General features: G+C 38.3%; 1 protein-coding gene and 2 long non-coding RNA genes across 4 annotated transcripts; 1 reads left to right on the plus strand and 2 right to left on the minus strand.

The window, feature by feature from the left end:
* Positions 1 to 8,867: 8,867 nt before the first annotated feature.
* On the minus strand, positions 8,868 to 11,499 carry LOC114316829 (uncharacterized). The gene is made up of 5 exons (XR_014331582.1): positions 11,289 to 11,499; positions 11,124 to 11,169; positions 9,990 to 10,107; positions 9,776 to 9,892; positions 8,868 to 9,102 (listed from the first exon to the last, which is right to left on the minus strand). It is a non-coding gene; the product is annotated as an uncharacterized LOC114316829 (long non-coding RNA).
* A 344-nt stretch (positions 11,500 to 11,843) lies between these two features.
* LOC145792200 (uncharacterized) lies at positions 11,844 to 13,315 on the minus strand. Its single transcript, XR_014331583.1, has 4 exons — positions 13,186 to 13,315; positions 12,928 to 13,017; positions 12,092 to 12,763; positions 11,844 to 11,942 (listed from the first exon to the last, which is right to left on the minus strand). It is a non-coding gene; the product is annotated as an uncharacterized LOC145792200 (long non-coding RNA).
* A 10,492-nt stretch (positions 13,316 to 23,807) lies between these two features.
* LOC114293407 (DnaJ heat shock amino-terminal domain protein (DUF1977)) lies at positions 23,808 to 31,671 on the plus strand. Of its 2 annotated transcripts, none has more exons than XM_082872937.1 (3): positions 23,808 to 24,085; positions 24,243 to 25,456; positions 31,133 to 31,671. In XM_082872937.1, exon 2 carries the CDS (start codon positions 24,402 to 24,404, stop codon positions 25,452 to 25,454), a length of 1,053 nt encoding a protein of 350 aa, XP_082729063.1. In that variant the 5' UTR covers positions 23,808 to 24,085; positions 24,243 to 24,401; the 3' UTR covers positions 25,455 to 25,456; positions 31,133 to 31,671. The 2 variants fall into 2 exon arrangements, with proteins under 2 accessions (XP_082729063.1, XP_082729064.1); XM_082872938.1 differs by having other exon boundaries at positions 23,991 to 24,150.
* Positions 31,672 to 72,089: the final 40,418 nt, after the last annotated feature.

Genomic DNA, 72,089 nt, shown 5'->3' on the forward strand with positions numbered 1-72,089 from the left:
ATCAGATATGTCCAGATGAAGAAATGATACATCTTGATCCATTCCAGTTTGGTGCTTCACACTTGGCTTGATACCTCGTTGCTCATAGGATGTGAGAGTTTTTCGGCCCTTTTGTTGTCACCTTCAGTTGTGCCTTTTTCTGGCAGGTAGAGTGCCCTTCTTGGCAAGTATGGTGCCCTTTCTAGCAAGTATGTTGACAATGGAGAAAAGACAGAACACCTGACTCAACTGTGCCCCTAGTTTATCATTTCGACCATTTTTTGTTTTTGGCTTTCTACTAAAACAATTTTGACCAAAATGAGAGTTAGATTAATATGCTTGTTCAATTTTCTAATTTAAAATCATGCAAGTCAGGCTATGAGCACTGAAATTTTTTCTTTTTTGGGTCCAAGAAATGGTCCAGTTTTGAAAAATGAAATACTTTTCGAGAAGATTAGTCAACCTCAGTAAAAATTCTCAAAAACTATTTCGCAAACGGCCACTGCTGAATGAGCACGGAACCTACTCTTGAGATGCACAACTTCAGATCCGAAGGAAAATTGTCCCTTTCTTGAAGGACACTGCATGGCAACGGAAAGTTGCTCCTTGTTTGAATGGCACCGCAGCGCATTGTAGTCAGTCCTCAGAGTAACGAATACAACCAAATCCTCAGATACAGAGAAGACAAAGATGACCAGAACCATCGCATGGACACAGTCGAATTTGAAGTGTTTTATAGCTGGACTTCAGAACGAAGTTGCCTACGTATCCCAAAGATGGGAATCAAGCCTTACGTAGTTCGGGGTTAAGGTACACTCGGGTATTAACCTCTTTTTTTGCGCTATAACTTTTGCCAAGGCCGCCCTGCCGGGTTTTTAACCTTGCGAGCTTTGTTATTCTTTTCTTTTGAATTCTTTTCGTTTCTTTTCTTCTTTTTTCTTCATTTTTTCATTTCATTTTTTTTTTCTTTTTTTTTTTATTCCTTGCATTTTTTTTTTGTTCTTTTCCTTCTTTTTCTTGCTCTAATTTTTGCCTGGGTCGCCCTTCCGGGTTTTCGACCCAGCGAGCCTCTCAAGGGTAAAAGTGTAGCTTTTGTCCATGTGGAATGGTTTGAGATCTCGAAGCTATCTGAATCCAGGAGAATGGCTGTTGTTCGCTAATGATGTAGGAGTCCATCCAATGGGAGGCTGAATTTGCCCTTAGTGTTGTGGATAGGAACTTGGTTGTCCTTCACCAATACTTTCTTCTTTTCTCCCTCCTAGGATTTGACATTCTCGCTGATCTTCATCTTTGACTCTTCGAGTACATTTGAAATTCTTTTGCCCCTAGTTCAAGGGGTGCTCTTGATCTAGCTTCGCAAGCTTCTTGATCTGACTTTGTCGCTGCTAATTCACGGGCTGCTTTTGATCCGGCCACACAAGCCTTACATTGTAGTTGACTGTTAAACATTCTGAATCCAAGTTCAAGTTTTGAAATCAAAAGGGGTGGAGTCTCGAGGCTGAGAGCGATCCTAGGCTACACAATCTCAAGAGTGATTCCATACAGGTCTTCGCAGGACCGCGCAAAATATTTTTTTGAAATCTTTTAAGAAAGCGACCAATCGCTCGCGTTGAAGACAGTGTAGAACCAATCTAGATCAAGCCAGGATCCTTCCCAATACTCATACTAACAAGCATGATTTCATTCATTAAGGGCTTAGCATGCCTCTCTTTCTCTCAATTGATCAAATTTTTACAAAACTTGAGGAATTCCTTCCTCTTCGCTTTCACTGCAGTGTTCAAAAAAGTTTTGAAAAACTTAGATCAATGCAATAATTTCAAGGCACAAGAGAGCAGGTGGAATGCACTACCGCTTCATTCAAATCCCGGCACAACTAGCACACGGCAGAAGCAAACACAAGAGTGCGATAATTACTGCTGTTTCATTTCAGATCTGTTGGCATTACTGGCTCCAAGGCAGAAACAGACTCAAAATAAAACGAAAAGACAAACACAAAACAAGCAAGTGATGTCCGAGGTAACACCCCCGAAATCACCCGACTCTAACAAAATAGGACTAACTCGGTACAATAAGACAGACCCAACTAACTCAGTAAGAAAAGACTGACTCTGTACAAAATAACAAGACTGACCCAATATCCAAGTCAGAAAGTACAGATTAACAACATTCGCAAATGTGCTCAAAACAGTGCATGCCATCCACCATATCTGAAGTAAACTGAGCGCCGCCCGCAGGTGGTTCATCCCCCGATCACATCACATTATCCCCAAAGTTCATTGATCTAGTACCGATAGACTTTGCAGAGCTCGGCGCGGCAATGACCCCACTGTCAATCAAATCTTGCACTTCGTGGCGAAGACGAAAGTAATTGTCAGTGCCATGACCGGTTTGTTAATGGAACGTGCAGTACTTGACCGGATCATGGGATGGAGGAAGTTTATCTGGCAGTGGCCGCGGCTCCAGGGATTTCAGATACCTCTTTCTAATCAGGACCCTCAAGACCGCTGATAGAGACATGTACAATGGGGTGAACACCCTTTGCCCCCGAGGTGGGTATTTGGCAGGTTGTGAGCTGGTTGTGTTGGATGTACCAGCGAAAGGGTCAGTAGGTGCTGACTTTTGATGATATCTTTCGAGTGTAGGATTGGAGCTGAAAGGGGTGTTTCTGGTACGACATCCCTTGTCTCGGCTTACCCCTTGATTCAGACTGCCCCCAACTTGAGTGGCGAAAGTGTCATCCACAGTCTTTGCAACAACTGCAAGCACTTGTTGTTTGTTCAGCCCTTCGGCTTTCAAGGCCTCAACAGCCCGCAAAAGGTGTTCATGGGGACTAATGCTTGCCCCTGCCTTATTCTTATCACTAGCCTCCACTTTGCTAAGAGATTTTCCTTCTTCCAACGTAGCCCGTCCCAAGGTTGGGGAGCCTTTTGACATGAACTCCCTGGTATGCGATGTGGTTGATGACGGAGCCAAGACTCCAAAGGTCAAATCTGCCACAGTTCTCTGAAGATCTTCGATCATCCTCATCAGCTCAGAAGTAGTGGGTTCATGGGTTTGGGATGATTGGGGTTCAGATGCACCCATCATGCATAAGTCCATGCTTTTCGGGATAAACACCTCAGGCTTGGGTAGATGGGCCAGGGTGATGTATACGCTGGGGTCGTAAGTGGACGGCAATATATGGATGAGGTTGAGATGTAGAGGTGACGGGTCAGTACTAGCCTGAGGTCCTTTTGGTGGAGCTAGGGTCTCTTCGTCAATAAGATCCTGAATCTTATGACGGAGGCGGATGCAACGGTTCGTATCATGAGCGTGCTGTTGATGATAGGCACAGTATTTAGCTGGGTCATATCTTGATGGAAGAGGGTTTGGAAAGGGTTGGGGTTCTAGAAGTTCTAAGTGCCCTTCTTCTCGCAGCTTTTCCAAAGCTTGAGAGAGACTCATGTAAAGAGGATGGAATTTTCGGGCTTAGGGCTGAGTTGAAGGGGTTGGTTTTTGGCCATTGAGGGAAGTGGCGATGATGTCTACTTCTGAGCATTTCGCAGCTGTGCTACCATCAGTAGTAGCATTAGAACTGCGAGCAACATTCCTCTTCAAAGGCTCATTATCTTCTGCAAAGATCCCTTGCCTGATGGCATCCTCGATTTGAACCCCCATTTCATGAAGGGCTGGAAAGGTAAACAGAGGTAGAACGACCATCTTTTGCAGCAACTTGCCATGCAGATTTTGAACAATCATCCTGATCTGATCTTTGTCGGAAAGCCTTGTAGTCATCATTGAGGCCTTTGCTCTCCATCTCATCACGAACTCTGAGAAACCCTTCTTTGGCTCTTGGCGGGTGACTTCAAGATCATGAGTTGTGACCTCAATCTGTGTGTTGTAGGAGTGTTGAGCAATAAAGGCCTCAGCCAGCTCTTTCCAGTTCTGTTTCACAGAGTTCTCCAATTTTGCATACCAGATTGCGGCTATCCTAGACAGGGTTCGGTCGAATAGTGACAATTTTTGGGCTATGGTCAAACCCATTGGCCTCAAGATATCAGAAAATAGTTGGAGGTGCACCATTGGGTCTTCAGAGCCATCGAACTGATAGATATGCGGCATTTTAAACCGCTCCGGCAAGGTTACCACTGAGTCGGTATAACCATCCTCTATATTAGGAATAGAGTGGGTCCCCTAAGACTTTTTGAACAATTTCTCAAGCTTGCTCACTTTCAATGCTGTGGGGTCCGTCTCGAACTCAAAGGGGGAGTCTGGTAGGTTGGTGAGTGTTTTAGATAGCTGGGGTAGAACCGGGGGCGGAAGCTGGCCCGCCTGGAATGTCTGTATCATCCTGAACGTGGGTTGCCTCCCCGAGTATGGGAACTCTTGGTGGGGGAGGAGCCTGATGTGAAGTAGATACACCAGTTTGCTGCTCTAACCTGGCAATTGTCTCTGCCTGTTGGGCTATGACCACGGCCTGTTGCTTGGCGAATTCCGTTTGACGGGCAGCGTCTTGTTGCATGGCTTTTATACTATCCTGGAGCTGGCGCACCATCTCTTCTAAGCCTGACATACTGTCCTGATCTGATTGAACCACCAGTATATCTATCTCTGCAGTAGACTCGAAATCTCAACCTGGCTGTTCAAAGACCACTGAGCTAGTAGCTGCTGTACTAGTGGTCTGTAGGAATGGCAACGGGCCGGGTCGGGGCCGGGGATCGCCCTCCCCGTCCCCGATCCCCGAAGATCAAAATATCCCCGCCCCCGCCCCCGATCCCCGGCGGGGAAACCATCGCCTCCCCCCACCCCCCTCCCCAACGGGGATCGGGTTTCCCCGACCCCGCAAAATCCCCGACAATCATCAACCACAACTCTGAAAAATCCCCCAAAAAGCTCAATCATCAACAATTTAACAAAAAAAAATTTAGATAACTCAAAATCATCAACAACCCAACAATTTAGTATGTTCGTTACACACAACTAGATCCCAACAAAAAAAAAATTAGAATGTTCATTACACACACAGAGATCTAAGAAAACCCAAAAAAAATAAAAAATAAATAAAAATTAGAATGTTCATTACAACACAGATCTAAGAAAACCCAAAAAAAAAAAAAAAAAAAAAAAATTTAAAACACACATACATCTTGCCTTTGATTGCTCACACACAAATCTCTTTCTCTCTCACTCACTCTCTTGCCTTTGATTGCACACACACACAGATCTCAGTCTCAGATTTGCGGAGACGGTGTCGGTGACGGTGGAAGACACCGGAGACGATCTTTAGATCTAGATCTAGAGACGAAGTCGTTGAAGCCATCACGAGGTCTGAAGAACCAGATCTGAAGAACAAAAGCTAATCTGCTTCATTATTTTCCAGATCTGAAGAACCAGATCTGTAGAACAAAAGCAAAAATCAAAGAGAGAGAGAGAGAGTCACGATTGAAGAGGAGATACCGTGAGAGAGAGGAGAGGAGATTCCGTGAGAGTGAGAGGAATTTCCGCCGCGATGTCGGTGAGAGAGGATGAGCCGTCGCCGTCGTATGTGTGAGAGAGAGTGGGAGGATCGGCGGTGAGGGAGCACAGCAGCGGTGAGGGAGGAGCATCATCGGCGAGAGAGGGGAGAGAGCAACAGAGCCTCGTCGGTGAGAAAGAGGAGAGAGCAGAGCGTCCTTGGTTAGAGAGAGGAGAGAGCAGCAGCATATGAGTGAGTCTGAATGAGTGAGGGTAATGTTTTAGGTCTGGGTTTTATATATATATAGGGGTGAAATTGTAATTTTGATTCGGGGAACAAACCGGGGCGGGGCCGGGCCGGGTACGGGGCTTGGACAGTTATCCCCGTCCCCGGCCCGAAATTGATCGGGGAGTGATTTTTTAATACCATCCCCGTCCCCGTGGGGATATTTTTCGGGGAAAAACCACTTATTTCGGGGTCGGGGGATCGGGTCCCCGTCGGGCCGGGTTTAAATTGCCATCCCTAGTGGTCTGTGCCTGACCGACCTTTTCACCCTGCCTCTAGTAAAGGAACACTGATTGCCCTTGAACTGAATTTCTGACCCAACAAAGTCTATTAACACAAGTTCGGTGTACCCGAGGGATATTGGAGCCTTCTGAAGCTATGGTTCCAAGACTACCTAGCAAAAGAGAAAACAGACAGCATCTCGGCCTGATTTCACCTGAACAGATATGAGCATAGTTGAACGAGTGTGCTCTTTACTGAATTCTGTCCAAAATTCTGCCGGTGAACTGATACCCTCAGGTAAAACTGATTCTTCCAAATACTGATGCTCGCAGGCCTGATACCCAGACTTGCAAATTGACACATGCAACCTGTAGAGACACACTCTGACAGCACGTATCAAGCAAGTAAGAGCCAAAACACCCCTATGGAGGGGTAGGGTTTCCCTGTCCTATCTTGTCAGGAGCTAGAGTTTCACTACGCACGCAGTGGTTTCAAAAAACCTAAAATCGGGTAAGCAACCTGTCCTAGTTTGGAATAGTCACTACAGATTTCGATATGCACTAGGCCGAATGGTCAAAGAGGGTGCCCCGGTAAAACCGGGGTTTGTGTTCCCGTCGCGGCAGAGCCCGCAACCGGTCAACCTTATGGCACACTTCTCGAAGCGAGCCTCCAGCAAACCATTCAGGAACAGCATACGGCAAACACGGTGTCCTAGGCGCACCAATGCAAATGCACTGCAAAGAAACACATAAGTGTAGTCAAAACAAGACATCATGAGTTCGAGTCAAGTTCTCTAAATCCCCAGCGGAGTCGCCAGAAACTGTAGACGCGCCCTCGGGCCCCACTACAGTTTCGGACTCAATTTGTGTCGGTTCTTAATCTGATCTCACAATGTGCAATGTGAGATTGATAAATCACCAAAGAGTCCAAATCTGGCAAATCGTTTTGGAAAATAGATTTTTTTAGAAAGAAGTGCCAAATATGGACTGTTTTGCCAAATACAGAGTCGCCACCTAAATATTTATTTTGGGGGAATTTAGAAAACCCTGACTCGTTGCCTAAGGCCACATGTCCGTCATCACCAAAGTTGTCTCGGCTTGGGAACTTGGGTACGATTGGGAAAGGTCACTTCGTGAGCACCCCCGCTCGCCCGATCAAAGATCGGCCTCTACTAACCATGATATCTAGTTTTGAAAACATTATGCGTTCTTATTCCGATTATTAGCCTAGATTTACTATGTGATGCGCACAACATACAAGTATAGATTGGATCGTCTGAATTAGAACAATACATTTCATGTTTGTTTTTGAAAGCGGTTTGCTATTCGCAAGTAGGCTTAAAATGGAGATTTTGCCACCCTCGGGTGGGCTTAGAAAACATGATGATTTGCCACTCTCAAGTGGGCTTAAAACTTGCAATCAATGAATTGTCCAAATTCAGGCAATCTAACCTTCACCCATAGGCATTCAGGCAGATATATTACATAAGCAATTAGTCTCATGGTAAGCGTGCTATCATGGCAGTCACTTACACACATGCAAGGATGCTAAAGCATAAATACTTATCGAGTACTCCGAGCCAAAACAGAAGTTATGTTAGAAATCCATGCATGATCCTAACTATACAGAAATGCCTAATGCAACACATGCAAGAATGCAATTATAATAGGCTCGGCTATTCTAAGATGGCATATGATAATACTACAGCTAACACGTATTCAACTCGAAATTGAAATACAAATGCAGTTAGTATAATGCGCCAAGCTCGGTGCATGCAAGACAGATGAATGAATGCAAACATGCTATCATACTGTATGCTAATTGAAGCATGCCCTAATCTAACCATCATAAACTGGTAAATAAAAGGGAGAAAGACGTGGGGTTAGAAGACAGACATCACACGCACGCACACTTATTACAATTGTGCCCTCGCTCGGAGGGTCCGAATAAATAATACAATCTGAAATGAATAACGAATTACAATTAATTATTACACAACCACTAACTAATTAACAAATTAGCTAAGTAAGTAATAAACTGGCATGCAAATGGACTGCCCCGGCTCTGTTTTGGATGATAATGGATGCATGCATGCTCGATGTGCTTTGTCGGTAAATTCCATCGCGATGCCTTGTCTCGCCATTGTTTGCAGCTGATTTTAGAAACTTACACAAAGCTCCAGGAGGCTGAAACTCCACCTTGGGAAAGCCACCGACCAGGTATTGGCTTGGAAACCCCCTGCCGACCACCCCTCATGGTGAAAACCAAAAAAGGTGGTCGGCCTACCAGAAAACCTGGTCGGCCGACCACTTTCTGCCCCCTGGATCCTGTTTTTCTGCAACGACAAGCAAGAGAGAGGCATGGCAAGGTATTTTCAACATGTGTGTGTGCGACCACTCTCCTCGTCCTTGCATAAGCTTTAGGGAGTGTGGCCCTCAGTTCTGGAGCCACCAATCACGCATCTCGATGCATGATGGCCGAGAGACCAAATTGCACGTTTTAATATGACATGAATGCAAGTATGAACATATGAGGCCAATAATTCTATCATAGACACTACAGGAAAATCGAGATTTAGAGGCGTTTTTAAAACGCCGTAAAAAGTGTGAAAAACGCCGCAAAAAAATAAGATGACATTTTAAAAATTCGTCGCTGATACGGCCGCCGTCATATCTTTGTGGGGTTTTGAAAATGCCACTATAGACTTTAGACGACGTTTTTTAATAGTGTCACCAATTCTTTACCTCCGTTTACTATTTCCGTCAGAGGAGTTAACATGACGAAATTATGACGTCATTTTGCGACGTTTTTTTAAAAATGCCACCTTTACTTTTTTTTCCAAAAAAAAAATCAAATGTATGATATTTCAACTTTTGTTCAAAGCAAACCTTTTTCCTCAAAAAAAAATAAAATAAAATAAAAATAATAATAAATAACAACCAACCTATAATCCATCACCATTTTCAAAACATATACCATAATATGAGTCAATATTCCAATTTTCCATAACCAAAAACAAAAACCTTAAATCACATTATGTTAATACAAAAAAATAAAAATAAAAATTGCTAATACTCTCATTTTAATAAAAAAAATAATAATAATATGGAGTGTGCTTTGCTATTTAGCTTCAAAGGTGCTCTCTCCTCGAAAAACTTTGCCTCCAACTCATCACGTTGGCTCTGCAATGATACAACAAAGCATTACACTTCAATACACCCAATAAATATATAATTGAAATTTTTTTTATTTATATCATAAATCAACCTCACAGGCCACAACCTCACTCTTGAACCATACACGCCTATAAGTTTTTCATATATTTATATCAGAAATGAACATAATTTACCCTAAAAGTGATAGTATGTAAACAAGCAGGTAAAAAGAACCAATGCTTCATTTTCCCCTCATTATAACACCCAGATTCGTAAAATTCACATTCCATTAATTGTCTGATCCCTATTTACCCTACAAACATTGCATGTGATCCAAAATCTAATTTAGGAAGTGTGATACCCAATAATACCTGTGGAAAAAGTCTATTATAACACAAAAAATGAAATACAATTCGTGTTTATTGTGAAATGGTGTCAAATGAAACCTGTCAAGCTCACAAGACTAACCATCCTGTTTTTATGTGGCAAATGACTCAATCAAGTGGCTTATAGAGCATAAATATAATTCAACATAATCAGCTTATCATATAAATATGAGACAAATTGCAACATTCATTTAACCTCAAGTAACTAAAATTGACTAAAGAAATTCAAATTTGTGAGGTAAAGACAAAATTTCCTAAGAACCAAGTTTCATCTTGAATCTGATTTAAAGGGGGAAAATATCTAAATCACAAACCTGTGCCATAAAGCAAGGAAGCATAATCCTCAATATTTGTTCTAGTACTTGAGTGTCGTTTGATTCAATGGCTTGCACGGGAATTGGTCGAAATGCAAAAGGAATCTCAATGCTGACCTAGAATTCACATGACAACAAAAGAAATTTTGCAAAAAATAAAAACAACTTCCAAAATGAAATGTCGCAGCTAGAAGAGAAGCCAATTAGCAATTACCTCAATAGCTGTATCTGAAGTGAGTTCATCCACCGAGGAGTCGCTCTGTTTCCTATTGCATGATACTCTATTCACCATAGAAGCTGCATGCCCACACCAAATCAGTGTCAAAGCACTCCTGAAAAAAAGCATTTCATAATTCAACTCAGAACCAAAAAATTTAAGCTAAAAATAAAGTGCAACATTCCACTAAAATATGATTCTCGATGTCAAACAAACTTCCCCTGAACAGAGTACATAATTTTGGGTAGTCTGGATTATTTGGAAATGTTATAAGTAAAAAGGTTACATGGCATTAATAAAACAGTACTATTTTATGATTCTGGATGTCAAATAAACTTCCCTTGAACATACTTTTTGCACCTATTCATTTTCATCACTAGGAAGCAGTTACGCTGGCAAGCAAGCCTTTAAATGTTGCACAGCATTCTTAAAATTTTGAGGAAATTATGAATCAGTTGGAAGACCAAAAAAAAATTACAAAGTGTTGGAAAAGTTTATAATTTCAATTATTAAAGTTAGTAAACTACATCATTGGTTTGAAATTTATTTTGGAAATATGGGAATCATGGTGTTGAATCGGAAATTGAGTGAATCGCAAGATCCAATTTACGCTTCATTGCGATTCAATATAATTCACACGAATATCGGTTTTAAACTTTGCATAAATCTTATTCAATAATTTATGATAAATAATAACTACACAAAACGAGAAAACTGGTGTGACAAAACTCAAAATATGACCAGCATTGGTTGCAGGAGTACATGTTATCCTTGCTGCAATAAATTCATCAAATTGTAAACTAGCTTGTAAGAAGTGAGGTCATGCATTGTCCAAATATTTAAAGCATAATTTACTATTTCATATCAATAAGAACCTTTTTGCCCCATTTATGAAGAGGATATTTCAAACAAAACTATGTAATCAACATACTTGAACATTAAAAAAAAAAAATATGATTCTAGCAATTATGGTGTTGTTCCCAACAGATCAGACTGAAGCAGATTAAACCCCACTACAAACAAAAATCCTATCAAAGTAGATCAAACATTACTGTCTAATCCAGTCATTGCTTATACAATCTAATTGTACCATTTTGCAGCAAACAAAGAGAATTTGAATGAACTTCTTACCATCAATCTTCTCATTCTATGCAACAACAATTGGTGAACCTTCAAGCTGCCATAAACAAAATGCAAGGGAAAAAAACACAAACACAAAAAAACAAAGTAATCATTAGGAGAAAAGGACACATAACATTGAAGTTTGAACACAAAAAACAGAGCAAAATCATTAACCTTGCAGGATAAAAGCTTGATACAAAAACCATTTGGTTCCTCTTCAACTCTAACCAACAAAACAGGGCACACTTCAAAAGCAAAGAACTTGAAATTGTATACGTAACACCTGAAGGTGCTATTGTCAACTCTCTCAATACTCCCTGCATCCAACACAGAGTACTGACTCGCAGGCAAACTCATATACTACACCGCAAAAAAAAAAAAAAAAAAAAACCGTTAAGATATTTTAATAAAAATAATATTATATTTCATATATTCAATTTGTCCCACATCTTAAAATACTTGGCACTAGTACTTGAGTGAGGAAAAAATACTAGAAAGCGTAAAATAGAAGAAGTGTTACTTCAACTTACTCTCCACTCGCTAAATCTTATTCACTTAAACATAAAGAAATATTGCATGCATTTATAAATCTGACGATCACTATATATTTCTTAGATTATACCCTGAAAGCACTTTAAATTGTAACTTTGATTAGTTGCAGTTACGTTAGCACAAAAATGTGCTCCATAGGATAAGTTTCCATTATAAAAATATTATTTTCCTCAACACATACCGCCAATTTTGTCTTTGATAATTGTCTAGCCAAAGCATGTATGCAATAAGCTACATCCACTCGAGGCCTCGTAGCTGAAATAGCAGCAAAAATAGCTGCAAAGGAAAACAAAAATTGTCCATCACAACCCATTTTAAGGCATATTAAAAATTGATAAGCACAAAACGGAACAAATATGAACAAAGGAGCAAGCCCATCAAAAAAAAAAAAAAAAACCATCTCCATCTCGATAGAAATTACCAACCTCTTATGTGTTTTTCTTTCGCTGGGCGCTCAACATGATTTGTACCCATGCTTCATAGTCTACTTGGTTGGTACAAGTATGGCATGTTTATCGAAATGCCCATGCTTCATAGTCTAAAGTATTGTAGTTTTCTTTTTATTTTTCTAGATGGATAAAGTATGTAGCACTACTTGGTTGTCTTTTAGGCGATATCTTGTAATCAATTTCATATACGGAAAAACAGAAGAAAAAAAATTAGTAGCTATTGTGAGTCTTAGAATTATGACAATGAAGTGGCTATTACAAAATGGGTCATGAAATAGTATGGAGTTGTTGATATTATTATTATTTTATTTGGAAATTTTGTTGTTTTGATTTTTAATTAAATGGAAAGGAGGAAAAAAAAAAAAACCTCAACTGAAATGAAATTTTTCTTAAGATTTTTGTTGTTGGATATCTTAAGTTTTTGTGAGATATTAGTATTTGGAATGTCGGATTTTATAGGATGTTTTATGCTTTTGATGGATATTTATTATTTGAAATGTTAAATGCATCATACTTTTGGGAATTATTGAGTTTTTGTCTATGTTATTTATTTATTTTTTACAATTTCCTTAGTGTCCAGCTCGCTTCGATGAAGCCATCACTTTGCACTTCCTTAGGAGGTCTTCTTGTCTCAGTTCGCTTTTTCACCTTAAATAACAGTAAGGAAGAAATCTGTTACTATGTTCCCACAAATAATGACCATTGAATAAGGAATTAGTCATCTACAAGCTTAATTATGAATAATGTTTTATCAACTTCTCTAATTTAACCCCAAAAAAAAAGTAATTTTATTATAAAATTAAGAACAATACCTGTCTAGCATTAGACAATCCAATTGACAAGAGCTCATCCATAAGTGTTTCCCAAATAAGCTGACCCCTGAAGAATAGTTCTGTTCCATTCTATAGAGAAAAGATGAAGAGATGACATAACTAGTCAAATCTCTCTCTCTCTCTCTCTCTCTCTCACACACACACACACACACACACACACACATGCACACACACTACATGTAAAAAATAGAATTTGCATAATTCCTGACCAAGCTGAAAAACATCCACTGGACTTGCCTTAAACTCACTTTCAGGGTGCCCAGCAAAAGATGCACCATCACAATAGCGTATCTTGACTTTGTTCCAGTTAAAGAAATCTGAAGATACCCAAAATGATCCAATAAAAGTCCTTTGTTGATTAAATAAGAATAAGAGTGTAGATGCCTATCCAAATCCTAAAGCAAGCATTGATCATATCTAGCTAACATGAAAAACAAGAATTCAAAGGCTTAAAAAAGAAATACTGACAATTAAATACTTAACTCTGAGAGGGGTGAACAACACCTTGTATCTATATGGTTATGGGGCCTAAGGATTAAAGGATATATGAAGTAGAAAGCCAGAAATTCTTCTATTATGTGGGCCCCAGCAAATGCTGTCATTTTGTGAGTTCTTAATGCAACAGTGGCAAAATGAAAGTCCAACCAGAATATGACATGTTCCAACAATAAACAAGATACTTGCCTTCATAAGAACCAGCTACAATGGTTAGGTTATTGCAGTTCAGGAAGAAACTATTGTTGGCCAATATCTGTCCATATGAAAGCAAAATTGATGATAAATTGCTGCAAACATCAGTAGGGGTATTCTTTGTTTTTTACTCTTCGCAAAATACTAAAATGAGGCAGCAAAATACCAAGACTCATGCTAGTTTTTTATTCCACCTTCTTACAAATCTAGTGTGCTTAAGAAGGATAAGTTTTCAAATTTTCAGCTGCGCGGTATTCATAACATTTTCAGTGGTACATAAAATGAATAGGCCTTGCATGCATATGTACATAGATACAAATATGAATATGTAGATATATCCTCACAAGCATAGATGCTGCATATATAGATGTATGATCGCCAGCATTCATACATAGATGAGAAAAGCACACTTAACCATGATATACTGTTGTCACACCAGAACAATTGAAAACTATATGTGAATAAGTTCAGCACTTGTAAACATCAATGTGTAAGGATTCAAAATTTTCACAATTTTGTTCGAGAGAGAGAGAGAGAGAGGACTACAAGAATATGAAAATTTATTAACAAGGAAAAGAACACAAGGCATGCCAATTACAAAATTTTCAATAACAAGTCATGGGAATCTACTTAGCATGATTACCAAGATTTTGTGACAATTCTTGGGTCAAAATTCCAGAAATCGAACTTGACCATCCATATATCTTGAAGAACCTAATTCAGTTCTCTTACGAGAAGAACACGATTTTCTGTGTACCTCCTCCCAACATTCTCTCTCTCAATTATATAATTCTACAAAATTGTTAACTTCATAAATACTACTAGCATTATGAGATGGATCTAAATTTCCCTCAAACAAAAACAAGCATCCTTCATAATTACTGCAAAGAAGTATTGCACATCCCAATTTGATTTAAACTATTAACAAATCTGATATTTAAGCTTGCAATTGGAGTCAATTTTATGTAAATATTAGAGACCAAATGAAAATTATGAAAATAGATTCTTAGCTGATTTTGAATCTAAATACATCAACATGAAAAAAAAATTACAGGAAATTCTCAACTATAACCAAAATTTGACACTTAAATCCCGATCAACCATCAATGTCTTCGTGTGCCTAATTGAACTTGGGTTTGAGTATACATCAATACAGTAAAGTCATAAATATTAGTAAATCATTGATACCAGAGATGTTCTTCAGATGATAATAGTTGGAAGTTATAAAAGCAAAAAGATCAAAGTGAATGTGATTTTATTGAAAAGACAGCAGACCAAAAATAGTAAGTGAAAAGATTAAAAAAAAAATTCCACTGCAGAGAGGCCAAATCGAAGATCTGATTGAGCAATAGAGAGAGAGAGAGAGAGAGAGAGAGAGAGAGAGAGAGAGAGAGAAGACCTGAGGGATGGTAGTGACGGGAGGGCCAGACTTGAGGAAGAGCTTCAACAGGTAGAGCGCATCCAACGTCATCGCGCTCAAGCTTTCTTGGAACAGCCTATCATTTCATCAGCTGGTTTCCTCTTGCTCCGACTCGATCGGTCTCAGTCCCTGTCTCGATCCGGATGATCTTGATCATTCTTCACTCCTCGGTCTCATAACCCTGCAGATATGTGCAACTAAACCGAACCATCTTCCTCTGCAAAATCATTAGAATCAGAATCAAGGAAAACAAAAAAAAAACCATCAAGAAATTTCAATCAAATTGATGCAAGAATCGATGGATTTAGAATTAGATCTGAACAAGTGATCGGAATCAACCCTGGTGAACCTCTCAAGGGGCATGAGGAGACAGAGAAAACCCTAGATGTAGGACGGAGAGAGAAAACGATACAGAGAAATGGAGAGAGAAAACAATATGACGGAAAGAGAAATGGGGACAAAGGAGACGGAGCACCGTTATAAGGTGCAACACGCGTGTCTTAATTTCACTTTAGGTCTTTCACAGCGTTTTTCAGAAAAACGTTGCCTAAAAAACGTGGTAATAGGCAAATTTTGTTGTAGTGAGATAATCAAGAACGTCGGGGACCGGGAATCGAGGCACGTTTCGTCACTTAGAGTACGAAACGCCTCTCGTTTCCCATGCTTGGACTAAACCCTATTCCAAGCACCATGCAAATGGAATGGCATGCACAATGCGACTAATATGCAACCTAGCATACGCAATGCTATGTACTAAAATGGCATACACAATGCGCGTGATGTAACATGGCATACACAATGCTCTAAAATGCAACCTAGCATACGCAGTGCTATTGATTGAAATGGCATATACAATGCACAATGGACTTATACCAACATGAGTGGACCTCAGCCACACTCACATCAGTGGCCATTTGATGGAAATGAAACAATCGAAATGCATGCACACATACACGGATGCCAAGGACCGAACCTAAGGCATGAAATGCCACTCTACCAAAGCATGGCAAGGGGTGAAAGATGGCATACAAACATGCAATTTACAGCTCTGAAATATGATACTCAATGGTCCCGAATCATGCAAACATGGCACGCAATGCAAGCCAGGGGGCCCGGGTACCGAAACTAGTGAAGTGCGTTACACTAGAGGTACCCAAAGTAATGCACCAAAGGCAAAACCAACCCCAAACAGACCCTAGGCAGGTCTGAAACAGTGGAAAATTGGCCTAAAATGATGGCTCAACAAGCATGAAAATGAAGCTCATTCAATGGTCGGTAAACAAGGCATTCGAGCCCGACTCTCAAGCACACTTAAAGAGATGAAAACATGGCAATATGGCATTCATATAGGCTCTGAAATGTGATGTAAAATGACCTCAAAACATGAACACACCTCAGCACATACATGCAATGGACCTCAAATCTTAAAGTTAAGTATGGGTGTTGAACTACAAGCATGCAAAACAAACATCATTCAATCATGAGACCCAAAAATAGAGATAGGACAATCCAAAATAAGCACAATATCAGTTTATGACATGGCCAAAAAGTGCTAAAATCAAGGGCTCACAAAACACGCAAAGAAAACTAGTGAACCATGAGTTGTTCTACAACTATATGAAGCATATGAAAGCTCATCAAACCAGCCAAAAACAGATGTATGCTATGCCAAAACATGCCCAAATAACCACTGAAACTCAGTTAATGCATGCAAAAATGATGAGCTCCTTTGGAAGGCCATGCAAGGGGGTATTCTACACATACAACAAGAACACTTAGCATAGCAAAACCAGCACTGGAAATGACTCAAGAGGGTCCTAAAACCCACTGAAAAATGCTAGAAATGAAGCTTGGAAGTTTGCAAATAGGAGCCCCTTTGGAAGGTCAAAAAGGGCAACAAACTAGACAAGGAGAGAGGGGGTCACCCCTCTCTGATTTTGGCTCTCAAAAATACATCTAAGCCACTGAAAATTCACTGGATTTCAGTGGCTAAGAGGCCAAACCAAGGCCAATGCAAATGCTCTAGTGCATAGCCCTCATCATGAGGAAATGAAGCATGCAAAGGGGAAGATGACCCCAAACAGAAACATGCCCTTAATCAAACTTCAAGAGGGACTTAAAAAAAGACTTTTTTTAGTTTATGAAAAATCTCAAAACTGTTTTCAAGTAAGGCTAAGCTAGGATGCAAAAATAGCCCTAAAAGAGAGATGGAGGATACAAGGGGGTAGATGACCTCAAACAGAAAAGTATCCTTAATCAAACTTCAATAGAAGCTCAAAATAAGACACTTTATAGTTTATGTCAAAACCCATAAATGCTTGAAAATAAGGCTAAAGAATGAAGCAAGATAAGCCCTAAAAGAGAGATAAAGCATACAAGGGGGTAGATGACCCCCAACATAAAAATGCTCTTAAACAAACATGAAGAGGGGCTCAAAATAAGACCATTTTCAGTTTACACCAAGGCTCAAAAATGCGTGCAAGTATAGCTAATAGATGAAGCAAGATAATGATCAAAAAGAGGGAAATAGAGTGTTACCCTTGTAGAGAAGACTTCCAGCAGTTTTTGGTCCCAAAAGACAGTCCCTTAGAACCTCTCAAGACCTTCCAAGAGGCTTAGGTTGGTATTGGAGGTGTTAGGCTAAGAGGTGTAGTGTAAATATGCAAGAAAAATGGACTTTTGAGCACAAAAGAGAAAGATAGAGAGGGATGTATGTATATCTCTTAACCAAAAATGTTGAACCCTTGCAATGGAAGAAGAGGCCTCCATTTATAGAAGAGAGGGACTAAAGGTTCTCAAAGAAGCTTTAAAACTAGGTTAAACATCCTCCATACACGTGTATGGAGGATGCAGCAAATGGCAAACAGCTGGCACAGCTGGAATACACTTACTGAGACAAAGCTGGCCGACCAGTTCAAAAGGTCCAAGGTGGTCGGCCGACCACTTGGCCAGGTCGGCCGACCAAGGGTCAAAAGGTTCAAGCCCCAAAGCTCGTCGTCCATGAAGCCCTTAAAGTTAGCTTTCCAATGCCGCAAACCTTGCATTAAAATTCCTCCTGTGTAAAAAGTTATGCCAGTTTTTGGTGAAGCCGCACAGATTCGGTCCAAACGGATTTCAACCAACCATATCTCCCACACTCGGACTTGGCTTTAGGAGATTCTTGATTGCAAAATGAAGCCCCGGAAGAAATCTTTCCAACGGTACCAACCTCGCATCAAAATTCCTCCTGTGCAAAGAGTTATGCCCGTTTCGGTGACGCAGCGTAGATTTTTTCTCTCCTTCCCGGATTCATGCTGAACCACTTTTGACCACAAAAGCTGATCGTCCATCTGATTTTCTGGTCTGCCATGTGGCCACATTGAAGCCCCAAAAGTTATCTTTCCAATGGCACTAACCACACATCAAAATTCCTCCTGTGCAAAGAGTTATGCCCGTTTCGGTGAAGCCGCGCAGATTCGATCCAACCGGATTCATGCCGAACTTTTCCCAAACTAGTTTTCTTCTCTCTTCTCCTCTTTTCTTCAACTCCAAACCCCTGAACAAGGTGTTTTGAAAGATTTTTCAAAGATTTCATCTCTCTTTCATTCATTTTCACTTTGTCCTTGCTCAGTTTACCGAAAAGCGCGACATTTGACAAAATGCGAGCCTCGGAACATCGTAAAAACTTTATTTCAAAAAAGTTTTGAAAGAGAGGGTTTTAACTGTAAAATCTTTTGATTAAGATCGTTTTGGTCCAAAAAAAGGGGTATGAAGTTGAGATTTGACTCTCTCCTTGCCGAAGAAATTGAACCTTTGCACTGCACAACTTCCAAAACCATCAGTCGCGTTCAAGTCTTAAAGGCGGTCAAAAATGGGGTGTCTACACCTCCTCTTTTAATTTTGCAAGCTTTTCATGGAACCCTACCACAGTTGGCTCATAAGCACAGTCACCCAAACTACTTACTAGGTGATCCCTATCAATTCCTTTCATTCGGTCTCTTAAATTGCTCTTCAAGTGTTGTAAGCAATAACCGTGATGAGCCGATGGGAACACCTTTGGCATAGCTTCTAACAGACCAAGATTACGATCCGAAATAAAAGTAATCTGGTGCTTACCATCAACAACCTTCCCAAGTTCATGCAAGAACCACGACTAATTGGCCGTGGTCTCTGAATCAACAATCGCAAATACAACAGGAAACAAACCTACAGCACAACACCAATACACAACTGTTCACAATATTTCAAAGTGAATAGAAAACAGTATAAACGAAATAGGTCATGTGAATGTTCATATCTACATTGCCCTATTATTATTGTCATTATTGGATTTGGGTTCGTAAACATCAACGATGTGAACATTCACATTAACGACCATTAATAATTCATTGTTGATTGTTGAGTCATTGATAATGTAAACATTCACAGTACTGTTCATTAATGGATCAACTGACATTAGTATACACTGATGTGAACATTCACATCAGTGTTTAATGATGTGAATGTTCACATTACTGTCATTAGCATACACAGATGTGAACATTCACATCAGTGCATACTAATGTCAATGTTCACATTACTTATAATTTATCAATCACTCATTTGTCCAGACTATGCTGCTCAGAGTAAATATTGACATGAATAGACAGCTAAAAAAAATACTAACCATTGTTTCCGTCTTTTGTCGTTGCCGCAAGTAGCTGACCTTTGTACTTTCTTTTGAGGAATGTTCCATCCAGGAATAATAAAGGCCGACAAGAATTGAACCCAGAAATATACGCAGCGAAGACACAAAGAAACGACAAAACTATTGACTACTCATATCATAGTCAATATTGACATAACTCCCCGGATTGTATCGCATCACAGCATCCGAATACCACCACAACTGATCAAACGATAATGAGTGATCTCTATGAATACCAGCCTTTGATTTCTTCACACCCAACCATACGACATGGTAACTCACATCTAGCCCATACTCCCTCTTCAAAATAGTCACCACCTCACACGGCCGAGTCAACGGCTTGTCTCTCACAATTTCAGATATGGTACTCGACACCAAATCTGAACTAACTCGCAGATTCTTCGATGTTCGGACATCCATACCACAACTATGCACATCACTAAACCTCTTGATGTAGAAAAAACTATTTGCTCGTTGTGCTCTACAATGTATAGCCCACAAGCAGCCTCTCTCCTCACGCATCGCACACAAAGCAGTAACTCTTGTTGTCTTGTTCTTGACATATGTAAACTGAAACCCACATTGGATGGCATACTTACAGAAAACCTCACGAAATTCTTGTGCACTTCCAACAAACCGTTGTCCCACACGCGTAATACCATTTGCCCAAGGGGCTGACAACAACACCTTCTCTTTATGGTGGCAAAATCTCCGTAGTGCATCAATATCTTCCTCAACCTCCACACGCAGCGATCCCGAGCTACTTGACTGACCAATATCACTTTTCAACTCAACCACAACTTCTACATGTTGTACCCCCATTGATTTAGCAAGCAATAACATGCTCTAAAATTCTTCCTCATTCTCCAAATCACACCTATTAATACCAGGTAACCGACAGAACAATGAAATAGAACCAGCAGACAAACTCCCCCCATTTTTCACACAAACAGTCCACCAAACGCGAATAACACAATGCGCGAGCAACATTAATTACAGTGGTGCTGCAACCATATGTACACACCAACATCATAAAGGAATCCATCTCTTGTAAAAACACAACAATACAACAATCAACAATAATCCAAACCGATATGAAATTCACATTGTGCAAAAATTAGATAAATACGTGTACAGTTCAAGTGTTAAATCCATAATTCACATTCACAAGATGTGAATATTCACATTGATACATGTACTCTGAATTATATCACCCACACAAAGCCTCATTAAGCAAACATCAAAGTAAAGTGAGAACATTCACATTCTTTACATAATATTAACACGATGTAAACATTTACATTGACACATATACTCTGAATTATATCACCACATAGAGCCTCATTAAGCAAACATTAAAGTAAAATGCAAACATCCACATTCTTCACGTAATACTAACATGATGTAAACATTCACATTGTTCCACATACGCTGAATTATAGAAGATCCACATTCATCACTAATCTAATGACCTCCCCTCCACAGGACCACGATGTAAACATTCACATTGATCCATATACTCTGAAGTATATCACTCACACAGAGCCTCATTAAGCAAACATCAAAGTAAAATGCAAACATCCACATTCTTCACGTAATACTAATATGATGTAAACATTCACATTGTTCCACATATTCTGAATTATATCACTCACACAGAGCCTCATTATGGATACATCAAAGTAAAAGGAATATTATAATATTTTTCACATAATCTGAATGACCTCCCCTCTATAGGACCACGTATGATGAATGTAATTGAAAAAACAGAGCATCCGATCCATATCAATCAAAAAGCAGAGCATCTGATCCATCATACGAATGAAACCATAAACTGAACATGTATTCATACCCAATTGATACTAACCTTAATCATACAATCCTACAATCGTCTAGAAACTCGAAAACAACTGATTTCAACTAGTTATAGTCCATAAAATGTGACAACCGAACACCTTCCTCTTCGTCGTCTTCACTCGAAAATGGCAGAACCAGACTACAATAGCAAGAATGAAACCCTAGCACATCCAAGGCTTGGAACGAGCATGGAAAATAGAAACGTATCCCTCCGAATTAGAATGATGATGAAAATCGTAAAATAGAAACTGCCAAACTGAATCTACGAAGAAACAGGCACGTAATATGTATTAACACTGTACATATATATATATATATATATATATGAGGGCAAAATAGTCCAAGTAAACATATTAAATTAGAAAAATGGACCTTATGGAATATTCAGAAAAGTTTATGGGACTAATCAGGTTATAATATTCCTTTGTGGACTTAATAGGTTATAACAACTCTAAGATGGATTTATCAATAAAAATCCCAAAAAGCATTTTTTTAAAAATAAAAATAATAATTCCGTCCATACCAATTTAGATGTACACTTTATATAGAATAATAAATTTTCAAATTGATGTGATAAGTAATAATAAATTTTTGAAATATAAAACATGACTCAATTTACTATAATAGACTGCACATCAATTAACAAATTTGTAACTTTTATTTATTTGTATAAGGAGTATTTGTTGACCATTTTTTGCAATGTTGTAAACAAGTTGAGTCAAATTAAATAGTAAGTTGATTGAGTTTAACTTATACATTTTATCAAGTTCTAAAAATGTATTCAAACATAACTTATTTACATTTCATTTTGATTCAAACGAACTTTAATCAAATTAGTCACAAGCAAAACTTAAATAGTTTAATTTTTTTTTTACTACATATAATCAAATTTAAGTTTAGCTTGAATTTTTTTTTTTTTTGTTAATTTGTTTATTTAAAACAATTTTTTTATATGCCAAATATGAATCAAACTATTAAGGCTCCGTTTGGCAAGAGCTAAACGGGGCTTTTTTGGCTATTTTAGCCATAAAAGACAAAATAAGCTATTTTAGCCACAAAAAATAAAATATCACATCCAACCCATAATCATTACATTATTCTCTCATAAAAAAAGTCAAAAAAGTCAAAAAATTCTTTCCAAACCAAACTTTTTAGCTCAAGTTAAAATAGTCAAAAAGTCAAAAAGCCAACCCATTACCCAAACGGAGGCTAAATTTGTTTTACGATAATAGTCTTATAGCACTCATTTGGTAACTTATGTTCCATAGAAAGTTACTTTTGCATAAAATAAAAATAGTATTATCCCCCTTAAATTTACATATATTGATGCGTTTAGGGATACGGTATTATCATTATTATTGTGTATTAATTGATTAATTATTAAATAAATTAAAATATTTATAAAAAAATGGTTTATCCACATAATTTATCCCCCTCAAACCTCCCCAAATGGCATAACAAACAAAATTTAAAAAGTTGACACACATTTAAATATTTTTTCAAAAATCTCTCATTACACGCATTTTGTCTTACTACGTCATTAGGGGATTGTGGAAATAAAAAACTGTATTGATTAAAATAAATTATTTAAAGAGAATTCTATTATGCACACCTTATATCACATGTTCCTTAAGTTATGTTGGGTATGTTTGGTTTGTGTTTGAGAGATGTGTTTTAGAGATAAAAAGTACGAAAACATGTTTGGTTTGTTTTTTTTTAAAAGATGTTTTGGAAAATTATTTTGAGATAGAGTTTTGGAAAAAGTGATTGATTTGATGTGTGTGAGAGAGAGATTTGTTTAGAAAACTTGTTTGGTTTACAAGTTTTGGGAAATTTTTTTGGGAAAATTTGTTTGGTTTGGTTATTTTTGAAAACTTATTTGTAGAGAAAATTTCCCAAATTTTTTTCAGAAAATCAAACCAAACGAGCCCGTTATTTTTTTTTAATTACGACTAATTTTCTTTTTTAGCACAAAAAAAATTGGATAGAAAATTTGTACAAACAAAAAAAAATTGAACAGCCAGAAAATCTACACAGAAAAATTTGAATAGATAACAAATTTACACAGATAAAAATTGAATAGATAGACATAAATTTGAACAAATACTCAACAAAAAATCAAATAAATAAAAAAATGTTAAAATATAAAATTAAAATAAAATATTCAAAATTTCTCATTAAACTATTTCACAAAATAAAAATCTCTTACCAATAAAAGAAACACATAACTCACTAGATCTATACTATAGACAATTGCTATAGTAAATTTTTTACTAATTTTTTCTTATTTAAACCTTTTTATTATATATTTTGTTTTAAAAAATACAAAAAAACATTCCAAATTTTCACATCGTGGCGCGCTGTGGTTGATTGCTTTGGCATAATAAACATCGGTACTCCCTATGATCCAAGAGGCGACTGATCTGATTCGGGACGCCCCACCTCTCTCTCTCTCTCTCTCTCTCTCGCTCTCGCTCTCTCTCCGGTTTTGATTCCCGATTCAGGTAACAAAGCTCTCCTCTTTTCAGAGATATATGCTTATCTAAAGCCCTAAATTTTGTGCAATTGTGTAAGTTTTTGCTTTACAATCTTTCTGCTAATACACTAACCCGAACATCTCGATAAAAAAACTTAAAATTTGCATTGCTTTTTATGATTTAGGTGAATCTAATTATCATCTGGAACCCTAGATGTCTATTTCTGTCCCCTGATTTTGTTTTATGAAAGCCTACTGCTTTCATAGTAGTCTCTGAAGCTCAGAATTGAGTTTTAGGGCTCAATTTGGGTGAATCCACTTTGTATCGAAGTGGGTTTTCAATTATGGAAGGTAACAAGGACGAAGCTTTAAGATGTGTGGGTATTGCCAAGGAGGCGATCGCATCGGGTAACAAGCAGCGTGCACTAAAATTCATTGGAATTGCACGACGGCTTAACCATAATTTGTCTGTTGATGATCTTTTGGCTGCTTGCGAAAATTTAGATTCGGGGTCTCCTGGTCCTTCTAACGATGAAAAACCTGTTGATAGTAGTAAGAATGAGGCGGCTTCGGGTAAATTTGCTGAGGTTTCGAACGGGGAGCATAATTATACTGAAGAGCATGTGCAGTTGATTAGGGAAGTCAGGAGAAGTAAGGATTACTATGAAATTCTTGGTTTGCAAAAAGGTTGCCCGGTGGAGGAGATTAGGAAGGCGTATAGGAAATTGTCATTGAAAGTTCATCCTGACAAGAACAAGGCTCCGGGTGCTGAGGAGGCATTTAAGAAAGTTAGCAAGGCATTCAAGTGCTTGAGCAATGATGATTCGAGAAGGCAGTATGATCAGACGGGATTGGTTGAAGAATTTGAGTACAACCAGCAGTACAATGGCAGGCAGCGGAGAAGGAGAACTGGGCATGAGTTTTTTGATGATGATGTCGATCCTGACCAGATATTCAGGGCATTCTTTGGCCAGACCGAGATGTTTCGGGCATCTCATGTTTACAGGACTAGGGAAACAGCCAATCAACCGAGGGAAGAGTTTGGTGGCGCAGGGCCTAATGTGATGCTTCTTCTTCAAATATTACCATTTTTGATAATATTTTTGCTTGCTTATCTGCCCTTCTCGGAGCCTGAATATTCTTTGCAGAAGAACTATTCCTATCAGTTTCCCAAGGTTACTGAGAAACATGGAGTGGAGTTTTATGTTAAATCACCAGAATTTGATAAGAAATTTCCACTTGAAACTCCTGCTCGAGCTAATATTGAGAATAATGTGATAAAGGATTACAAAAATATGCTTGGTCGTTACTGTCACATAGAACTGCAGAGGCGTCAATGGAGCAGGAACTTACCAACTCCCCATTGTGACAAGCTACAAAACTTTGGTATCGCATGAAGGTCAGTTGAAGAGTCCCTTCACTATTATTTAGAGAATTATTGTTTGGTTTTAGTTAGCCCTATGCAGTGGAATTTATTTATAAATATGTGGTGCTGAAACATTATGTGAGCAGTCTATGTACATTGTATGTTATATTTATCAAATGACTGCTTTTCTTTCATTGTTGTGTTTAGTTTGATTTTTCTTGGTAGACTATGATTATAAGTACTTCTCTAACTCCTATCCATCTTGTTTTATTATGTTGGGGCCCCATCCAAGGTAACTTTTTTTGTGTGGAGTGAACTCATGAGAAGATCCCCTAATGACTTGTAACCTTTTTAAAGAGAAGACATATCATTTTTAACTGGTGTTTCTTCTGTAAATGTGATGGAGAGTCAGTTTCTCATTTGCTTATTGATTGTAAGGTGGCTAGGGATTTGTGAGGGTGGTTCTGGCTTCATTTGGGATGGTTTGGGTTTTCCATAGAGTTGTTTCAGGAGTTGGGTTCAGATTTTGGGGAGGCTAGGGCAGCAAAGCAAATATGGAAGCCTAGTTGTTGACTCATTTGTGTTTGATGTGGTTATTATGGAGGGATCGAAACAAGAGGATCTTTCAAGGAGTAAAGGAGCCTTTATAGAAGCTCCAAAGTTTGTTTTTTTATGCCATTCTGTATTGTTGGTTTTCAGGGAGTGTTATGTCTAGCCTAGATCATATTGTAGATTGTAGATTCTCTTCATTTGTATAGGCCTCTTTTATTTTGAGTGCTATAGGTTATCATGGTTTAACCTTTTGTACATGGGCAACATTTCCTTTTGCTGTTATTTTTTAAATAAAAGTTGCTTGAATTATCAAAAATATATATATATATAAATCCTTTTTTTATTCTGCCACAGTTTACATATCCATGGGATAATGCCATTAGTTTTTGTATAAATATGTCAACTTAGACATATAGATAGTTTAAGCTTAACATAGCAGTTTAACTGCATTGATAATTTAGTTAGATTAGTAGTTTATTCTTGTAATATGAGTCCATGAACAAGTTGAAATGAGACTTTGCCCTGTTTGATTGTTGGATTGGATATAAGGGGTTGAGGAGGATATGTAATACTTAGGGATATAGGATGGGTTATAATATGTTTAAGATATGAGAGGGATTATATGTCCTATCGGATCACTTGTTCTATGTTTGGTTAGGGTAGGATGTAGCTTGGTCTCCCCCCATTATATACCCCAATCAAACACACACTGGTGAATTTCCATTTGATTTTTCATCAAGTTTACAGTAACCTGCATGTCATGGTTTCAGGTGGTGGAATGTCTTATTGTTGGATGTAGATTGGTATGATTTTCCATCTCTTGTTTTGCTTTTGAGGAAAAAACCTAATTTTCTGTAGAAATTTAATGTATAAAGAGAAATGATTGTATTATTGATTGATATATTCATATGATATTCTGTCTATTACAAATGGTTCCTTATATAGATGTAGGTGTAGTGGATGGTGTGTAGTGGATGTTGATAGTGGGTTTAGTGGAGTAGGTGAGGTGGTAGTGGTGTAGTGGGTTAGGTTTAGTGGGTTAGGTTTAGTGGGTGAAGTAGGTGATAGGTTTTAACAGCCCCCCGCAAACTCAAGGGGGATAGGAACTAACCAACTTGAGTTTGGAGAAAGTAACAAAACAAGAAAATACATAAAAAATAAAAGAGGATAGGAGATACTGTATGGTCGTGTCAGACCGTTGTAGAAGACCGATGTAGAAGACACTGGCTCGTGTCGGACCGATGTAGAAGACAGTTTATGGGGTCATGTCGGACCGTTGTAGAAGACAGTTTACGGGGTCATGTCGGACCGTTGTAACAGACACTGTTGTGACAGTTGTTGTGACAGTTTACGGAGTCTTGCTGGACCCTTGTAGAAACTAACCGGAATCAATGTCGGGACAGTTTACAGAGTCTTATCGGACCCATAAAGGAGCTAACCGGAATCAATGTCGGGACAGTTTACAGAGTCTTGTCGGACCCTTAAAAAGTCGCACCCTCAAAAGGTGTGCCCAATTTTTCAAAAGGCGTACCATCAAAAGGCGTGCCCAATCCATAAAAAGGTGTGCCGGACATGATGATGGCGAGGCACGTGAGTGCCTTGGTTGGCGCGCCTGTTTGTCGTCTGTCGGCAAGTGGCGCGCGATGCGCGGATCGGCCCTGGCTATTTAAACCAAGGTTGAGGCAGAGGCTGAGGCAGACAAAAAACTTCTGAAAATCCTCTGAAAAAACGCTTCCTTTGCTGAGAGAGAAACTCTGTAATACTCTGTAACGAGAGATATTCTGTAACACTCTGTTGCCCAGAAAATGGCCTCGTCTTCCCGGAGTCTGCTCACCCTCTTTCCCGACCTCAACGAGTCAACAAGAGAGAGAACTGGAGCAGTGGCACTGGAACCTCAACCGAGTGCCCCGGAGTTTACTCCGCTGAACTTTCCGATGCGGTCTGTGGAGCAAAGAATGGCAGTGCAGTCGGATGTGGAAGCCAATCAGTATACATTAAAGTCATGTGTGGAAACCATGACTGCGGTTACAAACTTGTCGAACCGGCTGCAGAGTAGGGCAAATGAGGTGCAGCAGTTAAACTCCCAGCTGGCTCTGCTCCAACGCATGTATAAGGATGCGCGAGCAGAGATAAGTGTGCTAAAGGCGGAAAATAAGGAGCTGAAGCGGAAGGCCACCGTGATGTTCCGGTTTGGAGGTCCGCCATATGCTGCAGTGGAGGAGCAGGGAGTAGTGATCATGCCCAGAGGAGTGGGAAACACGGACGCAACACCGGCAAGGGCCGCCCAGGACGGAGGCAAGAAGAAGAGACCGGCGGCAGAGTAGAGAAGAAAAATCCCAACTGTGAATGTGGTTGTTTGTTTGTTTGTTTGTTTGTTTGTTTTTTTTTTTTTTTTTTTTTTTTTTTTTTTTTTTTGTAAAATTGTGATCGGGGTTGATCCCTGAGATGAATAAAATATGGTTTGGTATGCAAAGCTAGATGGTATGAATGGAATTGGAAAAAGAGTAAAAATAATGTGAAAGAAAAATAAAGAAAGAAATAATAAAAATATATTTGAAATAAAAAAAGGAAAGATGGGGGAAAGAAGGAAAGTGGTGTGGAGAAAATAAATAAAAATAAGGGAGTTTGAAATCAAACGGAGGAGAGAGGATGATGTTTTTTTTTTTTTTTTTTTTTTTAATATATAATAAAAAGAGATATATAGATATATATATATATATAAAATAAAGAAAATGGGGAACAAGGAGTGCACCAATTAAGCTTTAGAATAAAAAAAAAAAAAAGTTTGGGTGGTGGATGCAATGTGCTGATGGTGTTGGGTGGAAAATAGTTTAAAATGGAAAAGTATATATAGAATTAGAAGAAGAATAGTGAAGTGGGTGGACCCAGGAGGTTCAATGCATGTGCTGAAGTATTTATTTATTTTATTTGGCTTCGGTAGAGTGGATCACATGGGTGAGGAATGATAATAAAAACAAAGGGGTTATTACCGAGGGAGGGCCATGTATAGTGCAAAATCCACCACTGGAGTAACAAATCAAGCTTCCTCTCCATTGGAAGAGATATATATGTAGTGAAATCATATCCTGAAAGGTTGGTTTCCAAAGCTGAACTGGTCTGTCTTCACTTTCTTCAACTTTGTCTTCTTCGTTGCAATTTCTTGGAATGGATTTGGTCCACCAAATTCTATCTGGGAGCACCTCACCTTCTTCCTTTTTCCCTTGTCGTATTCTTCATCCCATTCATCGCCTATGTACCCAATGCTAGCAGCATCTACACCACTTGATCCTGTAATCCGAGATGAGGGCAGTTCAATCCCATTCATAAGAAAGCTCTCACAGCTTGTACAAATTTTCAACTACAGAGGTTTAGAGGAGACAATTATTGCACGTTGGGTTGCTGAGAAGCCTCAGGAGGATGCAACAGATGTCAACAAGGAGAACACTGCAAATGAGGCTGGAGGAAAAGAACCTGAGGATAAGGAGATGACACTTGAAGAGTATGAGAAGGTGCTGGAAGAGAAGAGGAAAGCGAAGGTATGTGTAGAGAATTTTAGTGGATTAGGTTGAGGTCCGGCGGACGGCTAAGGTGAGGTTGCCGCCCGCCGGTGAAGCAAAAAATATTAGGTTCTAAACCCGCTCTGATACCATGTAGAAATTTAATGTATAAAGAGAAATGATTGTATTATTGATTGATATATTCATATGATATTCTGTCTATTACAAATGGTTCCTTATATAGATGTAGGTGTAGTGGATGGTGTGTAGTGGATGGTGATAGTGGGTTTAGTGGAGTAGGTGAGGTGGTAGTGGTGTAGTGGGTTAGGTTTAGTGGAGTAGGTGAGGTGGTAGTGGTGTAGTGGGTTAGGTTTAGTGGGTGAAGTAGGTGATAGGTTTTAACATTTTCCATTCTTCATGATTTGTTCTTCTTTATTTAAGTTCATTTTCTCTCTTATTAAAAAATATTAAGATAAAATGACCTGTAAGAATAATAGCCAATGGGTGGGGCATTTATCTGTTGAAGGTCAATTCATTGAACTTGAGTAATTTATTACCTGAAGAGCAACGAAGTTAATAGACTGAAGACGATAAAATGAAACTTACCTGTAATGTTGTTTATCAAAAAAACACAAACTTACTTGGGAATTTTAGCTGAAGTTGAGACATAATGACAAATAATAGAATACTACTCTTTTCTGCATCATTACTAAAACAGTGGTCTCATTATTGCCTTTTCTAGCAAAACCACGTATGAGAGACATAGCAAACCACCTTAACCCTGGAGGATGATGAATCCAAATCAGAATCAGCATTTCCAGAGTTTGTGCAAATTGAAAATTAGTGAATTTAAAAGTAATGTTCCATGACTCTTTCAGCTCATGACTCTTTTAGCTCTAATACTCAATATTTTATTTTAAAATATTTTTTTGTCCTTATCATATATTGAAATTGATTTAATCTTGGGAAGCACCCAACTAAAATCCTGCCAATACAATGCTAAGTAGAAATATACTATATACATATGTATACATTTACAATGTTTGAGGATGCCCCCATAGATCAACACATTCTTTCTCCCAAAAACATCTTAGACATTGTTTTAGATAGGTAATGATTTGAACTCCTGGATGCCAGACTAAGGCCTCATATTGCGCATTATTTAAGGGGTTTTGTGTATCAGTTTCAATTGGAAACTCAAATCAAGAGACTAAAAATTATTGTTTTGCTACTGATACTGCAGTAGTGGATGCCTGCAATGTGAAATATTGCAACTGTATCCAATGTCAAGCCAGTTCTGATTTCCCCCAACAACAAACTTCTGTTTTCTTGCTTATTGAGCAATTGAATGTATTCACCTTTGTCTCCAACAAGATAAAGCTTGTAGGCAGGGACCTCTTTAACTGAAAAACTCATCTCTTGTTATTTTACATTGAAAAAGAAAAAATGCTAAATAGCCTTCTCAAACTTGATTATTTGTTAGTTTACAGTTTGCACGAGAGTCGATGTAGTCATTGTTGTCTTAGCACGTTCAGATAACTCTTGTACTTCCACTGATGTGATTATGCATATTTGCCTGTTAGGTATGGTCTTGCAAATTTGCTAGTTTTGATGATACTTGTATTTATTATCATTATTATTATTTCATTTTTTTTTATAGATTGGTCGTGGTTCAAGCTTTGTGGACTCAATGGCTAAAGAAGAACATGATGATGATGTACCTGGACTTGAAACAACCCACATAGACAGGGCAGATAGTAGGGTTCAATTGCGCAGATGTGACCCTAGCCTTCTGATTCTGGAGCAACCATCTATCTACCCAGGTGATCCAGGATTGTGTTAAGGACGGTTTTTTGGGCACCCAAATCCCACTACATCTTTTGGTTTATGACGATACTGTATCATGCAAATTGTCTTCAGAGTATCTGATGGCTAGTAAGTTGACAATAGAGCGAAACCTGATTGAAAGTGAAGCTATTAAATTTACAGTAACATGCATCTACATTTTTTTATGTTTTGTTGTTCATCAAGCTTTGATATTGTCTTGATTATGTGCTTGCTTAGTCTGTTGGTTAGTAATTGTCTCATCATTTGGTTGCCTCGCAGCGTATATGCTGTCACACTGTTGTTCAGGCCTATATTGTCACTGTTGGTCATGCCTATATCAGTAAAATGATGTGAATTGTGGTTTCTAATGAATTTTGTTTCTATCTCATGATTATCTATCCGAGTTTAGAGGTCACACGTGGGTTTATTTTTCATGGATATTTGTGATTCAATGTTCAGCCGTCTAAATGATTCGATTTTAAGCTCTCGTTTGGCATGAGATTTTTGGAGATTAAAAGGTTAAAATAGTTACACAAAAAAAAAAAAAACAAAATAGGTTAAAAAGTCAATAAGACAAAATGTTACATTCAAATCATAAATTTTTTAATCTCAAGCTAATATAGCAAAAAATCAGAAAGTCGAAAAGTTAATTTACATTCCAAACGAAGCCTAATACACAATCAAATGAGTTATCATGAACAAAGGAGTCGATGCTACCATTGTCTATTTTTTTTTTGGCGATTATGCAATGTAAAATCATTTCTCATCTCTAAATGAAAGTTGGGGCAATATTATCGTATCTGTAAAAAAAAATTATGTCAAAGGTAAAAAAAGGAAAATGCGTGGTAGCTCGAGAGTACAGCGGCTCGAACGGCTCGACAGCCCAAAACGACGTCGGCTGTTTTTTTTTTTTTTCTTCTTCTTCTTCTTCTTCGTCTAGCTGGTCTGAAACCAGAGGGAGAGGGAGAGGGAGAGGGAGAGGGAGAGGGAGAGAGAGAAAGAGAGAGAGAGAGAGAGAGGAGGCAGGTTGTCCGTCGCAGCCCTCCGCCGTCGCCTCTGCCCGATCGTCGCAGCCCCGCATCGGCCGATCGTTGTCGCAGCCTCTGCGCCTCCGCCCCTCCTCCGCCTTCCCCCCTCGCCTCCGCCTCCACCCCGATATGTTGGCCCCCTCCAGTCCCTCCTCCTTCTCCTCCTTCGCCCTCCTCCAGCCTCTCCCTCTCCCTCTCCCTCCTCCTTCTCTGTCACTTTTTCGAGCCAATTTCGAGCCTCTCGAGCTACAAATCACTGCCGGTAAAAAAATAGCCTGTGAACAATGGAAAATGATATTCTGAAATTATTTAATCATTAGACATGTGAAACAATCACAAATTTTTTTCTTTAAAAAAAAGAAGAAAAATAATACTAGACACACTTAAAAATATTGGAAAGGTTTTTTTCCGGACTGTATGGATTGGAGAGAGCTATTAGGCCTTTGTGGGCTTAACACGAAGTTTGTGTTGATAATCTGAACTGTTCAATGTGTAATGCTCGTCAAGTACATCAGTCTTGTAAAAAATCACGTTGATCAAATATTGATAGCTATTTAATCATATCACATTTATGTCAACAATTGCATTTTTATTGTTGATACAAATGTGATATGGTCAAGTGGATATCGATATTCAATCAACATATTTTTTATAGAAATGATGGGACTTGTTTGGTTTGTATCTCAAGATACAATTTTTGTAAATTTTTTTTAAAATTTTGTTTGGTTCAAATTTTTTGAAAAAAAATTCCAAATCACTGTCTCTCCTACACATTAATCAATCACTTTTTCTATCTCTTTCTCAATCATTTTTTCTTTTACACACATCTACTCAATTACAACAAAATATTAAATCATCCCAAATTCTAAAATTATTTTCAAAATATACAACCAAACAAATTTAAAAAATTTAAACTCTCCCCAAATTTTTTTTTTGAAACTTTATCTCAAAACACAAACCAAATAAACCCGATGCATTTGACAAGCTCTACACATTAAACAATTCAAATTATTAATATGACCTCTATAATGGATTCATAGAAACCCAACAACACCCCCCTAATTGGAAAACCCAACTAAAGAGAACCTCAAGTTTGAAATATACCTCCAAAAGAGAAAAGTTTATATATAAATTTTAACCTTGGCATGTATTTCACCTAATATTATGTCAAATTAATATATTTGTTTTGTTCACACCTTTATTAGTGTCATTAATATTAATAAATTAAAAAAAAATCACTTAAATTACATTATTTATGCATGTGTATGACTTTTTCCATTAAAAATATAGGCATTTGATCTAAATCAAAATTTTATAACTAAGCCAAAAGGAGAGTTCACACTCCTCGCATGCCTGCTGATGAACTTTTTTGTTTGGTCCAAACCTGCTGATGAACTTTTTTGTGTGATCCAAACCTGCTAATGAACTCGATCTGTAGCATTTCGAATCTTTCTGCCAGCTCTATGCTTTCGAAAATAATATATATATATATATATATATCCAGTGGTAGAGTCAAAAAATTAAATCAGATGGGGCACTTATTAATTAAAATATTATAAATTTTTACAAAAATATTTCACATAAATTTTTACTACTGACTTTAGGAAAGATAAAAAATAAAAATAAATAATCAATGTGTTTGGTTTGAATTTTTTGAATTAAATTTTTTGAAAATTGAGTTTTTTTATTTTTCGTATTTTTTTGTTTTTAGTGAATAAGTTTAAAATTTTAAACATTTTTTTTTTTACTTTTTTATGTGCATCTTACTTAGATGTGTCTAAAAAAAATATTTGTGAAAAGATATTTTAAAAAATTAATAAATACATAAAAATATGAAAATGTACTGATTTTTCATATATATATTTTTTTTTGTATTTTTTGTATTTAGTGAATTTTAAAAAAAATCTCAAATTATATACTTTTTAAGTGTTTTTACGTTAGGTGTGTTTAAAAATTAAAAAAATTGCTTAAAATATTAAAAAAATTCTGTGAAAACAAAAAAGTAGAATGATAAAGTTTAGATGTCAATAATGTTTGTATTTTGTAATTAGTGTACCATGGATAATATTACAAAAAGTCATGGATATAAAGTTTTAAAATAAATTATATAACGATAAAGTAATTTTTTATACAAAATATGCGTAAAAATTCAATATAATAGTTATACCACCTCATCATTTACATGTGATATCACCAGTCAATAGTAAATAAACATATAGAGGATGAAATCTACATGTCAAATATAATTAACAATTCAATTGATTCTATATTTTTATTGAGATTAATTATGTTTACATGTCAATAATGATAGATATCACCATTATATTAGAATTTTTATAAATAATAATATTCAATGTGTTTGGTTTGAGTTTTCTGGATTAAGTTTTTTGAAAATTGAGTTTTTTTATTTTCGTATTCTTTTATTTTTAGTGAATATTTTTTAAATTTTAAATATTTTTTTTTACTTTTTTAGATGCATCTTAGTTAGATATATCTAAAAAGTAAAAAATTTGTGAAAAATATTTTAAAAAATTAATAAATGCATAAAAATACAAAAAAAAAAATATTGAATTCTTGTATTTTTTTAATTTATATTTTTGGTACTTAATAAATTTTTAAAAGATTTTTTTTACAATTTTTTTACTTTTTAGATATATTTATGTTAGGTGTATCTAAAAAGTAAAAAAATTACTGAAAATATTTAAAAAATTCAGTAAAAACAAAAAAATACGAAAAATAAAAATATAAAATTTTCTAAAAAATATTTTTTAAAAAATGAAAATAAGCAAGCTGATTATAATTTTTTTATTTTCAATAAAACGATCATTACATCTCATTATAAATAATATTTTTATTTAAAATATCTTCTTTATATTTAAAAATAATAATAATAAAATCCAAAACCCCGGAGGAGGGGGGACCCCCTGCCTGGACCCTCCTTCCCTCCGCCCATATATCTAACGTTCCACATGTCAGCTGTAGACTCGCCCCATTTCTTTGACTGCAAGTCTGCAACTCTCCTTACGATTCCAAACAACTTTCCCACATCATTTTGGATTTGGCTTTTTTTCAATTAAATTTTTAACTGGATCAAATCAAATCATACGGTTGAGATTCTTTATCGATAAGGATTATTGAGTAGAGATTTCGTATTTTTTTTTATGGATAAGAGTCTTTGAAAATATGATTTAATTAAATTTTTTTAAAGATTTTTATCAGTAAAAATGTTTCGTTTAATAATTCTTACTAATAAGAAAATCTCTATTTAATGACTCTTACTAATAAGAAACCTTTATTTAATGATTTTTATTGATAAAAAATCTCAACTATCAAGTTTTCAGTTGAAAGTTTAATTGGAGAGAAACCATTCTCATTGTTTATTTAAAATTTATTTTGAAAGTATAATATGTTATGGTGTATGTTTAAAAGTAGTAAGAAATTTATTTTTCTGAATATTTTTATGAATAATTTTGTTTTTATGAAAAAACATGTAGTATTGTTTTTGCTACATATTTTTATTAAAATACTAAATTACAATAGGTGTAACTCAATTTTTACACTGTCGGTGACGCTGCATGTGAGAGAATATGTAAAAGGTTGGATAAGAAATTAAGCCCTCGTTTGGTAAGTGATATTTTTAGTTAAAAGTTAAAAGTTATCAAAAAAAGTTAAAAAGTTAATAATTTATATTAAAAAGTCAAAAATTTCATTTTCTTTCTCTTTTTTGCATATCTTTATGTAAAAAGTCAAAAAATCATCCAAATATACTGATTTTTTTTACATCATATTTTAGTCAAAAAATTAAAAAATTACTAAAAAAATATGTTCCCAAACGAGAGCTAAGTAAATGATTTTTTTAACCAACTACACATATAGGTACGAGTGACACATCTATATTCATAATTGAAAAATGATATTTATACAAAATTTAGGGGTTGTTTGAGATATTCTAAATAAATGTATTTTTTAATTTTTTATGAAATATGAGTTGAATTTGAAGTGATGTAATAGAGAGGTGATGTGACTTAAATAAGATAGTGACTTTTTGACTCTTTTAGAGGATGACAAACAAGGCCTTAATACAATAATGATACTCTAGCAATTATAAATATAGTAACTTGGCCACTCGGTGGATAAATCTAAATTAGAATTTTCTTTGTCTAGAGATTCAGACTCTGAAATATTATGGCCCCGTTTGGTAGATCTGTGGAAAAATAATTATAGATTATAATTTAATAGATTATGACTTATAGCTGTGAACATAAGCTGTTAACATGTTTGGTGCAACTGTGGAATTATGGATTTAAGCAGTAGAGTAGTGTTTGGTTAATAAGCTGTAAAATAACTTTTTACTATATAATTGTCCTTTCTACTCTTATATGATATAAAAATGATTATTTTGTCATTTTTTTTCAGTTTTAATTTTCATTAATAAAAGTTAATATAATTAGTATTAACTAGTATCAATTAATATAAAAATTGATACATTTCTTAAAAATGAATGGAAGTATTATTGTCACAATTATTTTCTATTATATATTAATTAGTATTAATTAATGGCTTAATTAGTATCAATTAATATTAAAATTATTAATTAGTATAAATTAATATTAATATTTAATTTTTATTAGTATCAATTAATATTAATAATCAACCATTGTTATTAATTAGTATCAATTAATAATTAATTCATTACAAAAGTATACAATATTAATTTATTAATAATTAATACCAATTAATATTAATTTTTTTAATTAATATTGATTTTTTTCTTTTTCTTCAAAAATATATAATTTTTTATTTTTTAATTAATATAAAAATATACAATATGAATTTATTAATAATTAATACCAATTAATATTGATTTTTTTCTTTTTCTTCATAAATATACAATTTTTTATTTTTTAATTAATATTAATATTAATATTTGAGTATTGACGAGGGCATTTAAGTAATTTTAACCCCCCATACCAGCAGCACGCTTAAGTCAAAAATTTAAACATCCCTTGACCAACTTTTGAAATAAGCTGAGAAAAAGCTTGATTTAAGCTATAAGTTGGTTAACTTAAACTACACCAAACACAATATTTTAGTTTAAATTAAGTTAAAAGCTGAAATAAGCAGCTTCTAATCTGTACCAAATAGGCTATATGTTTATAAGGATAAACTCTAACAAAATTATCAAAATATCCTTTTACTTTATTTTGCCATGGTTTGATTTTTTTTCTAGGCTAAAAAATCATAAAAGGACACACACAAAAAAGTCAAAAATCACAAAAGGACAAAAAAAAGTTTGCCATTCTAAAGCCAAAAAGCCAAACAAGAAAACCAAACAAACAAAAAAAGTCTCTAGCTAAAAAAAATTAAAAGTCAAAAAATCAACTAAAAAAGCCATTATCAAACGACCCCTTTGTCTTTATGATTCTCTCTCTCTTAGGCCATGTTTGTTTGGCTCCTTAAGACGGGAGATTTGACTAATAATATGTGAGATCCACCTAAAGAGTGTTTGGTTAGAGATATGAATGAGGGAATTAATTATCTTTTTGGACTAGTAGTCCCTCCATGTGGTAAGACTAACAAAGTCATGAGATGGTTGGTATTATAAATTGAGTGAGGAGATTAGTGAAATTTTAAATGATTTTTAAGCAAAAAATTATATTTTTTAGAATAAAAAAAATAATTATAATATTAAAAAATACTAAAACTTAAAAAATATTAATTTTATATATTAATATTGTCTATAGTATTACTAATTCAGTGGTGTATAAACAAGCATTCTTTATCATATATCTCCAACCTAATATCACCACACTAATAATCTCTTTACTCAATTCCACCATGCTCTTAATCCTCTGTATGAGCCAAACAAACGTGGCCTTAGATCTCTCTCTCTTCTCCAGACCAAACCATTCTCTCACTCTTTCTCTTTACTCCGACTTTATCTCTCTCCCTTACAGCAACCGATCCTACGGCCACAAGGTGGCATCGCTGCCACGCAGCATGTGGCTTCGACTCCGTTGCCATTGCTCTCCTTCTGTTGCTTCTCTACCACCCTCCTCTCCTCTCTTCCCTAACCTTCACTTTATCAATCATCGCTCCCTCTTCTTCTGTTCCATCACCACTACAAAAAAAGTCATTTTTAGCTACTAAAATATTGGTCGGCAATTGTCTGTTTTTGGTCGCCAAAGCCGCGACAAAAAATTTTGGTCGCCACATTTGTCGCCAAAAACCTGTCAGGGAAGGTTTTGCCGACTAAAAAGCCTTTGGTCGGCAAAAAGCTACTCTTTAGTGACCAAAATTTTGGTCACCAATAGTCAATTATATTTCTTTAAAATCATACATTCACCGACCAATGTTTTAGTTGTCAATAGTCAAGGAATCGCCGACCAAAATCTTTAGTCGCCAAAAGCTACCAAACGGCGACCAACATTTTTAGTCGCCAAAAGCTTCATCCGTGAAACAAAATAATTCATTGTTAAGCTTTGCATCCGCTCTTATAAAGACTCAAACCACTGACCTCCCACAACATAAGCCTTATGCACCACACATTTCCCAGTACGCCAGCGTAACACCACATGATTATATATGTAATATATATTATTTATATATATATTTAATATACATAATTATTTTTATTGACATAATTTATGTGAAATAAATTATTTAGTAGCAAAATAAAAATAAAAATTTAACTTTTAGCGACCAACATAATGTTGGTCGGCGAAGAGACTTTCGCGCTAAAAAAGACCACTTTTCGCTACTAAATTTGTTTTTAGTCGCCAATTGTACACTTTTTGGCTACTGAATTTTTTTTAGTACCAAAAAAACTTACTTTTGGCTACTAAAAAATGTTTTAGTCTGTAAAACCCACATAATTGGCGACCAAACTTAGAATTAGTCGCCAATTATAGACTTTTTGGCTACTAAATTTTTTTTAGTCGGCAAAAACTGTACTTTTGGCTACTAAAAATGTTTTAGTCAGTAAAATCCACATAATTGGTGACCAAAATTATAATTAGTCAGCAATTGTTGACTTTTTGGCTACTAAATTTTTTTTAGTCGGCGAAAACTATACTTTTGGCTACTAAAAATGTTTTAGTCAGTAAAACTCATATAATTGGCAACCAAACTTATTTTTAGTCGCCAATTGTGGACTTTTGGCTACTAAATTTGTTTACTCGCCAAAAAGCTTCACAATTGGCTACTAATTCTTTTTTAGTCGCTGAAAGCTATACTTTCAGCGACCAAATTCTTTTCAGTCGGGAAATTTGGTCGCCGAATGTGTTTTTTCTTATAGTGCACCACTCTCTTTCTCTCTCTCTCTCTGTTGCCCTACCATCGCCGATACCTCTATCACCGATCGCATTTTTATGGACTTCCGCATCTGCCCTACCTACTTCCAAAACCGAACCCTAGGCGACAAACTCTTCCAATGCTTTGACTCCAAACCCTTAGACCGACTTGTTCTCAGCCTTTACGACAATCCCGTCCTCATCTTTGCCGCCGTCTTTGAAGATGAATAATGTTCAACTCGAAGGCTTCCTATTTCAGATCTGCGTTGTCCTCAACCAGAATTTGAACTAGATTCTTTGATCTTGAAGGCTTCTTTCTCTTCTTCCAAATCAAGGTACAGATCTAATCTCGTAACTATAGTGTGGATCTCGCTTTGTGTTCTATACATCTTGCATATTGTGAAGAAATTACTTCATATTACTTGTATTTTGAGCTGTCTTACTGTGAATCAACCTTGTTCTGGTTGTGTGACAACCCTCACCTCTGATTAGTGTTAAACTGTGATTGAGCATGATAAGTGATTGATTAGACTGAAATCCTTAATTAATTGTGTGAGTGTGTTGTTTAGAATGCAATTCTATCTGTTTGTCATCGAATGATCTATTCATGTTTTGACTTTGAATTGCGAATTGAAAGCCTTGTCGGCGACCGATTCAGAAATTTATGAGTGTTTTATGCTAATTAGGATTTATGTGATTTTATGGTAACTTTAATTAAAATTTGATTTAGAATTATTAAATTAGATTAAATAAAGTTAAATTACATTAGTTTGCATTTACTATCAAATTGACATCGAGTGGATTAGTGCTAGGCCATTTATCTTAGTCTTGATTCACATGTGTTTGGCATCATCCTTCATCATTTTTCCTAGACCAAACGTGAGAGCGAGAGAATTGGGAGAAAATTGAGTTCAACAAGGAGTCTTGCTTGAGACAAAGAAGAATTGAAGGGAATTTGCATATTTGGGTTTCCATACTTAGAATTCAAGACCTAAGGTAGGAATTCATCTCTTTAATTATGAATTTGAGTTGTTTCTTGCATGGTTCATGGAAAATTGGAGTTTAGAGTCAAGAATTAGCTCAATGTGTTAAATTAAGAGTCCATTCATGCATGGATGCCCTTATGTTGGAGTTTTGAGGTTGTTTTCATAAAAATTCTTACATGCATGTCCATGTTTTGGTTGTAGTCCATGAATTCACCATGACTTTGAGCTCAAGCTTACATTTGATTATGTTTTAGAGCATTCGAGTTCATAGGAACTCATGCATATTATGTTCTTGCATTATTCTTTAAGTTTCATCCAAATTGTGTTCAATTACCACACCTTTGGGCTTGATTTTATAAAATGATCTTTGAAACATGTTGTATTATGGGTTTCTATGTGTTTTCTAGAAAATTAGCCCAGAAAAATTGAGTTTGAAACTTTAACGCTTGAGTTTTGTGCTTGGGGATCAATCTGGAAATTCTAGATTTTTGATCCACGCTCAAGTGGGAAACTCCACGCTCGAGCGTACCCTCTGAGTACATGCACTTCCGCTCGAGCGTCAATAGTCACGCACGAGCGTGAAATGCATATGCCCAGAAGTTCTTGTGTTTTGCAGTCAGCTCGAGCGAGGGACTTCACGTTCGAACGAGGGTCTGAGTCTTACACTTGAGCATGGGTCAAACGTCCATCGAGCGTAAAAAACGTTCAACAAGTACTTTTTCTTGTGTTTGCAGTCCGCTCGAGCGAAGCTCCTTTGTCTGCATGTCCGCTCGAGCGTAGAAAGCCACGCTTGAGTAGGATCCCTATTTTCAACAAATTTTGAAAAGTGTTTTAAAGTGTAATTTTTGCATCCTCATCCCATCCTAGGCATTCCTAGGGCAAGTTTAAGGTATCTAATGAGGATAATGTTATAGAACCACACCGAGTCAAGTTTAAGGGCTAAGCTATTAATCCCAAGTGTGTAACTTAGTGTGTGTGCTCGTTCTGCAACTGTGTAGGGTTGGCACCCGAGGACGCTGACTAGCCTGTCTATAGCCCAGTACTTTGTGAGTAACAATATTGTAAAGATACGTTCAATTATAATTATTTCTGAACGATTGACTGTACTGCTTTCTGAAATGACATTACTTACTAAATGAATGTTTATCTTATTTGTAAACTGTATTCGTGGCATCCATGGAAACTTACTGTTACTGTACTGTTACTGCTACTGCTACAGAGATCTCTGTCAGTTCTAATATTTGGAACTACTACTGTTTACTGTTATGATGGCCATCAACTGACTGTTCGGTCTATTAAGACCTACTGTACTGTTTTGCTATTGGATGTACCACATATGATTACTATGTTTTCTAGATGACTGATATGGCATGAAATATGAGCCACTGATTGAATGACTGATTTACTGATGCAAATGACTATTTTAATAAATGAAAGAACATTCATTCTTAACCCCTTTACGCATATGTTATTCACTGGACTTTAGCTCACTGTTTATATTTATATGTAAGTATCTAGGCACCGGACCAGAGCTAGAAGCGTCGAGTTAAGCTCTTGTTTTGTCAAGCCAACCTTTGTGCCTTACTTCGAGGTTCCAAATCCGTTCAAGCCACAGTTGTTTTGGGGTGTTTCAAATTCACCCCTTTTGTTTCTGTTTTGTAATAGATGAATAAGACTCAACTGTACAGTTATGTTTTAGGGATTTGGTCCCTAAACTAGATGTCATGTATATATGACGTATGTATATATGTTTTGGTTATGAATGTGGCTTTGTTCATAAAAGTCTTTTTGCATTCAGGTTTCATAGCTCATTGGACATCTTTTATTTACTGTTTGGTTTCCGCCAGCCCTTTTACTCTGTATTATTGTTATTCATGTTAAGCAGGCCTTTGGTAATCACGGATTACTGGTCAGTTACGAGGCTAAACCTATAGGGGCGGGTTTGGGTCGTGACAGGTTGTTGCATCTCCAAGTAAGAAGTTACATGGAAGTGCAAAAGATGATTCCGATGAACTGGTAAATCTGACGAAAGTTGAGGCGAAGATCGGTGCTTCAATTTTATTTTATTTTACCGGTTCTTCAAGACTCCCTGTGAAGGGATTAGATTCCTTTTTTTTTTTTTTTTTGGCTTGTAGATCTGTTTGTTGTTTTTTTTTCCTTTGCTCAGATCTCCTTCTAGTTGTCAATGATGATAAAAAAAATAGATTGCAACAAAAATATTTTTTTTAAAAAAAATGATAGATAGGACAGATTTTAAAAATAAAAAAATTGTTCGTGCTTCAATTGTTGTTGTTGTTTTGATATTGTTCTTGCTGTAAATTATTTGAACTGATAAAGAGCTTGTTTAGGAAGAAAATTTTTTAGGCTTTTTGGTTAAAATAGTCTCAAAAAATAAAATAGGTTTTTTAATCAATAAGACAAAACAATACATCTAACCTATAATCATTATATTTTTTCTCTCATAAAAGTCAAAAAAATATCCCAAATAAGACTTTTTAATCTCAAGTTAAAATATCTAAAAAGTCAAAAAGCTAACCTATATCCCAAACGAACCCAAAAACATTTTAACAGATTAGTCTCTATTCCCTCTCTATGTATATCACAATTTAAACTGATAAAAAAAAAATTAAGTAGATAGAAAAAGGGTAAATTACAAATACATCTCTAAGGTTTGATTAAAATACAAATTGCCCTTGTGGTTTTGGAAATTACATTTCACCCCCCGAAGTTTCTAATTTCATAACAAATCATTCATTTTATTAATAAATCATCAAGTTAATTAAAAGTTTTTAACGATGTTAGAAATATATTTCAATTAATAATTTAGGTAATTTTATTATTATATAGGAAAACAATTATGAATTTCATTGTTTTAGTTAATTCTGTTAAATAAAAAATACTAACAATGTGGTATTTGTAATTTTTCAAACTATGGAGGGCAATATGTACGATAAACAAATCTTAGGGGGTGTATTTGTAATTTACCCTTGAAAAAAAATAGGTTTGTGAAATTCAATAGATAAGGAAAATAGGCTTTGTGAAATTCAATAATAGCAAGAATTTCAACAGATAAGGGGAAAAAATTAAACAGATAATAAAAAAATTGAACAGATAGAATTTTTTTTGAATAGATAAGTAAGAATTTTGAACATATAAGAAAAATTTTAGACAGATAGTAAAAAAATTTGAACAGATAGTCAACGAAAGTCAACAGATAAAAAAAAAGCTAACAAATAAATTAAGGGGTAAAATTGAAAACAAAACATCCTTCAAAACAAGATAAAAAACTTCTCACTAAACTATTTTACAAAAGCTGAACTTCTCAAATATCCATTGGACCTAATGACTTTCGACCTCCTTAGATTGGATTTATCACTATTTTACTCTTTTGACTTTTCATTCAATAAATGAAAATAAGCAAGATATATCATTTCATTTTGTATAAAAAAATTTATAAGGCAATTCTTAAGTGTGCAAGTGCATATCATTTGTATTTGCATAAATTCTCACAAATAAACGTAATTTATCTCACAAAATCGCGTAAGTTATTACAAACATACATAAATTAATCCATAAAAATTTGAAAAATCACAATTTACGTATATTTGTGAGTAACTTACGCAATTTTATAAGGTAACTTATGTATATTCGTAAAAATGTAAACAAATATATATGGGTTATTATGGGAAATTAGTTAAAAGCTGACTTTTTAATTTTTTTTTTTGATTTTTTTTGAAAAAATGTGTGAAAAAATAGAGAGATAATGTGATCTAAAATAAGTTAAAAGCCAATTTATAGGGGATTTTGTTTTTTAAGGTCCCTAGTATTAAGATTTTATAATATAAAAGACATTCAATATTTTTATAATGTCAAAGGTCCCTCGATATTGATCCAAAGAAAATTCGATCTAGAGAATTTCTCTGGACTTCCCAGAGGATTTCTCTCCAGAGAAGAAATTATCTGGGAAGAATCTCTCTAGAGAAATTCTGGAAAGACCAGAAAATTTCACTAGATTCCAGTCTACAGATTTTCTCTGGATTTCCAGAGAATTTCTCTGATTTTCACAAAAATTTCTCTTGGTTCAAACTTGAAAAGTTTTCTGTCGTTCCAATCACGATATGTAATACACAAAATCGATCACCTAAATAATCAACAATAACAACCAATATATATATATATATATATAAAGAGAGACTGATTGACTAAAACGATAATTTCTCTAGGTTCAAACCAGAGAAATTCATAGAAATTGAAATTTCTCTAGTTTTGTTCATAATTTTCTTTGACTTTGTTCACAAAGAATTGAAATTTTTCTGGCTTTGTTAACAGAGAATTTCTCTGGCTTTCTCTAGGTTTAAATCAGAAAAAATTGAAATTTCTCTGAGTTCAAGTTAGAGAAATCCAGAGAAAATTGAAACCGTTAAAGATATATACAATATGTATCAATAAGGATTTTGAAAGAGAGAGATCTAACCAAGGACATATATGAGGCAACCCCTCAAGTCCGCACTATAAAGTCTTCATCAGCTCACATAATGCACGACATTTTTGGCATAACTTGTTCAATCTGTTGGCTTATTTGCAACTATAAGAGTAGTGCATTCATGATGGTTTTAAGCTTCACATCTTCCATATCTCTAGCATAGATCTTTGGATTTTTAACCATTTTAAACTCGTGTGTGACATCTTTGGATTTTTAACCATCTTAAACTCGTGCGTGACATTCATTTCTGATCAGTGATTACCCAACTATCAGCACTGCATATTGGGGATAATTGCACCCTCATTGTGAAATATCAAACATCAAGACTTGTTTATGCCTATTAATTTTGATTCCATAATCTGTCTTAGTAAAATCTTGTAGCTATCTTTTGTATGTTCCTTTTTAGGTACAATTTGCAATTCAAAGTAGAGTACAAACACATCAAAAGGATCTAAATGTTTAAGGATCTCTAAGCTCAAATTCAATGGTGGACTAACAAAATTGAAGCTCTCTGTTTCTTCAGCTGTCGCTGAAGAAACACCCACACCTACTAAGGCACTCTATCTCTCACTCTCTCTCTTTCACTCCAACAATGGCGACACCAAAACGGTGAAATCTGGTCGATTCTTACTTGTAGAGGCCTCAGATCTCTAATCGAAGGAGATTTGAGGAGAGAGATCTACGAAGAGAGAAAGACTTGTAGATCTAGTGTGACAGTGCTGAGCAACTTTCAGAACTAAAGAGAGAGAGAGAGAGAGAGAGAGAGAGAGAGAGAGACGGGACGTCGAATGTAGCAGCAGAAATGTGGTAACGACAAGAGAAGTAGCAGCAGAGATGACAGAGAAAGAGAATAAGAATATGTGAGATATATGGGGTCGGTAAAGACCTTAGACATCAGAAAATAATATTGTAGACTTCTCTCATTACTAAAAATAGGAGAGAGACCATAGACTAATTTTCTCTTTAACTTTTAACCATATTTTCAAAAGAGCCCATATTATGGATCCTAGACATTCAAATACTTTATTTTTTTATATGTATCATTACTCATAGGGCTGCAAATGAGCCAAGTGTATGTTTGGGCTTGTTTATTAAGATTTTAACAAACTCGAACTCGAGCTCAAGCTCCAGCTCAATAAAAATTTAACGAACTAAGCTCGAGCCGAGTTAGCTTAAGCTTGACTCGAGCTCGAGTCTGTCCATAAGCTTTAACAAACCAAACAATTTATAAATTTTACTTGCGTGTAAGACTAAAGTTACAATTAAAATTTTGATTATATAATTATATATACAAAATATATAAACATTGTAAAAAAATAGTCAATATTTTATCAAAGTAATAATATCTACTACCACTATTATATAAATATTCGATCTATAGTTAACTATTATTTACATTTATATTTTTTGAATATATAAATAACATATTTATCTTATTTTTTATACATATTTTTACATTATTTAATATATAAATAATGAATGTTAAACAAGCTAACTAATGAACAGAGTTTTAAAATGTTTAGATTTGTTTAGTAAAAAATTAACGAGTTTAAGTTCGAACACAAAAGAAAATTTAACAAATCAAATTTGAACGAGCTCTTACCAAGCTCAACCCGACCCTATTCGCAAACGACGCTACTAATTTGTAACCCTAATTACTCATAATAATTCAATAGAGAAAAACAACTAAAACTTTGTAATATATTTTAATCATCCTTCAAAAGCACCCCCTATTATGCATCCTAGACATTCAAATACTTTCCTTTTTTATATGTATCACTACTCATAATAATTCAGTAGAGAAAAACAGCTAAAACTTTATAACTTATTTCATATTACATGATCCCAGATCCATGAAAAGAGATCAAGACCAAGAGGAGTTGCCACGTGCAGGTCTGAAGAGATCTTATAAAAAAAAATCCAACAAACGACAAAAAGAAGAGAGAGAAGAGTCAGCCGCCGGCACCGACAGTGCTTTCCGGCGGACAACCACCAGGTTATGAAGCTCAAATTAGCCACATTGGAATCACAAAAAGACTATAATACCCTCGAATACTATAATATGGACCAATAATAAAGGATAGAAGTAAGGGCAATTCAGTAATTAGAGAGCAAAATTCAACTTCCACTATGTTGAATGACCGAAATAACCTCAAAATTGCCAACAAAAGTCAAGGGTATTTCTGTAATTACAACCACCCACCATGCCCACCTTCTTACACATCTCCTATACGTAAATGTACTGAACAAAAACAAAAATACAAAAACAGAATCAAATAAAATCACAATAAAAAAACAAAATCAAAGCAGATCGATTACTACTACTACTCGCCGGAGTCATCCTCGCCGCCGAAGATGGAGAAGCGGTTGTAGAGGAGGAAGAGGACGATGAAGAGAACGAGGGCGACGCCGACGGGCGAGCCGCCGGCCCGGTGGATGGAGTCGGGTTCGCCGGTGGAGAAGATGGAGGAGATGACGGAGCCGCCGGAGTCGGAGGAGAGGAAGTGGATGACAAGGAGGAGGACGATGGGGAGGAGGAGGAGGCCGACGGGACTGAGGAGCTCGGCGATGAAGCCGGTTATAGCTTCACCTTGGTCGCCGAGCATGGTCGGAACCACCATCAGCAACACCACCACCACCGCTAAGAGGACAGCGTACGGTGGCCCTTGGCGTTCTTCGATCATGATTTTGGGTGAATGTGTGTTTGTGTTTTTGCTTTTGGTCGGTTTTTTTTCACCTACGCTTCTCTCTCTTTATTGCGTGTTTGTGTTTTCTGCTTTTGGTTTTTGGTTTTGTGAGGAGTAAAATAATAAGAGGAGGAGATGGTACTGTGTTGATATAAGGGGCGGTTGGGACGCGCTTGTTTGAAAATCATCATTTCCACACACCCTCGTCAAAAAGGAGAAGAAACATGTTTTGTAATTTTATATTTGAATAAATTACAAATACATCTTACGTGGATGTTTGGAAAATTGTTAAGTATGTTGTTTTAATTTTTAGTTATTTTAATAGGTTAAAATATTTATATTTAAAAATATGATTAGATTTTTTTATACTTAGATATAATGTTTGTGAGAAAAAAAGTAAAATGATTATGGATTTAATGTAATATTTTGCTTTATTAACTATTTTAATCTATTTTGTCTTTTTTGTGAATTTTAGGTTAAAAAGCAAAAAAATTGCCTTTACCAAACAAGGCCTATATTCTGCTTCTTAAAGTTTCATAACACTTAGCCCTTTTTAATTATAAATTATTAAGTCAATTAACATTTTTTTAATTATGTTAGAAATATATTTCAATGTAATTTTATTACTATATAAGATAACAGTTAGAAATTCTATTTTCTCCATTAATTCTGTTACATAAAAATTATGACAAGAGAATATTTGTAATTTTTCAAAAAATGTATTTAAAATTGTATTTTTCAAGAGAATATCTGTTAAATCTCAAGAAGTGTATTTATAATTTACTCTCTATATTTAAAAATTTGATGATTGAGAAAAATTTATTTGCATTTTTTAACGATTTAATGAAAGAAAAAAAAATTATTTTAACGATTTATTAGATGTAAGAATTATTAGGTGAGAAAATATTACACTTGTTAGATGTGAATGATAAATGTAAAAACATGACAGCGTTATGTTAAATATTTATACAATAGAATGGATATATTTGTTAGATAATGTCTCAATGGGACCACATAATTAAATGTGGTGTTATCATTTATAAGAAACCTACAATTTAAGTGATTCAATTTAGTTAATAGGTTTAAGGGTATATGTGTTATGGACCTAATGTGTAGATACTAGTTGTATAATTTCTATTTCTATGAGGGGCAGAAATAGAAATTAAAATATATTGGTTAAAGTTGGTTTTCATTCCTTTTGAACTTCCACAACCTTTCAGTTTTGAAAACCAATAAATAGAAATTAAAACCAACAATGGTTAAAGTTGGTTTTCATTCCTTTTGAACTTCCACAACCTTTCAGTTTTGAAAATCAATTACAACATTTAAAAGGTTATGGTCATTATTCCTTTCCAAGTGGAAAAATAAGAACACTGCCATTTTTCTTTCTAAATCCTCTCAAGGAGAAACATAAGGCACCAAAGGGGAAATGATTAGAAGGCAATAACATAATCAATAACAAAGAGTTCATTGATAATCACGCTTCTGTTTAACCGTTCATCAATGGATTCAGGTATGTCATTTTGTCTTGATTTCTTGATAATACACATGGTAAATGATCCAAAGTGTAAGGTTTATGTCTTGAAATTTATGTTGACAATTGGTATCAGAACATGCATATCATGTGTCTTATCAGAATTGATATGCTTTATTCATTCTATTTAGTTTCCTGGAATCAGATTCTGAATTTTCTTATGGATGTAAATTCTGTTTTTTCCTGTTTTGTTCTGTGAAAATGACAATCTGTTTTCTGGAATTGTAAAATGATTCGGTGGGCAGTTTTTTTTTTTTTTTTCTCTCAAATGGATGAACATCATGTATTTATATATATATATATAGATATATCTTGCGATTTGATCGGTTTAATTTTGAACATCATAAAAAAAAAAACTATTTATTTTTTGGACCCGTCAATTCTATTTATATATATATATATAATTGGGATTGCTGCAGATTATATAACCTATACGGGGTCACAAATTTAGAAATCTTTAAATTTAATGTAATTTCATACAACGTCTACAGAAATTTAATTTTCTAACACTCTCAATATAAGTCAATTCAAACAAGATGTCACAAAAGTGATCTCTCTTGTCTAGATTGTTTTATATGGAATGTTTTGAAGTTCATGTCTGTGTATCTCATGCGGGTATTTATCGGTCCAAAGACATGATTAAGACTTGGCAGAATTACACACACATTTTGTGGTGATAAACATGTGCCAATTGTCAAGAAAACCTAATGTGAATAATAAATCCATCAAAAGATAGATTTGTTATTTGACATAACTTATTGTCAATGTTTGATCATTACAACAAGAATACCACTTACAGTTAATATCACTACCCAAAGGCTTGGTATTAATGTTGTGCTAGGTATCTTGAGATGTTGTCATTAAATTAATTTATTTAGAGATTATCTGTTTGGTAACTTAATGTGAGCATAATTGTTTATTCCTTTTATTTTCTTTTCTATTTAGCTTTAATATCGACTACTTCAATCTCTGCCAACATGAACAATGTTCCAATGTTAAATGGAACAAACTTTAAGGACTGGAAAGAGAACATATTGATTGTTCTCGGCTGCATGGACATAGACTTGGCATTAAGGATGCCAAAACCGAATGCTCTCACTGCACAAAGTACTCCTGAGGAAACTGTGTACTTTGAAAAGTGGGATCGTTCTAACAGGCTAAGTCTTATGATCATGAAGCGTGGGATTCCAGAAGTTTTTCGGGGTGCAATAACAGAGGATGTTACCGTTGCCGGTGAATTTCTTTCAGAAATTCCAAGCGTTTTGCTAAAAACGATAAGGCTGAAACAAGAACGCTTTTAGCAAGCTTGATTTCAATAAAGTATAAAGGCAAGGGTAATGTTCGCGAGTACATCATGGAAATGTCTCATCTTGCTTCAAAAACTTAAGGCACTAAAGCTCGACCTATCTGATGATTTGTTCGTGCATTTAGTTCTCATCTCTCTTCCTGCACAATTTAACCAATTTAAGGTTAGTTATAACTGCCAGAAGGAGAAATGGACTCTCAATGAGCTCATTTCATTTTGTGTGCAAGAGGAAAAGAGATTGAAGCAAGAAAGGACTGAAAGTGCTCATCTGGCAAGCACCTCCAAGCATACGGGCAAAAGAAAGCATAAGGGAAAGGAAGTTGCTATTCCTCAGGGTCCGGAACCAAAGAAACAGAAAGTGCAGGATGGTTGTTTCTTTTGTGGCAAGCCCGGACACAGAAAGAAGGATTGTGCCAAATACGTCACCTGACGTGTAAAGAAAGGTACATTTCATGTTTTGGTCTGTTCTGAAATAAATTTAGTTTCAGTACCAAGAAACACTTGGTGGGTAGATTCTAATGCTACTACTCACATATGTGTTTCTATGCAGGGTTGCCTGAACTACCGAAAGCCAACTGATGCTGAAAGATACATCTTTGTGGGTGATGGCAAGTCAATAGAAGTGCAGGCAATAGCGCACTTTAGATTATTACTGAAAATCGGTTATTATTTGGATTTATTAGACACTTTTGTTGTACCGTCCTTTAGACGGAATTTAATTTCTGTTTCTGTATTGGACAAATTGGGATATTATTGTTCTTTTGGAAATATGAAGTTTAGTATGTCTATTAATTCAAATGTTGCTGGTACTGGTTTACTTAATGTGTTTGATAATCTATATTTGCTCGAAATTGTTGCATCTTATAATACAACCTTGCATGTGGAATCACGAGGTACAAAGCGTAAATTAACTAAGGAAAATTCAGCCTCATTATGGCACAAACGCCTAGGTCACATCTCTAAATCTAGAGTTGAGCGCCTTGTGTCTGATGGAATTTTGGACTCTCTTGTTTTTTCAGATTTTGATGTCTGTGTTGAGTGTATCAAGGGAAAACAGACCAAAATAAAGAAATATGGTGCCCATAGGACTACAGATGTCTTAGAATTAATTCATACGGACATTTGTGGCCCATTCCCTATGGCGTCTTGGAATGGTCAACAACATTTTATCATATTCATAGACGACTATTCCAGATATGGGTATCTATTTCTTATCCATGAGAAATCACAGTCTTTGGACGTATTCAAAAAATTTAAGGCCGAAGTTGAGTTACAACTCAACAAGCAGATTAAAAGTGTCAGGTCTGACCGTGGTGGTGAATACTATGGCAGATATGATGGATCAGGTGAACAACGTCCAGGACCGTTTGCAAAATACCTGGAGGAATGTGGAATCGTCCCACAATACACCATGCCAGGATCACCTAGCATGAATGGTGTATCTGAGAGACGAAACCGGACTCTTAAGGATATGGTAAGAAGTATGATCAGTCATTCTACTTTACCAGAGTCCCTCTGGGGTGAGGCTCTAAAGACAGTAACTTATATCTTAAATCGAGTGCCAACTAAAGCAGTTGTAAAAACACCTTATGAGCTTTGGGTTGGGCGAAAGCCTAGTCTAAAACATTTGCATGTGTGGGGGTGTCCTGCTGAGGCGAGGCCGTATAAACCTCATGAACGGAAATTGGACTCTAAAACCATTAGCAGCTACTTTATTGGCTATGCCGAACGATCACGGGGTTACAAGTTTTATGATCCCACAAATAGGTCAATATTTGAGACGGGAATTGCAACATTTTTTGAGGATGTTGAGTTTGGGGGGAGAAATCCAGTTAGAGACATTGTCTTTGAGGAGGAAGCAGGAGTAATCCCACTTCCTACTACTACTTTTGACCAATCACAGGTTCCTATACCTGTCATTGCTCGAGAAGTAATTTCGGATCCTCAACCAGACAATGTTGTTCAAGATAATATAGTTCAAACCCCCATTCAAGATGAGGTAATTGTTCCTGAGGAACAAACTCTACAACCTCAACCTCAAGAATCTGTGCCATTAAGGCGATCCACCAGAGAAAGGAGATTTGCATTTTCAGATGATTATATTGTATATCTCCAGGAATATGAGGTAGAAAATGGAATGTCGAAAGATGATCCAATCAACTTTCGTCAAGCCATGGAAAGTTTCAACTCTCATAAGTGGATAGAAGCCATGAATGAAGAATATAAGTCTATGCAAGACAATAAAGTTTGGGAACTTGTCTCATTACCAGTTGGTGCGAAGCCTGTAGGTTGTAAATGGATATTTAAAACCAAAAGGGATTCAAATGGTAATGTGGAGAGGTATAAGGCACGTCTTGTAGCCAAAGGCTTTACTCAAAAAGAAGGAATTGACTTTAAAGAAACTTTCTCTCCAGTTTCTTCGAAAGATTCTTTTAGGACAATTATGGCGCTTGTTGCATATTTTGATCTTGAGTTGCATCAAATGGATGTCAAAACAGCTTTTCTTAATGGTGACATTAAAGAAACAATTTATATGGTGCAGCCAGAAAACTTTGTGTCAGGAGACCCAAAGAATATGGTTTGTAAATTGACTAAATCCATCTATGGACTCAAACAAGCTTCTCGTCAGTGGTACTTCAAATTTCATCAAATTCTCACTTCGTATGGTTTTGAAACTAATGTTGTTGATGAATGTGTGTATCACAAGTTCAGTGGGAGTAAACACATATTTTTGGTTTTATATGTTGACGACATATTGCTTGCCACAAACGATATAAACTTATTGCATGACACCAAGAGATTTCTATCTAAGAATTTTGAAATGAAAGATCTTGGTAATGCTTCCTTTGTATTAGGAATCGAAATACTCCGAGATCGTTCTCGGGGTATTCTGGGATTATCACAAAGGAGCTATATCGAAAAAGTACTCAATAGATTTAGCATGCAAAATTGTAAATCAGGTGAAACCCCGGTTGCTAAGGGAGATAAGTTTAGTCTCAGCCAATGCCCGAAGAACAGTCTTGAAATTCAAGAAATGCAGAAGATTCCTCATGCCTCGGCTGTAGGGAGTCTAATGTATGCTCAAGTATGTACGCGTCCGGATATTGCGTTTACAGTTGGCATGTTAGGCAGATATTTAAGTAATCCTGACATGGATCATTGGAAAGCAGTCAAGCGTGTTATGCGATATTTACAGAGAACAAAGGAATATATGCTCACATATAGGAGATCGGATAAGTTAGAGGTCATTGGATATTCCGACTCCGATTTTGCTGGATACCAAGACAGTAGGGAATCCACATCAGGCTATATTTATCTGTTAGCTGGCGGAGCAATTTCTTGGAGGTCTGCAAAGCAGACGCTCATAGCTTCATCCACCATGGCCGCAAAATTTGTAACATGTTATGAGGCATCAAACCAAGGGATATGGTTGCGGAATTTTGTCACTGGGTTGCGTATTTTGGAAGGCACTGCAAGACCACTTAAGTTATATTATGACAATAAGTCTGCAGTTTTATATTCCAATAACAACAGGAGCTTGACAAAATCAAAGCATATTGATATCAAGTTCCTAGTTGTAAAAGAAAGAGTGCAGAGTGGACAGATTTTCATAGAGCACATTGGGACAAACTCCATGATAGCGGATCCACTTACGAAGGGACTACCACCCAAGGTCTTTCATGAGCACACTGCTCAGAAGGGTGTTGTTCTATTTGAGAACATTCTGGTTTAGTGGGAGTTTGTATTTATATTACTGCTTTATGTCAGCCTTGAGTTTTATCTATGTAATTAGATTAATTTCTGCAGAAATGAAATATTCAGTTTATTACGCTCTGTTACGTATTGTGAAGTATTGATCTCAATAAAGTTAAGTAGGACCAGTTGGAAATAGGCATGTATGGATCACATCACATGTAATTTCCATGCTACGCATCCATGATTGATTTATGTCATTTAGCTGTATTAGTATACGTGACCATTGGTGGGTCGAGTTACGATTGATGTAACGAAGATCGCTTTGATCCTATATTAATATAGTTAATGGACAAGATTGTTTGGATACCCTCAAGTTATGATAACAAATTTCTGAGCTCACTAAAGTTAAGCACATTTTTCAGGATACATATGTGGTCCAGTGGGAGATTGTTAGATAATGTCTCAATGGGACCACATAATTAAATGTGGTGTTATCATTTATAAGAAGCCTACAATTTAAGTGATTCAATTTAGTTAATAGGCTTAAGGGTATATGTGTTATGGACCTAATGTGTAGATACTAGTTGTATAATTTCTATTTCTATGAGGGGCAGAAATAGAAATTAAAACATATTGGTTAAAGTTGGTTTTCATTCCTTTTGAACTTCCACAACCTTTCAGTTTTGAAAACCAACAAATAGAAATTAAAACCAATAATGGTTAAAGTTGGTTTTCATTCCTTTTGAACTTCCACAACCTTTTAGTTTTGAAAACCAATTACAACCTTTAAAAGGTTATGGTCCCTATTCCTTCCCAAGTGGAAAAATAAGAACACTGCCATTTTTTTCTTTCTAAATCCTCTCAAGGAGAAACATAAGGCACCAAAGGGGAAAAGATTAGAAGGCAATAACATAATCAATAACAAATAGTTCATTGATAATCACGCTTCCGTTTAACCGTTCATCAATGGATTCAGGTATGTCATTTTGTCTTGATTTCTTGATAATACGCATGGTAAATGATCCAAAGTGTAAGGTTTATGTTCTGAAATTTATGTTGACAATATTATGTGTGTATGTTGTTTGTAGGCCGAGTAATTCCTATGCATATTTAAATTATAATATATATATATATATATATAAGCTCATTTTAATTAAAAATAATAAGAATATCTATAAATAAAAATATATTTATGTAAGGCGTGGGATTCAGGATCTTATATCTTGAAATTTTCAAAATATTTATTGTCATTCAACCATATTTTGAAATTCTTAGAACTCAAAATTATTATATAATTTAACAATTATATTTTGAAATGGAGAGGTGACAAAATTTAAAAATAAAAATACTTTGACCTTTTAGTGATTTCATTAGACTAATGTGCACTTTATTAATAGTTTTGTATGCCTAATTCAGTGTGCGTACACAAACTTTTGAAAATTTTATTTGCTTGGTCTTGTTTGGGAACAGGCTAATTTAGTAACTTTTTAGTTATTTAGTTAAAATATAAACTAAAAAAAATTAGTATGTTTGGGATGATTTTTTAACTTTTTTTGAAAAGATGTGCAAAAAGTAGAGAGAAAAGAGAATCTTTAATTTTTTGATATGAATTGTTAACTTTTTAACTTTTTTAATAATTTTTTAATTTTTTAACTAAATCGGCTAGTGCCCAAACTAGGCCTGTGTAATTTAATTGGTAATGCCTTGCCTTGGTTCTTTGGTTATTCCCCTTGTCACTCTTAACAATGCTACATATATTATTAAACAAAATGAATAAGGGTCATTTGGATCTAGTCACTTTGGAATAGGTCGCATATCAAGGTAGTTGATAATTTTAAGGGAAAAAAGTTTTGTTTATATGATATCAATGTTAATAAAAACATTACTTAAGTAGCATAAAGCCTAGCCTTGAACAATGTGGTAAACTTATTAAAAAAAAAAAAAAAACACTAAGGATTTGTTTAGTTGTATTTTTATTTTTCATGTTTTCATAAATAAAAATAATAAAAAGTTTAGAAACACCCATTCTTTTCGTTTTGAAAAAATAATATACAAATTAATAAATTTTACAAATTTATTTACTTGCTGGTATGCCATAGAATAATAAATTTTAAAAATTTTAACAATACCCACTTCAATGGTATATTTGGTGTTAGATCAGAAGAAAAGTAAATTTTTTTAATTGGTATAATATCACTCTTTCGTTTTGAGCCAAAATAATTTTTAAATTTTTGAAGCAACTTTGTAACTTTTCATGAAAGGTGAATTATTTTCAGCAAATCAAATTAAATTTTTGCCAAACAAATTTTATGCATTTTGAAAATATATATACGTATATATAAATCAAAACACAACAACAAAAAAAGGACGTGACACTCCACATATATTGTAATTGGTGGAAACAGTAGAGCTCACGATTTTATGTTGAGGGATTAAAGAATATGATAAAATATAATAATTTATAATTGGTAAAAAATACCGTCACATGACGCCTAAGATTATCCAATAATTTTTCACTAAAAACACGTTTGTGATTAAAAAAAATTTAAATTCCTTAGATTGCAAGGCTTAGCGGGACTTTTTTCACGCGAAGGAGACGAGAGATTTTTTTGAGGCGCGTTTGGGAAGCGTCTTAACTCTGTCCCACTCAACTCAAGTATGCACAATTTCCTCTGCGAGGCCCATTATTCTTACCCAGTGTTTGGTTTTTATTGATTGGAAGTGGGGAAAAAAATGGGTGGAAAATTATTTTTTCCTAGTTAGTAGAGAAAGAAAAAGAAAAAAAATTTTTTAAAAAAAATTTCTGCCTATATGTATGTTTTTAGTAAAATTATTAATAAGAATTTAAGTAAATTAGTATTACTCTTTCAAAATACTTGACATAACGTTTGTAGAAACACTTACCAAATAATCAAATTTTCTATCAAGTCAAATTATTTTTTCTTTTATTTATTCATATCATGTCAAAATACGTGAAGGGTTTGAAAAAAAAAAATTGATCATTTACTCAGTGTCTATATTTTTCTAATAATTGAAGAATTTGGAGAGAAAGTTAGCAATTGCCAACAAATTTGCTTAACAAAGGGTTCCCCCCTCCTTCCCTTTTCCCATTTGCAATTATTTTCTTTCCTTCTTTCTATAACCAAATAAAAGAAAGCATTTTTCTCCAAACCTTTTTTATTTCTTTTTTTGCACATAACCAAAAAAAAAGAAAAATAAAAAACACACACTCTCTATCTATATATTTTTCTCCAATAGATATTTCTTGCTAGACAAAATGCATCAAAATTCTTTGTAATTGTTGGACTTATTTCCTATGAGCTTAAACTTTTGAAACAATTAGTGGCTTAACATGAATTTGGGAATGCCTTGGAGCAGCATCTGTTCTGTTGCAAAATGGGTTCATTTCGGGATTCATTTTGATAATGTAAACCGTTCACATTTTAGAATACATCAAGTAAAATATGTCTGCAAAAAAGCAAGTTAATCGGATATTGTTTGCCCATTCATTCACTAACATTTGTATTCATTTTAATACTTTAAATCACAATTATTATTTATTTTTGTAGATACAAATGTGAGTGGATGAATAGGCAAATAATATCTGATTAATTTGATTTTTTACAAGTATATTCTACTTGATGTATTCTAAAATGTGAACGATTTATATTATCAAAATGGGTCTCGAAATTGCTCCATTTTGCTACACAACAGATGCTGATATGCGGACTGCTTAACGTGCATCTTCAATTCCGGCTTAACATTCTTAGTATTGGAGTTCTAGTTTTAAGAAATCTTTTGAGTTTAGGATATTATTTGACTTCTTTCTTAATAACTTAAACTTTTGAGGTATTTGGCTCCTTAAGATTTCGGGATATATTGGGTTTAAGATCTTTTGCACCCATTATCTCTGACACTGTACACATAGTTTTGTCTATTTTTATATATTTTGTTTCTCAGACTGTTTGCTTGATGAGATCGCATATAAGTAGAGGTTGAATTAAGATTTCATCATTAGAGGAGTCAAAAGATAAATAAAAATTTTCACCATATACATAAATACATATATATGTACAATATAATGTATAAATTATATCTATACACATAAAAAAAATTCGAATACCATAAAAGTAATTTCTAATATGATGAAAAAAAAATTTTGGTACAAAATTGTACGGGGAACAAATATTCAGGCAAACCCATATTCCTTTCTTCCAAGCTCCGTTTCTGTCCGATCACCTGCGTGCACAACAGCAGTGAGCTACCCAGCGGTTTGTGGCTGGAAAACCGCTCCGACGACCAAGTTAGCACACACCTGAGGATAAAGAGAGTTGAGTGTAAGTGTTTCTCTTACCAAATGTTTATCTCCTTTGGCATGGGGGGCGCAGACCCGCTTATATACCTTTTGCGCCCCAAATCTAGTTCCATTCGTCTCTCGACACGTGGTGCTGCCATCCCATCTGTCAGCACAAATCTTGCTGTACATTACCTAACCCAACTGCCAGCCCACTCTACTGAGAGCTCGGCAACCGGGGTACAGCTTCACGGTCACCGACATTCAGGCTGCACTTCATGCCCACGTGTAGCAATAGTCGAGCTCCATCCCTATCGTGCCCGATTGCATTCCGGCGAAGTTGAGCTCCGGAAAGGCCACATCGATCAACCAAAGGCTTTCCTGCCGAGCTTCCGGCATAAGCTTCATTGTCGAACCAAAGGTGTATGCCTTCTGGCCGAGCAACGCAAGTTGCACGGTCACCACTGGTGCGAGTAGTTTGGCCACGAGCCGAGCGGCCCCAACCCTGGGCAAGTACTAAGCTATCTCGGCCCAACATGCCTTTGGGCCTTCAAGATGCTCGGCTTTTATCTCGGCCCACTTCCGGCTCATAAATCTCCCTCTCAATTGCCCCTTAATTCCGTCCGCGCAAGCGTGACTGGGATTATTTATCCTGACCGGGGTAACACTTCCTCGGTCTTCGGTTTTGCAAGAAGTCAACCGAGCTGGTTTTCTTGCTCAGCTCCTTGATTCACTCGGTCGACGCCTCGTTTGGCCTTCTTGTCTCTTCAACTCTGACGCTGCCATTAATAGGGGCACGTGTCAATCTCTTATTGGTCCTCGAGCAGCCAACCTAACCGTCCCCTCAAATTTGAATTTGGGCGGCTTCTCCCCCTCTATAAACATACCCCTTCTCGCTTCCTTTCATTCCTACTGCCTCTCTTCAAGCCTTCGACGTTTCAAAGCTCAAGCTCCCCCAGCAAAACTTCGCCCCTGCCATTCCTTGCATTTGTGCTCGAAGAAGTAGGCCATGCCCTCAACTGGTAAGTTCCTTGAACCTTGTTTTTGCTATTTCAGTCGGCATTTCACATATTAGGGCACTAAATCCGTAGGTATTAGGACATAGGCACCCAAAACCATCCCTAACCCTTCATTTTCCTTGTTGTTCTTCATTTTCTCTGATGAACACTGAGGATCTGGGGCTGACCGGGCTCCAGGTCTTCCTTTGATCCAAAAAATCATTCGGACCGAACAAATACGCAGTTTGTCCCAACCTTAGTAGAAACTGGGCTAACCAAATGACTTGGCCGTTCAATCGGGCTAACATCTGGTCCGCTTGGGCGACCGAGCTCCTTGATTAGCCTTTACGACCGAGGTGATTTGGCACTCTTCATGACCGAGCTAAAGCCAAGCTCGCTTTGCGCGATCGCGCTCCCTCTTACATTTGCCATCCTTTTCCTACAGAGTCCAAGGGGACCATTGACCATTACCGAGGCTCTCAAAGACCGACCAGCCATCAATCACCAGACAGTGCCAAACCTCCTCAGCCCAGCCAAATTAGCTGGTTTCACATGGGGAAATTTCGCTTCCTCGTCGATACTCAGGTTGCGCTGGCCACGTTTAGGGAGGAGTACGGTATCCCGGTCGACGCCCACCTTGAGCTCGCAAAAATTGAAACAACGCCTTGGGACAGATTAGAACAGTGCCCCTTCATCGTGCTGTCTATCATCGAAGGAGGCCTTCGCTTCCCGGTCAACCCATTGATGATTGAATTTCTGCGTCGGACTAGGCTTGCACCCACACAAGTATCAACAAACACTTACCGAATTATCAACGGCGTCCACGAGCTAAGCAATCGGCTAGGCACCAACTTAGGTTTACCCGAGATACTGAGGCAATACACACTTGGGCACATCGGCGATGGCCTCGCTTATTATTTAAAAATCCGACCGGGCAACTAGTGATCGGCACCCCAGATAAAGACTTACATGACGATGACTTTTTCTGGGTGTCTGGCAACTATGAAACAGCCGACGTACCAGGCTGGTCAATTAGCAAGAACTTCGGTTCCACAAGTAAGCCGCGCTAATTTGCTCGGTCAGTTGCCTTTCTCCAATATTCTGCACTTAACCATTTTTCCTGTTTCCTTTGCAGCGATTCAAACCTTGCAAGCCAACTACCAATATCCCAACATAGAAGCCATCCGGACTGTGCTTCGCTACAGCCACCGGGATTGTAACGAGCTGCTCGGTTACACTCCAACTTACAGATATTCAACTCCACGCCGGAGCAAAGTGACAGACTTTCTCCGTGCTCCATCACCTCCTCCAGACCCAACTCTACCGGACGTTCCGCTAATCCGGTTGACCGAAGAACAAGAGATGGCCAAACGAAGCCGCATCAAGAACCTCCTCATAGCCACTTTAACTGAGATACCGAGCATCATTACCCACCCGCCAGCTGCCGGTCAATCCAGTGGCCCCGTGGTTGCCTTGGCATCTCTAGCCGCCGGGCAGGCCAGACAAGAGACTCGCCGGGCTGGCAAAAGACCTTGCGCAAACTTATCTGCCGAGCCGGTTGTCGAGCTAACCGCCGAGCAACCCGCTGTCACCGCCGACCCCACACCATCATGGCGACCGCAGCTAAAGCACCGGGGTAAAGACATCCCGGCTAACGCTTCCGTCAAGGGCGATAAGGAGTATTTGCTCGCCTTCGACCATTCAAAAGCCCTTCTGCTGCCGAGCGACGTGGTTGGCAGCGACCACGTCCCTGACACCCGGTTGGTGAAATCTGCCGTGAAGTCCATGACCAGGGTAAAAATCTCAATCTTTTACTGAAATTTTTACAAGTGTTTGCACGGTTTCTTCTTTGATCAAATTTTCTTCTTGCAAGCTATCCAAAAGCAACACTTGGTCATGAAGTGCATCCATCGACTGCAGCAAAAGGCGAATGACACCGCCAGCCAAGTCCAAAGCCTTCAAACTGAGCTTGGCCGAGCAAAGTCCTCACTTCAGATCGCCAATGCTGACAATAACAGGTTGCTCGACCAGCTTGACGAAGCCGAGAAGAAGAGAGATGAACTCCAGGCCGAGCTGGGTGCACTCAAGAAGTCAAAGGAAAAGGAGTGCGAAGATGCCAACAACGCCGGCTTCAAGGAAGCCGAGGACAGCTACAAGAAGCAGGCCTTCGCATCTCAAGACATTTACTTCAAAGCGGGCTGGAAGTCTGCTTGCAAACATCTCGGTCAAGGTCCTGATACCGACGTGTTTGCCACTCCGCCGCCTGCCTTCCTACCGACCTATCTCGTTCCATATGCCAACGACGTCTTCAGCGCGTTGCAGGCTGAGGCCGAGGAAGGTGTTGAAGAAGAGGCCGGGGCAGATTGTCATGACCCAAACCCGCCCCTATGGGTTTAGTACCGTAACCGGCCAGTAATCCGAGATTACCGAAGGCCTGCTTAACAGTAATACAGTAAAATAGAGTACAGAGGCATGGCAGAAGCCAAAATAGTAGATAAACAATGTCCAATGAGCTGTGACAGTTTGTATGCCAAAAAGACTTTTCATACACATATACATGAACAGTACAGAACAGTATGTACGTTGTACGGGGAGCAAATATTCAGGCAAGCCCGCACTCCTTTCTTCCAAGCTCCAGTCCGTCTGATCGACCTACGAGCACAACAGTGGTGAGCTACCCGGCGGTGTGTGGCCGGAAAACCCCTTCGACGACCAAGTTAGACACACACACAGGGATAGAGAGAGAAAGAGAGGACTGAGCTGTGTTTAGTGTAAATCTCACCAAATGTTCATCTTTTTCGTATGGGGGGCGCAGACGTGCTTATATACCTTCTGCGCCCCAAATCTACTCCCAGTGACCTCTCAACACGTGGCACTACTATCCCATCTGTCAGCATAAACCTTGCTGAGCACCACCTAACCCAACTGCCTGCCCATTCTCCTGGGAGCTCGGCAGCCGGGCAGTACCATCTCGGCCATCGTCTGCCATGCTGCGCTTCATACCCAAGTACTCCAACAGCTAAGCTCAGATAAGGACCGGACTCGGCGGCATTTCAGCAAAGCCGAGCTCGGGACAACTCACGCTTGTCTGCGGTCGACCTACCTGCCGAGCAAACATGTACCTCGGTCTAACCTTGCATTTCCTGGCACTGGACTTTTCACCTGACCGGCTTCGTAACCACGGATCCTTGCAGCTCGGTCAATCCACGCGCTGTCTTAACCGAGCAGCTTCCTCCAAGGCCGGGCCACACAACTTGGCCCAATACCTGTTCGGCCCAAATCTGTATAGCACAACTCTGTCCGGCCCAAATCTGTCCGGCCCAATTCCATATCATTAATCTCCCTCTCAATTGCCCCTTAATTCCGTCCGCTGAAGCGTGACTGGGATTACCTATCCTGACCAGGGTAATACTTCCTCAGTCCACAGTATGCAAAATGGCGACCGAGCTAGTTGACATTCCTGTCTTCACAACTTGCCTGGTTCAACTCCTTGGTTGACATTCCTCTCCAAAAGTTGCCCGGTTGACCCCTCGACTCTTCATCCTGTCTCTTCAGTTCTGATGCTGCCATAAATGGGGACACGTGTCAATCCTCAATTGGTCCGCGAGCAGCCAACCCAGCCGTCCCCTCAATTTTGAATTTGAGCGGCCTCACCACCCCTATAAACATGCATCTTCCTTCTTCCTTTGATTCTTATTGACTCTCTGGCATTCCAAGCACTTTGAAGCTGCTGTGCCCTCGCCAAGCTTCCATTCTCGCTCTTGCTCTGTGTTTGCGTTGGAAGGAACTGCATTTGCACCAAATCTTGGTAAGTCTCTTCGAGCTTTTGCTATTACATTTGTTATTCTACACTTTAGGGCACCTATTCCTTAGGTTTTAGGATTTAGGTATACAGAATCGTCCCAAACCCCTTACGGTTCATGGTGTTCTTCATTTTCCTTGATGAACTTTGAAGATCTGGGGACGACCGGGCTCCAGGTCCTCCTTAGATCCAAAAAACCGCTTAGACCGAGCAAAGAACCTGTTCGCCCCAACCTTAGTAAAAACCGGGATAGCCAAAGGACTTGGTCGCTCGACCGGGCTAACATCTGGTCCGCTTGGGCGACTGAGCTCCTTGGTTAACCTTTACGACCGAGGTGGTTTGGCACTCTTCATGACCAAACTAAAGTCAAGCTCGCTTTGCGCAACCGCGCTTCCTCTTACACTTGCCATCCTTTTCCTGCAGAGTCCAAGTGGACCACTGACCATTACCGAGGTTAACAAAGACCGGTCAGCCTCTAATCACCACTGTGCCAAACCTCCTAAGCCGAGCTAACTTAGGTCGGCTGTACATGGGGAAATTTCGGTTCCTGGTAGATACTCCGGCTGCTCTGGCCGCGTTCAGGGAGGAGTAAGGTATCCCGGCCAACGTCCACCTTAAGCTTGCAGAAATTGAGACAACGCCTTGGGGCAGAGAGCAGTGCCCCTTTACCGTGCTGTCAATCATTGAAGGAGGCCTTCGTTTCCCCCTTAACCCATTGATTACAGAGTTCCTGCGCCGCACCGGGCTAGCACCCACTTAAGTGTCCACCAACACCTACCGAATAATAAACGGCGTGCACGAGCTTAACAACCAGCTAGGCACTAACTTAGGTTTAGCCGAGATAATGCGGCAGTACACCCTAGGGCACACCGGCGACGGCCTCGCCTATTACCTTAAGATTAGGCCGGCAAAGAAAAAATCGTGACTGGAACACCAGACAAGGACTTGCACGATGACGATTTCTTCTAGGTAACCGGCAATTATGAAACAGACGAGGTACCGGGCTGGTTCATAAGCAAGAACTTCAGTTCCACATGTAAGCCGTGCTGTCTTGTTCGGTCAATTCACTTTATTATTCTGCACTTAACCATTCTTCCTGTTCCTCTTGCAGCAATTCAAGCCTTGCAAGCAAACTACCAATACCCCAACGTAGAAGCAATCCGGTCCGTGCTCCGCTACAACCACCGAGATTGCAACAAATTGCTCGGCTACGTTCCAACTTATAGATACTCAGCACCACGCCAGAGTAAAGTTACAGACTTTCTCCGTGCTCCAACTCCTCCTCGAGACCCAACTCTGCCAGACGTCCCGTTTATCCGGTTAACTGAAGCCGAAGAGATGGCAAAAAGAAGCCGCATCAAAAACCTTCTAACTGTAACTTCTGCCGAGATACCGAGCATCGTCATCTGCTCTCCAGCCGCCGGTCAATCAAGCGGTGCCGTGGTGGTGCTGGCTTCTCCAGCCGCCGGTCAAGCTCGGCAAGAAACCCGCCGAGCTGGGAAAAGGCCTCGCGCAGATCCTTCTGCCGAGCTGGTTGAAGAGCTAACTACCGAGCAACAAACCGTCACCGTAGACCCAACGCCGGCATGGCGACCGCAGCTCAAGCACCGGGGCAAGGAGATCCCGGCAACGGCCTCCGTAAAGGGAGACAAAGAACATCTTCTTGCCTTTGACCTCTCCAAAGCCCTTCTCCTGCCGAGCGACGTGGTCGGAAGCGACCATGTTCTAGACACCCGGCTGGTGAAGTCGGCCGTGAAGTCCATGACCAGGGTATGAGTCTCAAACTTCCACTCAAATTTTCACAAGTGTTTGCACGGTTTCTTCTCTGATCAAGTTTCCTTTTTGCAGGCCATCCAAAAACAACACTTAGTCATGGAGCGCATCCACCGACTTTGGCAAAAGGCAGCCGACACTGCCAGCCAAGTCCAAAGCCTCCAAACCGAGCTTGGCCGAGCAAAGTCCTCGCTTGAATCGCCAACACCGACAACAACCGGTTGCTCGGCCAACTCGACGAAGCCTAGAAAAAGAGGGACGAGCTCCAGGCCGAGCTGGACGTGCTCAACAAGTCCAGGGAGAAGAATTGTGAAGACGCCAATAATGCCGGCTTCAAAGAGGTAGAAGACAACTATAAAAAACAAGTCTTCGCCACCCAGGACATATATTTCAAAGCTGGATGGAAGGCTTCCTGTCAACAGCTCGGTCAAGGTCTTGACACTAACATGTTTTCCTCTCCACCGGCTGTCTTCTTACCGACCTACCTCATTCCATACGCCAATGACGTCTTCAGCGCGCTGCAGGCTGAGGCCGAGGAAGGACTCGAAGAAGCCGAGGCAAACGCTGAGGGAGATGACCAAACCGAGTAGGTGTAGCCCGGCCAGACTGGAACCGGTGTCCAGGACCAGACAGTAACGGTCAACCTGGAAGCTGATGAGGAATTCCCAGACCTCTCCCCCTTGGCTTATTTTTCTTTTTTCTTTGTCTACAAATGTAACCGGGCTAAGTTCCCCACCTTTTGTATTAACTTTTTATCAATGAAAAGCTTTAATTTCATCAAGTGTTTGCACGGTTTTCTCCAACTCTATCTTCAGCAAAACATCTCGGTTTGAACCACCTGGCCTGACCGGAATTCACATCACGGTATAAGTAGCAGAATTGAACTTCTTCAACCGGAATAACCATCTCGGTTGGATCAACAAAGTTGAACAAATCACCAAGTCTCTCAACCGGAATAAACCATCTCGGTTGAGAATACCTAAGCTGAACAAAACATCAACTTCTTCAACCGGAATAACCATCTCGGTTGGAACTACAAAGTTAAACAAATCACCAACTCTTTCAACCGGAGTGAACCATCTCGGTTGGGAATCCTAAGTTGAGCAAGTCATCAACTCTTCCAACCGGAGTAAATCATCTCGGTTGGGAATCCTAAGTTGAGTAAGTCATCAACTCTTCCAACCGGAGTAAATCATCTCGGTTGGGAATCCTAAGTTGAGCAAGTCATCAACTCTTCCAATCGGAGTAAATCATCTCGGTTAGGAGTCTTAAGTTGAGCAAGTCATCAACTCTTCCAGCCGGAGTGAATCATCTCGGTTGGGAATCCTAAGTTGAGCAAGTCATCAACTCTTCCAATCGGAGTAAATCATCTCGGTTGGGAATCCAAAGTTGAGCAAGTCATCAACTCTTCCAACAGGAGTAAATCATCTCGGTTGGGAATCCTAAGTTGAGCAAGTCATCAACTCTTTCAACTGGAGTAAATCATCTCGGTTGGGAATCCTAAGTTGAACAAGTCATCAACTCTTCCAACCGGAGTAAATCATCTCGGTTGGGAAACTCAAAACAGAGCAATAATCAAAATGCCAAAGCAAAGAGGACACTTCTATATATTGACAAAAAGAATTACATTCTGAAGTGTAAGCCAAAAAATTCCTTTGCACAAAAAGAAAGCTAAAGCTAGAAATAATACAGTTTGAGGTTGGCCACATTCCATGGCCGGGATATTCCTCTACCATCCAGATCCTCCAAGTGGTATGCCCCCTTGCCCGCCAGACCGGTTATCTTGTAGGGTCCTTCCCAATTTGCCCCCAGTTTGCCTTCACCTGGCACCAGGGTGTTGCCCATAACTTTCCTCAAAACCCAATCATCTACTTTGAATGGTCTGGGGTGCACCGTTTTGTTGTACTTCCTTGAGAGCTCTTGTTGGTAGGCGGCCACGTGGATGAGGGCCTTCTCCCGACGCTCTTCCACTAGGTCTAGTTCTAGGGCGATGGCCTCGGCGTTCAGTTCGGGCTGAAAACTTTCACTTCTTAGGGTGGGCATGCCAATTTCCAAAGGTATGACCGCCTCCATGCCATAAGCCAAAGCAAATGAAGTTTCCCTGGTAGATCGTCGCGGGGTCGTTCGGTATGCCCAAAGGACGATGGGTAGCTCCTCAGCCCATTTTCCCTTTGCCTTCTCCAGTCGTTTCTTCAACCCATCTAGGATGGTCTTTTTTGATGCCTCGGCCTGACCATTGGACTGCGGGTAAGCCGGAGTAGAGTTGTAGAATTCAATCTTTAGATCTTCACAAAATCCTCTGAATAGGCGACTGTCAAACTGGGTGCCGTTATCAGAGATCAAAATCTTGGGGACGCCAAACCGCGTGACCACATTCTTCTAGACAAACCGCTTCATGTCTTTCTCCTTGATTGTTGCCAAGGGCTCAGCTTCAACCCATTTGGTGAAGTAATCTGTGGCCACGATGAAGAACTTCCGGTTGCCTAGTGCTGTTGGTAGCGACCCGATTATATCTAGCCCCCACATTGCAAAGGGCCAAGGACTGGTGAGGGGAAGAAGTTCCCTAGTCGACTGGTGGATCTAATGGGCGAATTTCTGGCACTTTTTACACTTGCGGACAAATTTTTGTGCGTCGGCCTGTATGCACAGCCACCAGTAGCCCTGCGAAATAGCCCGATAGGCTAGGGACCTGCCCCCTACATGACTGCCACAGATGCCTTTGTGAATTTCGTACAGGAAGGCCTCCACGCTACTCGGGTGCACGCACTTCAAATAAGGACCGGTGAAGGACTTTTTATACAACGCACCAGATGGAGAGAGTCAAAACCACCCTGATTTCACCCGAACTTTGTGCGTTTCTTTCTTGTCGGCTGGTAGAGTCCGATCTCTGAGAAATAGGGTTATAGGGTCCATCCAGGAAGAACCTAGCGCGGCGCAGAATACATCCGTCTGCTCGGCTTCCTCTATGCTTGGCCATGGAAGGAATTCAATTAACAGGGGGTTAGGAGATGTACAATCAACCATTGAAGCAAGGCCGGCCAACTCATCAGCTCGGCTGTTTTCTTCTCGGCCAATTTGTTGAACTCTGATTGCCTGAAATTGCTTGATGTGTTCCCTGACCAGAGCTTGGTACTTTGCCATTCTGTCATCCTTTGCTTCATAAATCCCAGCGACTTGGTTAACCACAAGCTGGGAGTCACTGTACACCATTAGCTCAGAAGCCTTCATCTGAAGGGCGCTCTTGAGTCCGGCCAAAAGTGCCTCGTACTCAGCCTCGTTGTTGAATGCTGGGAAGCCAAGGGTGATAGAATGTTCAATAGTTAGGCCATCCAGCGAGATAAGAACGATACCTAGCCCGGCACCGTGACGGTTCGACGCTCCATCAACGAAAAGTTTCCACATCTCCCCCACAAAGAGCTTCCAACATTCTGAAGGGTCCTGAGAGTTTCGAAGGTCGATGAGATTACGGTTGTTCGGCTGTTCGGCTGCACGTTCTGTGCCGACTGGTTCCACTTCAGCCCCCCTTGGTGATTCGGCACTGGACTCGGCAAGTTGATCTACAATGCCCAAGTCCGTAGGCGAATCTCCAGGTTGCGGTATTATGCTGGCCGCAGGCTCTGTGCTGAGTGCTTCCACTTCTTCCCCCCTTTGTGATGCAGTACCGGACAGAGCAGGTTGGACGGTGATTCCCAATTCCATTATCGCATGACCGTGCGGTGGATTTGTACAAACTAAGGGTGTGCCGGAGGGGCGCGCAAAGTCCGCGTCGCCAACTCTACCAAGTTGTTGTGTCTCGGTCATGCTTGCGTTCACCTCATCATCTGCCACGACAATGTCAACCGGGCACATCGGATGAGTTCCAGGTGAGAATTTCGCAACGAAATCGGCCAAGGTATGGGCTTTTATAACAGTGCGCGGCTGGAACTTAACATCAAATTGACCCAATTCGATTGCCCACTTGAGAATTCGGCCAGAGAAGTCTGCCCGTTCAAACAAGGCCTTAAGGGGGAATTCGGTCAGAACGATGATGGCATGAGCGTGAAAATAGTGCGCCAACTTCCTTGAAGCCATCATCAATGCTAACGCAAGCTTTTCCAACGGCAAGTATCTCGACTCTGCCAGTAGCAAGGTCTTACTGACGTAGAAGATTGGGAGGTGCTTAATTCCTTCAGCTCGGACAAGCACCGCACTGACGGCATGTTGTGAGACGGCAAGGTAAAGATAGAGTTCCTCGCCTGGCTTTGGTGTAACCAACAGTGACGGAGAGGACAGATACTCCTTGAGCTCAGCCAAAGCCCGGTCCCAATCTTCGTCCTACGAGAACTTTGATTTCAATGCTTGAAAGAAAGAACGGCAGCGATCTGATGACCGGCTTATAAATCGATTAAGCGCGGCGGCCATCCCGGCCAGATGCTGCACGTCCTTAGTCAAGCTGGGCTGCTTCAAATCTTGCACGACACTGATCTGAGTAGGGTCTGCTTCGATGCCTCGGTTCGTGACTAGGAATCCCAAAAAAATTTCGGATCCCACGCCAAAGGCACACTTAGACGCATTCAGGCGCAGCTTGTGTTTTTTGAGAATGGCGAACATTTCGGCCAAGTCGGATAAGTGGTCTCCTGCATGCCAGCTTTTAACCACCATATCATCAATGTAGGCCTCCATTGTCCGCCCAAGCAAAGGAGCAAACATCTTGGTCACCATCCTCTGAAAAGTTGCCCCGACGTTCTTCAAACCAAAAGGCATGACTCGGTAGCAAAAGAGTCCCCTTGGAGTCGTGAAGGAAGTAATCTCTCGGTCGGGCCCATGCATGGCAATCTGGTGGTAACCGCGATAGGTATACAAGAAGCTGAGCCGATTACGTCCAGCCGTCAAGTCCACAAGCTGGTCAATACGGGGCAAAGGGAAGCTATCCTTCGGACAAGCTCGGTTGACTGTCTTGTAATCGACACAAACTCGCCACTTCCCATTCTTCTTGGGCACCACTACTGTGTTGGAAATCCACCGAGAGTAGTGCATTTCCTGAATTGCTCGTGGCTCGAGCAAGTTTTTCACTTCTTCTGTAATTACCTCGGCGTGATGCAGCGCCGATCTCCTTATTCGCTGAATGACTGGCTTTGCTCCGGGGAAGACATTGAGGTGATGGCAGATAAAACTTGGATCGAGGCCGGGCATATCGTAAGGCGACCATGCGAAGACTTCGATGTTGGTCATCAAAAACTCAACCATCTCGGTCCTTTCTTGGGCCGTGAGGCTGAAACCGAGTAGGAAGAACTTATCCGGCCGCTCCATATCAACTCGCACCTCCACCAATTCCTCAACAGCTTTGTCCTCTGCCTTGGTGCCCACATCGTCAAGAACTCCCTGGTATTCCGGTCCTTCTATCATTTGAACGAAGCCTTTGGCAGCCCGGCTCCCGTTCACTGCCACGAAGCACTGTTTGGACATGACTTGATCACCCCAAATCTCCTCGATTGCCCCCATAGCCGAGGGGAATCTCATCACCTGATGGTAGGTCGACGCTACGGCTTGCATGGCGTGAAGCCATCCCCTTCCAAGGATTAGATTGTAAGTAGAAGGAACTTGTAACATCCAGAACTCCACTTGCTTAACCACGGATCCCGCTTTGACTGGCAGGATAATCTTTCCCAAAGGCCACTCCGGTTGTGAGTTGAAACCAACCAGTGGCGAAGTTGCCGGAGCCAAGTCTGTCTCCCGGAGCTTGAGCTGCTTGAATGCGTCGTAATACATGATCTCGACCGAGCTTCCCTGATCGATCAAGATCAGTTTGACATTGAATTCCTTGAAGCGGAGTGTTACTACTAAGGCATCGTTGTGCGGCGTCTGAATACGCTCCAGATCCCTTGAGGTGAAAATAATCACATCTTTCTCTACGATCTTCCCCTTCTTGATGGCAGGCTGTACTGACAAAACCTCCCTCATATGTTCTGCCTTTTTGATCATACCACGGAGTTCGCAAACACGCTCCGGTTCCAAGATGCCGTGGATGACATTAATAACTCCTTGTGGTGGCGCATCTCGGTCATCCTGTCCCCTAGGCTCAACCGGAGCCTGGTTCGCCTTTACGCCCCTATCAATGTAAAGGTCTAGGTGTCCGGCCGCGACTAGCTCTTCCAGGTGTTGTCTCAAAGGCAAACAATCCTCAGTCCGATGGCCTCGCTCCCGATGAAATGTGCAACGATACCGCGGATTATAGCCTTTTTGTCCATCGCCCAACTTAGTAGGAAACCGGACATACTCCTCGTCTCGGATTTCACTAAGTATGCGATAGATGGGAATCTTGAAGACCGTGGTTATGCCAGTCCTTGCCTTCAACCTTCTGTTTGCCTCCGCTACGTCATCTCGGGGGTAGTCATCCCGGTCATTCTGACGTCCTCTACCCCGGTTTTTGCGATTCAAGCCACGGTCCGATTCCTCTGCTCGGTCACTTTCTTGCCCAACTGTGTGAACTTTGCATGCTGTCTTCTTGTCTGTTGCTACCGGAGTTGCCTTCACGGTAGATGCTGACGCATCATCCTCGACTCGGATGTGTTCATTGATGCGCTGCATGAGCTGGCCCATGGACGTCGGTTGGTGCATGGTAAACGAGTCCCGCAGTCTATGCCTAACCGGGAGACCACGCTTGTATTGAGTGAATGCAAGGTTGACCGGGCAATCCAAGATCTCGTTGAAGGTCTCCCAATATCTGGAGTTATACACCTTCAATGTGTCGCTCGGTTCCATCTTGACACTCAGTAGGTGATCAACTTCTTTTGGTGTTTTGGTGTTGGTTTTGAAGCGTGTGACAAAGGCTTCGGCCAGCTGATGCCACCTCTCAATACTCCCCTCCGGCAGCCTTTCAAACCACTTCAAGCCCAGTTCGCCCAAACTTGAGGGAAAGATGAGGCACATAA

The sequence above is a fragment of the Camellia sinensis genome, chromosome 6 (genome assembly GCF_055761805.1).
Source record: "Camellia sinensis isolate YWXY chromosome 6, ASM5576180v1, whole genome shotgun sequence".
NCBI lineage: Eukaryota > Viridiplantae > Streptophyta > Magnoliopsida > Ericales > Theaceae > Camellia > Camellia sinensis.

Bases quoted from the DNA above. Each gene is read 5' to 3' on its own strand.
- LOC114293407 (XM_082872937.1), top strand. From the start codon at position 24,402: ATGGAAGGTAACAAGGACGAAGCTTTAAGATGTGTGGGTATTGCCAAG.